Raw genomic sequence first — 69,973 nt, 5'->3', positions numbered from 1 at the left:
CTATAAATATTTTTATATGTATTCTTTATACGCATTTATTTATTATACAGTGGAATTGGTTATTCTTACAAGTATGTTTAAACAAAACAAAAAACTAAGCCTTGCTACAGTAAACAGCAACTAGTCTCAAAAATGTCAAAAAAAAAAAAAAAATTTAATATAGAAAACGAAGTCTAATGTCAGTAAGGATTTCATTGGTAGTCATTCCAAGAACGTTGCTAATACAGAGGTTGCTACATTAAAATATTGTTTGATTTTACTATAGCTTGTTTACCTTGTACCTTTTACCAAATACTTCAGTCTCAAATTTCTTCTTCTGAGTTATTTGTCTAACCATTACTGTTATGTTTGAAGATGAACCTAAATTCTAAAATTGAGACGATATATCGGTATTGGTATTATTGAAAATTGTTTTAACTTGCGGTATTGTTGGCTTTCTGCAAAGGCAACCGGGGTACCATAATATTGGAATCGCCTATTGTGTGTTATATGTATGTGTCAAAGAAGTGTTGTCTGTTTATAGTTATAGTGGATATAAAAAAAAATTGGTTAAATCGTTTTGTCGGCAACCCAATCCTAATTTGGATAAATAATGATGAAACATGCCGCACACAAATTAATTCAGTTTTTAACGCTTCATTATTTAATTGTATTTGTTTTGGCATACACGCTATTAATCCATCTATAACCATTATTAACCAGTTGAGATAGGAAATTAGCGGTCAGATAAAAGGCCCAAACAGCATCTGCAGGCCTGTTTACCCCCTGCCAAGAATGGAAGTGATGTTTCTCTTTTGTTGGTTATAATTGCCTAAACTCATACATATGTACATATGTATTTTATATATGTATGTATACCCCACAGATTTGAAATGTGTTTGTGTGTGTGTTTGCTGTGGTGAGCTTGGGAGTTTACATTATGATTTTTAAGTTTGAGACTTAGACAAAGAACTCGATAAGTTTATAAATAAACACTTATTGACCTTCTTTTAAGATTTACAAATATTGGCAGCCATATAAAACTGGAAGTGCAAACTCATAATTCCTAATGGTATAATAAATCTTAACTTTTAAAAGGGTCCTTTTGACGAGGTAGCGTGGGCTTGCTATTCACAAATTGATTGCTGCACATAAGCGAGAGTTGTATAAGGGATGGAAGCTGATATAAATTCTGACGGTGTAGTCCTTTATAATCTACAGAAACATAAGGTCCAATCGAGCACGTTACAGCAAACTGTATACTTTATTTTGATACAAAATTGCCATGAAGAGTTAATGAGCCGAAATGGGTCTACCCAATTTGTTACTTAGCATTCGCATTCCCTTTATTAAAAAAAAAAACAACCGCAAGTGTCACGTGTTCACTTGATTGTGGTTTCTTATTATTGCATTACTTGCATGTTTGTTAATGTGGTAATTATGGTAAGCATATGTATATTCATAAGCTCTTATAAATAAATGCATCCGAATTTACGAGATAAATTTCACCAAGATTGGAGAAATTTTATAAATATCCGAAAAACTCTTAATTCTTGATATTTGTTAAAAATTAAGTAAATTTTAGTGAGCGATTTGGTGTTAATTTTAGTTGATGCTTTTTCAATATGAGCGGAAGGCCTAATATAAGTTTGTATGCACATACATATGTATATTATATTATATTATATATATATATATTTGTGTGCATACATGTGTAAATATGTAGGAGGCACATTTATCGAATCTCCTTACAATAAAAAAAAGTTTTCAATCTTTTTTAACGTGCTATAGTATGTATGGTCTACATATTCATTTGCAAACATTTTTAATGTGTGTGTTCATCTTAAGATCTAAAACATATCACGTTAGCTTGTATGTGAATATATACTAAATAAATATGTATTTGCTTGTCCGAGTGTGATCCCAAGCCAAAGCAATCGCCACACTGTCTCGCAAGTCAAAAGCGGTGTTTCCAAATTGGTAGTCATTTCTCGGTTCGCAGAAAGAAGCTCAAGTCATTATGGCTTCCATCGAAGCGATTTTACTGTGTGCAGTTTGCGCGCGGGCTGTTTGTTAGTCTGATGTCCGAACACTCCTCTTATTATACATAAGTATGAGCACACACACCATATACACATGCACACTCGCGAACCATAAAAGACTGGACGCCGCAACTTGCGGCTGTTCAAATTGCAAAATACACAACGTGTTCCGCCTTCGTCCTGTACACATGCCTATGAAATACATATACATATGTATGATTATATGTATATACATACACATGTACATGTACGTTTGTATATGTCCGCTGTACGCATTCGTACAGCACGAATTTTAATTTGATTTCGATTCAACGAGAAGTGAAAAAGAAGCCCGACTCCCTGTCAGGCTTGCCTCATTTTTGATCATTTATTGTTAAATTTATTTATTGAGATCCTTAAGTTTTGGCTGGTGGCCAACTGGAAGCCAGTTGTTAAACTTTGCTTATAAAATCGATGCGAATGATTTTTCTTGAGGAGAAGAGTTGACGGTGATCGTTCTCACCTCGTCGACACTATAACGATCTTAGCTTGATGCAGCACCAACCTCAAAAGGAAAAACAACAGGTTGTGCACACACGCACACGAAATGTTTGCTTAACGCATACCATTTAATAAGGAGGATTTGTGTATCTAACAAAACTTTAATAAAAAAATTACTTAAGATATAATATTGACATTTTATTATAGCTTATAAAGGAATATTACAACTATTGTGATTACAAACATCAATGAATTCAAATTTTTACACTTTCATTCAAAAAGTCACTACAAAAAAATATATTATAATGGCGAGTTAAGCAATGTAAAAACGAGTTCTACTTCCGTCGGTTTTTGACTGACTCTCGTGAGCTCAGAAGGGAACGGCACCATTTGGCAAAAAACAATAATTGTACATATATTACGCTTGATTTAAAAACTTCTCTTAAAATTATTATACCAAAATGTTAAATTCAAAACAAACTTGACAAATTAGAAGATATTATAGAAAAATATCATGATTGGAAGTTGAATACAAGTTGCAAGACCTTACTCCTAGCTAAGGCAAGTTTCTTTGCTTGTAAAGCGCAGAAAACATTTATTTCTTTTAAGATAATGAGATCGCATTTATCATTTAATTTGATGATGTCTTTATAATAAAATATTTTATTATCAATATTTATATTTTACTTTGAGATAATTTTTTGTATTTATGTATGTAAATGACTTGAACACAATGACAAAAAAACCCTAATTGTATTAATTTACACTTTAATAGTATTGATTTGTTTGATTTAATAACGAAAAAATAAGTTACCATTTCCAAAATGCTCTTTTTATGATTGGTCATGACGCGGCTTAACGTACACTTAATCCCGCCCCAAATTTCAGTAAGCGCAAAGACCAAAGAGAGATGGCAGGCGTTATTTGTTGGTCTTGTGTAAACCAACGTGCAAGAGGGACAAGCACATGCGCATTATGTGTTGGAGTGTACGTGTATTATAAAATCGCTCTCCCGCTGAGTGGTCATTCATTAAAACATGCATGTTAAGGGTATTGCCGCCAGTTTAAGCGCTGATGCCGTCGAGAGAACATCGTTAACCAAAAAGTAGAAGCACTGTGATCAATTTGAAGAGAACCACTGTAACGCTATGCCACGGCCGTTGAAAATTTCTTATGGTGACCAAAAGCCTCCATATTCGTACATTTCCCTAACTGCAATGGCCATCATGCACTCACCGCAAAAAATGCTACCGCTTAGTGAAATATATCGGTTTATTATGGAGCAGTTTCCCTACTACCGCAAAAATATGCAAAAATGGCAGAATTCACTGCGGCACAATTTAAGCTTCAATGATTGTTTTGTTAAAGTGCCTCGAAGCATAAGCAAAGCGGGTAAAGGTTCTTACTGGACTTTACATCCTAAGGCGTTCGATATGTTTGAGAATGGCAGTTTGTTAAGGCGACGCAAAAGATTTCGCGTAAAGCAGCTTGATAAGGATCTTATAGATAACAAGCTGGCGAAAATATCCGCTTATAGTCGATTTATTATGGATAAAACTAATGCTCTCCATCCACAGTGGAACTCACTTGGTAGCTTGAATGCAGCATTGGCCCAAAGTGTAATCTCTAAAGCTTACGCTCAAAAGAAACCGGAATACATGTTGCCATCTCATTCGTCGCTAAATGCTTTCATTGAAAGTTTTCCATCGCGCCCGAAACGAGAATTTACAATCGAAAGTCTTATTGCGCCGGATATAGTAACAGCTTCAGATAATTGCAAAATACAAATTTCCTCCATCTATAATCGGAATTGGGAATCTGGAATTTATCCAGATCTTGTCAGAATGCCACATTTTCTTCAATCAACGCCACACTATCAAAGTTATTCACCATCGGTTACGCATCATATTATGCACAGCCGACAGGAAACATATTTTAATAATATTAATATGTATTTTGAAGCATAACGACTCAGAATAATCAATTATTTCGAAAAAAAATTAATTGTATTACATGTATTACATCCATACCTAATGGCACATACATACATATATAGATTATTAAGCTTAGATTTTAGGTCGATTTGTGATATAAATTTAGTTATTAATTATTTTAAATGTGTAATAAACAATACAAATAAAAATATCTCACACACTTACCCGTTTGGAAATGTTGGAATTTGGCTTGCAAAAACGGCAAGAGAAAAAACCGTGAAATTTTTACGACAAAAAAATTATAAAAAATATTTATTGAATTTGGCATTAAAAAGTCGTCCCGATGGTTAGGTCTATACTAAAATACAATATTTTTCGTCGTATTCTGTGGATACGAAGATGTACATTATTAATTGCTTTCACGAACGGCAAGAAATATCACTAAAAATCTATGAAAAAAATTCAATTTATCTCTTTAATAATAAATGACATTCATGAATGTTAAGATATAAAAAATCGGAAATTTTCATTTAAATCATCTATGTGGTTAAATATTTATTGTTTATTATTTTATTAATCAAAAATTCCCAAAGTTATCCAAATATGTGAAAATTATCGAATATAACAGTTAGCTATAGGCCTAATAGGTTTGGTATCGTTTCTACCTATAAAATATATTTATACATTTCAATAAAACGTTGGATGGCTTTTAACAATTATTATTTGCCAATTTTAAGGATTTAATGCAATAACCTAAACAGATATAAGATGTAAACAAAATTATATTTTAGAGAGGACTTTAACAGCGGAGGGACTTTCTAATGGGAGTGGACGTAAGCCGCGAAGCGAGCAGAAGAAAGACACTAGTACACTAGTATAAATATATACATAAATATATTATATAATTATAAATTGACGATAAGCGGATATTTTCGCCAGATTGTTATCTATAAAATCCTTTGCGAAAGTCATTTGTATTGAGAGAAAAATTAGTTTTCAGATTTCCCAACAGAAACATAAATACTTGTTCGCCCGACACCTGTCAGTTACGACAAACACTTTTATATGCCTATTTTCTTTTCAATATCGATTTACTATGGAAATACCGTTATAATATTATATGTAATTATAAAAATATTAAATAATGTTTTGCATTACCTTCTTATACTAAATCATGATGACAAGGAAGGAGGGCCCTTTTTGCAACGAACGGCAACAATGCAAACGCCATTAATTTTCTAACATTAAGACATATTTGAAAAAAAGTCTTTCTAAAGATTTAAATACATTTGAAGCATATCCTAACGTTGAACAAATACTTATTGCACTGGACATTAATTAGTTGGTTCAGGGACATGTGAGCTACTGGCTTCTGAAAAACGGCTATAAATTGTTATATAAACTAAGAAAATTTAACGGCTATAAATTGTTATATAAACTAAGAAAATTTATTTTTTAATTTAATTAATTCAATAGGGATAATGTGATAAGGCATTTATAAATAATATCTGGTTTGCCGGCTCAGTTTCATTTTCAAATGCTGTCAACAATCACAAAATCAGATGCAAATGCAGCGTAAAGGTAAGGAAGGCAATATTTAGGAGCCGAGCAAAGTACCCGATAACAAAGCGAGAAAAGGCTTATACTACAAACTATATACGTTTGATAATCAAAACTTGTTAAGCGACGCAAACAATTTCGCGAACGATCTTACACATAACAAGCTGCCGAATATATCCGCTTATAGTCAATTTATGATGGATAACATAGATGCTCTACATTGACACTTTGAATTGGAATTGACCCAATATGATCTCCAAGGCTTACAGACAAAGGAAGCAGGAATACGTGTTACTATCTCACCCGTCGCTAAAACCAATCATTGAAAATTTTTCGTCAATAAATGGCTCGCTGTTAAATTGACCCCTCTTATACATTGCGCATCATATTATGACAGGTAGCATAAATGAATCCTACTATATTAATTACTATTTTATTTTGAAATGTGCAGTAAAAAATACAAATTAAGATATACAATGGTGTTCAAACATCCAAATATTTTCTAGAAAAAAGTTCAAACCCCTGTATTTTAGGTAAATACTTTTGAGTACCAATGTAGTTCTGACAATAAAAATACTTTTTAAAACTTTTGGGTTGGATTAACGTTATATATTTTCCATCAAATTAAATTCAACTGCTGAAATCAGCATCATTGATACAAATCCGCATTAGATACAAAACACATTATTAAGGATCCCATCTCGTTTTCTTTCATTTGCAATTGCGTCTTGTTCGATTACAGGCATAATTAAAATCTTCTATAGTTGTTGTGCTGTTGGAAGTTGCCTCTTTTTGGATGACGGTAAGTGTTACTCATGGTACTATTGAAATTATTGCGTTGTTGTTGCTGCTGAATATAATTGCTATCGTTATACCTCTGATTGTACTGTCTATTAAAAGTTTGATTTGGTGAATATCCTGAAAGTAGAAATAATTCAGTTATTATCATGTTCATTTAAATATCAAAGAGTTTTGATCATACAATACATATGTGGCTGTTTTAATTTCCCAAGTCTTTTAAGTTTTTATAAATAGAAAACAAACATTTCCGAAACTTTTTATTGCTTTTCAATAGCATTTGGTTATTGTAAATTATGCTTCTTGTAAATGATAGGGTTCAGCGTGTTTTGTTTTCATATAGAAATAGAAATCGTTAAGTCTACGCCTATAGAGGATTCATGTAGCTTTCAATCGGTTATATTCACAGAAAAATATCTCCATTAATTTTTTTCTAAATTGAATTAAGTACCGATAGCAAACGTGCCGTGCGGGTCGCGAACGTACACTTTTTCCATTATTTTTTTTTGTACTATCACTTTTCACAGTTTTATGTGTGTAGTAATATTATTAGCAAGAAATATTTATTGTCTCAGTTGCTTTTTCTCGCAATTCTTTTAACTTCTGTGTATCATCCTTATTTTGATTGATATATTGATTAAACGTTTTTCACAACAAATAAAAACAAATATTAAATTTAAAAAAAACAATAGTTACGGTAGCAAACGTACACATCAATATAAAAAATTTGGTTAGTAAAAACCTCAAAACTTTATTGGCTATTAGATATTTTTAAGGACAAAATGTCTAACTTCAAACTTGACTTAAGTTGTAATTTATGATGCGAATGTGAAAAATGATTATATAATCATTGAAACAGTAGTTTAGAGTAAGTGAATAATTACTTTTTAACGAAATTAAATTTGTATTCTACAATACATAAACAACTTAACCAAGTTATATACGAAAAATAAGACACTACAAAAGCAAACCACAACTACACTATGAACACATCATTGATAATCATTTCATAATAATTATATTTGCATAACTTGACCATAAATTTGAAAAATTGAGTACAGAATTTCCCCAATAAAAAAAAAAAAATGATATTACAAAATCATGACTTTGTGCAAAAACAAGCATGTAAATGCATTGAAGTTTGTCCCAGAAAACTTTTGTATACACTTTGACTAGGAAATCGCACTCAAAAATACATGCACACAAGACAGCTAGCTCATCACAGTTCGTTTTCGATATAGCGACATATATCTCAAATTGAATAAAACTGAGTAAATACTTGCTTTAATTTATTATTTTTCATTTCCTAAATATGTCTTCTATTTTGTCTTCCTATTGTTTTAACAATAATTTTTTAAACTAAATAATTTAGAAAGGCATTTTCGATTAGCATTTTAGTTCATCTTTTGGGGGTTCTCTCACAGACACACAACTTATAAACATTTACTTACCACTGCTACATACTCTTTATTATTACTGAAAACATTTTGTGAACATGATATAGTCTTTTATTACCTTGAGTTTGATTATAATTATAATTTCTTCCATTTCTACCATTGTTTTCATAATATTGTCCGCTATCCATTCTTGGATTTCTCATACTAGATGAAGCTAATCGATGAGCACCAGGCGGAAGGTAAGCTCTTTGATGGTGTCCACCGAAGCCTGAGAGAATCAAATTAAGATTGAATAAATCAATTGAACTATGTCGGTTAGATATAGAGATATGTATATTAAAAATGAAGGTAGTTGAGATATTTTTGATTACCGATAACTGGTCCGTTTTTGTGACCTTCGGGCTGTAAAACTTGCGGAGGATCTTCAGCATTAGGAAGCCGTCGCGCCGGGAAAATATAATCATCAGCATATATAGGATCTTTAAATAATGCAGTTAAAGCCGTATTATCTGTTATATCTGAAAGTCCAGGTATTGGAGATTGCAAAACTCTAAGTATGAAAGCATAAGAAAATATGTATATGTATGTATATACATATGTTTGTATTATTGGTCAAATCATATACTGTTTTGCTTTCTTCACTTACCCCTCCAATGCAATATTTAGTTCTGATTTAGAAATAGTTCCACTCATTCCATCAAACGATATGGCAGTTTCACCGTTTTCAGAAATATGCGATGAATTGTAAAGCTTCTTAACAGTCTTGTAGTGAAGACTTAATTTACTTATGTATAAATTGTTATCTCCTCTTTTGTTTCGTTTCACTGTAAGTATGGAAATATATCCATACATATCTGTATAGTTACAATTTTTCTTTTCATAAATATTCATAATTACCTTCTTCTTCTGTTAAATCGTCATGAAGTGGTAGAAGGGCTTTAAAAAGCCGTTTTTCGTCAACAAATGGCAACAAGGCAACACCTTGCCAGGCAAATTTCTTTCCATTAAGATCTATTTTGAAGTCTTCAGGATAAAAGTCTATAATGGTCGAGTCCTAAAAGAAGCAGACATATATAAAATGACATATTTTCTAAAAATTTAAATACATTTCGAGTTGAGCTAACGTTGCACAAATACTTACTGGATCGGACATTAATTGTGCCCATGGTTGAGGGACATGTGAACTACTGGCTGCTGGAAAAACGCCCATCAATTGCTCCAGTGGGTGAAACTGAAAATAAAACAACGAATTTTAGTAATCTACAAAAGGAAAAATGCTTACGATGAAATAGTTTTATTTTTTACGATATTGTGATAATTGAATTGACAAACGTTACCAATTTTTGCTTACCGGCTTGGTTCCATTTTCAAATGCTGTAGATAGTCCTTGAATATTTACAAAATCAGATGCAAATGGAGCGTAATGGTACGGAAAATACCAATTCCAAGAGGCACATCCTTGATAGTAATATTTAAGGACCCAGCACAATCCCCGAACATATTGCAATGCAACAGCATAACGAAACTGAAGGTTTTCCGGACATACATCAAATTTAGATTCGTAATATCTATTCTTGAATCCGTCTTCCCATAGACGCACTTCGTCATTATTTTCTTCATCATCATCTAAATGAGCCTCTGAACTGGTACGCTTTGTGGCTCCTTGTCGGACAGCAGCTGCTTCCTGTTTATAATTCGTTATGGATTTCCCTCCTCCGCAATCAGGTCCAACTGCCGTCGGTCCGAAAACAGATTTCTCCAATGCTTTATGGTTATGATTTTCTCTTTTTTGCCTGGCTTTAAATTGTTGCTCCCTACGCTGCCTATCTTTAAAGATTTGATCTTCAACATTTCCCAAATCAGTCATTATCAATTGAACTCTGTCTAAGTTAACATCCCCTGAATCTGTCAAGTAGCCCTTAGTTTTATAGACGCACTTCTTGTATAGCTCAACTAAACGATCAACTGCTCCTTCTCGTATTTCCAAACTAGGTAAATGAGGTAGAAAATCATTTCCCACAAAAAAGCACATAAACACCCAATCATCCAATGCCCTTTCGAAATCGTACTTGAACGGCAAGTTGGGCATTTCCAGAGTTTTCTTTAGATATTCCCTTAGAACACTTAAACGAACAAATATATACTTCACTTCTGCTCCAATAGGAATATCTGGCGTATAATTTGCCCCAGTTATGCTTACTGCGCCAAGCCCAACACATTTATCCATTTCATGACCAAATTGATTACAAACATCACAAGGCCTTGGTTTATTCGGAAGAAATTCTTCACGAATAATGGTGAAGTTGGGCTCATGCGTTGCCAGTCCCAGCATAATCAAATCCGCATCAGCTCCGCAAAGTACATGGTGAGTGTTGGGATTATGATCAGGTTGAGCGCGTTGTTTCCGAATGTAATCCATTATTTTATGCTCTCCCTCTCCAGGCACATTGGCATCAGATAAAATAACTTTTATACCCTTCCATGCAGGATTATTATTCAGTCGCTCGTGAATGTAATAGTGCAAGCATTTGCTCAATCGATCCATAAATGGTGTTCCTGGGGTAATGCAATTGGAATCAAAGTGCTCACCCTTTTGTTTTTCAGGTGGTAACTTGCAGCCTAAAAAATTAGAAGAAAAAATAAGTTATGTAATAAAAAATATCTTCCTTGTAAATTATATCAATCTTTTACCTCGTGTCAATAGTTCCTCGCGAATGCGCTCAACCTCCAATCTTTTTTCAATGGTTTCCTTAGCGGCCCTAAATCTTCTTGACCTCTGCTGGTTCATTTTCGCCCGGGGGGCAACTCCATCGATAGCCATATACAATAACTTTCTAGGACGGACAATTCCAAATAATCGGTCAATACAGTCAAATATTGCAACCATCATTTCTTCCTCATTTTTGGGCGCCGGCTTGTCTTCCGGATGAGTGCAAGGATGTATAATACCGTTCATATCGAGATACAAGTTATCAAATTCCACGCCATTGGGATTTGGTAAAGTGGAGTCTTCATAAATTGTTTTGCCTGACTCTGAATCAGTGTGCTAAGGTAATCCAAAATTAGTAATTTAATAACATGTAATATTGCACACAACATTGGTTACCTTATTCTCATTACACTCGATAATAACACATGGATATTTCTTGCTTAACCATCGAAAAAATGCTGGTACTCCCATCGTAAACAAGTTTTAATAAAAATGTGCGCTTTGTTAAGTATGCGACCGGTGATAGCAATGACATTGGGATATAAAATATATCGATTAGTCGCTCGCTGGAACTAATTATAATAATAACTTTCGATTAATTTTATCTCGAGAGAGTTATAGAGTTATTAAATCAAGAAATAAATATTTCCAACGAACAAGTTTAAATTTGATTTGATTTATCAAACGCGTTTGTTTTTATTAGTTATTATTAACAGTATGCTGAATAGCTTTCTTGTTTTTTTTTTTTTTAAATAAAGTAATTGTTAATATTAAATTAAATAAACTAATCTAGTCCGCGACCAGAAAAAGGCGAAGTCACTTTCAATGGCTCGGTTGGAGCTTCAGCTGGGAAACTATCGATGGTACTATCGAGCTATCGAATTTTTACCTTTCTGAAGCTCCTTCGATAGTTTTTTGTCGCTATCGATGGTGCTGTGAAAAATTATCGATAGTTTTTTGTCGCTCATATGTCGGACATACTTCTATTTTTGCAAAGAAATTCATGGATTTAATAATATTTATTGTTAATCTTCTTTGTCAAGACAAATAATTTGAACTTTATTTCTTTTTTTACAGAGTTGATCTCCCATTAAGTTTTTTGTTATTTTTTTATATTTTGTACACTTGAATTTTCTTTTTTTGTTAGAGAGTTGATCTTTCATTAAGTTTCCTATGTTATGTTAGGTAAAAATTCTTTGTACATCACACTGAAGTGATAAGTTTGATCTCTAATATGTTAAGTAATACTTTTATATCATTAAAAATATAAAATATTTCTTATAACATTCAAAATTGCTTATATTTTTAATTTTTTTTTAAAGTGCCGTACAAAAAAACGATACTATGATAGTATCGAATCTTTGCTCTTGAAACATCGAAAATATCGAATGGGGCCACTATCGATAGTTTCCAGCTCTAGTTGGAACATGGAACACCAGACACACGCTGCGCTTAGAGACTTAGAGGTAGTACCAAACCTGTATATGCGTAGGTCCACGATGGCGTGAATATGGTTTTGATAAGTAGTCCCTTGGTAGCCATCTGTATCATGCTTGAAGCTCTGAGACGGTCCTGTTTCTGTAGCTTTTGAAGATACTTGGTCTCAACTGCCCTCCATGTCAGTGCACGATTCAAGTGGACACCCAAATGAATAACGCGTCGACGTGCTATTTATTGCCATGTTCCATTTGGCAGTCCAACGTTCCAACAAACAGCCATTCCTCAAGCGATGTGTCATCTGCGTAGGCGGCGAGTAGCAAATTAGCAAGAGTGTCATCTTCAGCCTTTATGAGCAATGCGGTACACAAGGTATACCGGAAGGGCTTAAGTTCATTTTTCTGGGGGACTCCTGCAGATATCTGCACCAAACTGGAACGAGAGTCTCCCACATCTCCGTCGGAAGTTCGATGAATATTGAAGGCTTTTAGGATAGCATAGTGGGGAGCAGGAAGGATATTATTAATTTTGCTGAAAAGCAAACGAGCTGTGTACAATGCTGTAATTGTAAACTATCCGATACGGTATTCAGATCTTGGGCATTGTGGCTCCAGATTTTGACCCCCAAGAACTGAAAACCATTTTATGGATAAAATGAAGTAGTAAAAATAACATAACCTTTGATTCTGCACAGAACTCACTGAAACAACCAGAAAATACAATAAAAATAAATAAACATTATTGAATTCAATACTTTTTTTGTTTGAGAAACTATGTAAATGAAAATGAATAAAATATTTTCTTACAGATTTAGCTTATGCATCACTGTATCAAAAATTCGCAATATTAAAATGTTCCATTCATATTAGAAAATAAATTTCTTTTCCATTTGAAAAATGTAAGATATGTCTTACATTTTGTTTGAAGCTCTGTATTTTTATAATCGAAAAATCTCTAGCCCAAGACTTTGAGATTTAATAAGTAGCTCGAACAGAGCTCTGAGAATGACGTGACGTTGTTTTTAAATTATGGCACCACAATGAAGCATAATGCCCTGTCAATTACATAAAATTAATTTTTTTTTAACAATTTCAAAGATATATTTATAAGCTAAATAATTTAATATATCGAGCCTGGCTGGTTTTTGGAGATCGGAGATCGGCAAGAGTGCACACACCCTTAAAAACACAATGTGTACTACTAATATGGCAATGCCACACACAAGCGAAATTGTGCGTGATACCACACGACAATTACTTGTGTGTGGCTGAGCAATATTTCTTGTGTGTGACAATTATTGTTAGTGTGGCATCAGTTACAATACTGGAACGACCAGAATAGTATTGAATCTGTTCAAAATTTTATTATTTGCTTCGCGAGGCATTCAAGTGTTTCACGTGTTTCTACCTGACTTCGCGGCGGCGAAATGGAAAAAAGTGTATTATGAAGTTGCTCAATGTATGTAACAGGAGAAGGAGGCGTGGCAGACCCCATAAATATATATACGACGTCGATCACTCGACGAGCGAGTCGATAAACCATTCCGTCCTGTCTGATCCGTCCGCGTATAGTGCGTTTCCTCAGGCAACTATAAGAGCTAAGCAACCAAATTTTGTATGTAAGTGTTGTTTTGCACACGCTTTATTTTTATTTTTTTTATTTTCCTCCCCCCTCCCCCGCAAATCGAAAAAATCGATATATAAGGCAGTACAAAAATCTTTAAGAATCTGAAATACATCACAAAATTGCTTAGTCCTGTTTTCGACCGATTGTGAAAATTCCTAAATGATCGGATAAATAACTTAGGAATTATTCACATTTCAATTTTCATATAGACAGCGGGGTGCACGTGTTGACGCGCCATACAAACGTCGCGCCGACGCAGCGGCGCGTCCTGCTGACGCTAACAGCGAAAACGAGCTGTGGAGCGTTAGCTGTTTGTGTGCTTGTGTTTTGGTGCAGGCGTGTGTTTGTGCATACCCTAGTCAAAGTGTAGTGTATGTTTGCTAATTTTCCTCTGTCCACTTGTTTTATTATAAATTTTATTTATACAAAATCCATTAATACATAAATAAATAAAATTAAATATGAAACAAATTAAAGCCTTATTGCTCTGCAACGATAAAAAGTTATAAACATTACATTAATGTAAATCAGGGAAGGCACAAACACTTAGTAAAAGTGTAAGAAAAAAAAACACCTGGAAAATTTCTGCGCAGAATGCTTTCAGCGAAACTCAATTTCTAGTTATTGCTGTGGTCCCACGTATAAGATACAATGTATTGTTCTTTTGTCTTTTTTTAACTTACTTAACTTGCCTTTTTTTCTTAATAATACATTATCTAATAAGAACGCATTAGCTTTTGTCGCAGAAACTTTACATACACTGTGAGCATTTTGTGCATAGGCAATTCCTTCCCAAAGCAATGCACACGAAAAAGGTCATAAAATTTCTTGTATGTTTTCTGTGTGTTTCTGCTTTGCTACCTGCTGTCGCGTCGGCGGCACTGCCAATGCAGAAAGAGCGAGACAAAAAGCGAGATTGTTTCTCGCTTATGCTTATGCCAGCCGATTGCATTTGGGTTTGCGAACATTTGCTTCTTTCGTCTGTCCTGTGTGTTTTGTGCGTTGCTTGCTAAAATTTATTTTATACACTTTGACATTTTTATAAAAAATGGTAAAGGGAATTATGAAGTGAAGTGACGCTTTAGCTGTTTTGTGAGTATGTGTTTGTGAGTTCTAAATTATTATACTTGTCTCCTACAATAAAAAGTACCTTAAGTAATCTCTTTCGAATTAGTCTTTATTACAATAATGTAATTAAATTTACAAATATGAAATGTATACATTAAAACTATATTAGCTAACGATATTTAGTAATAGTTTGTCAATAAATATAGTACGGCTGTGTAAAGGAAATAAGAGATGTATTTATACATATGTATGTTAGGGTAAGCATAAATATTATTACAATTCATCTAAATGCTTATTTCGACTGCTAATAAAACAATCAATTTTTTTGTACATGCTACATATTTTCAAAAAATTTATTTAAAAGTCAGGGATATATCTACGCTGCCAAAATCTTATGTATTATTAAACAATATTTTTAACAGGTGGTTTCGAGCAGTGGATCAGATCTTTGATAGCTACTTGCAGCAAAGTATTTTGACTTTTGATTTGTTTCGCGAGGATTTTCCTTGTGTTTTGTAAGTTCCTTACTATGCTTATAGTCCCTCGCATGTAATCCTTTTGTTTGCGACAAGTGCAAGTCAACCGCTTGAATTTGCTGATTGACAGTGTGAATATAATTTCCTTTATTACTTACATTGCAATCGCTTAATGAATATTGGACAAGCTTGTTTGATATTTGGCCGATTTGCTCAGACAATCGACGAATATTTAACTGTAACTCGTCACTAGACTGCTGAGATATTGATGTAAAGCTATGTCTGTTTTGTAACATTTTTGAATTATTAACACTTAGTAGATTCTGATTTTCAAAGTGTCTTGATTGATCGCGGGATCCTGCATAGCTTATTTCCATTGAAACATCAATAAATGGGTTTTTAAATTTTTTTCCCCTGGCAGGCGAAAAACTAACGGATTTGGTTTGTAATCCAGTCGCCTTCGATAAATGATTTAAAGTCGAGCTGTCATTATCAGTTATAAAAAAGTGTGGAGAAGGTGGAGCCGAAGCTATGTTCTCATGAAATCTTGGAGTGCTGTGCTTGAATGAATCGGATTGTTGTCCTGAATTGCTACTTGTTTTAGAGGTCTCGGCAACATGTTCCTTTGTGAAGCAAACAAATGCTTTGTTATGCCTATTCTTTGTTTTTTCATTATATCCTGCTGGAGCATAATAGTTTGTGGAACGTCTAATCCATGGATCGTCTGAATTTTTACATTCTTCAGTTTGTTTTTTATTCTGTAATTTATTATTTCTTGTCCACGGATCCAACGAAAAGCTATTAAGTGCAAATACTGCACTTCTTTTATTATTATCATTAAAACATTTTTTCGTATCTAACTTATTAGGTGAGGTCTGTTCTGATTTGGAATAGGTAAATGTGTAGTTGCGACGTCCTTGATTGTCGTGATCTCCAGGACCCAATAGTTTTGGGTTACCATTCAAGGCAATCAATGTCCTTTCATGGATAGTTTGCTTAAAGAAAAGTGAAGTAGAGTTTTTAAGGGATGAATTTTCTGATAAATCATTTGTGGAAATTATTTTAAGAGCATCGTGTGTAGGTATTGTTACTAGACGATCCAAATTACTACCTTCGCAATATGCATTATCTTCACTAGACATACAATCCCGACCACTTTTGTTCGATGTATGATTTTCTGCAAATTGAAAGCATTTTGATTCTTTAACTACTACATCCTTATGTGATTTATTGCAGCTAATTTTTAGACCTGTAACTCGATTGCTAAAGGGGTTTTTTATATCTCTTAAATATTCGCCGTCGAATAATTTGTTACCGGAATCGTTTTGATCCACTTTATTTAAAATATATCTGCCAGAAAGTTTTTTTTGTTGCATATGGTAATAAGAATTGGGATGCATCGGTGAATGAGGAGAGTATATTGGTACTGTGGGAGCAATAATATGATTTAAATTTCCGGAAACCATTTCATCTTGTTTAGCATTTATATAATGTAAGCTATTGTTTTTCCCAAGATTTCCTTCAGATGTATTTAAATTTGATAGTTTCAAACTACTTTTCTTTTTGGCTACAGATATTGAGCCGGTTTGCTTTTGCTATAGAAATTTCTCTGCGAGATCTTTAATCGAAAATGAACTGGAAATTGAAGCGCCTGAAAAACAAATATATTTATAATGTATTAGACAGTTAAGCAAAATTCATACATTTAAGTGTAAAAATATGTGTATGTAAATTTTGACCGACATCGTTAGGAAACGCCTTTCGTAGATAATTTTTCCACCAAGTAAAACTCAAACGATTCAATCCGCTTACAGTAAATAGATACTTTAATTCTTATAGAATAACTAGACGTATTTAATTATTTAGTTTTTAAACTGTAAATGCAATTTTAACTTATCATAAAAAATATATTGTAATCTAAAAAACTATTACAAAATATAATATTAATTGTATTGCCTATACAATCAATAAATACAATTTTTGTTTGTTGTTTCTGTTACTTTTTTCTACTAACCATCATTATCCTCATGCTTTCTATTTTTGTTAGATTCATTTTCCATGCTTGTTGAAGCGGTTTGAGGCTTTTGACTGAATGTCAAGCCAGCTGCGTTTGGTTGTGAATTAGTTGTACCATCCGAGCAGTTGTTAACACCTCCATCGACATTATGCTTTGATTGTCATTTAATAAGTTCCACGGAAAGAAACTTTCTTAGGCGCTCATAATATTGAGGATGCAATTCAACATCGTTGTGGCCAGCACCCTGAAAATAAAGCATATTTTTGCTATCAGAATTTCATAAGTAGAGAATTTTGGCTATAGTAATATTTGCTTTCTATACTATATTTGAATCTCAATAATTATTTAATTAGGAAAATTTTAATATTTATAATAAACTAATATATATTACCTCCACCCAAAAGGGCTCCACAGTTTTTGGACAACGCTCATAGATACCAATACCATGGGAAAAATCAATGACTTCATCATCAGTTCCATGAATAACCAAAACTGGTGATTTTACTTTAGCCACCTTATCGATACTATTGTATATTTTGCGGAAAAATATTAAAACAGATGTACATAAAATACAAGAAAAAATTATTACCTAGGGAAGGCATCAAAGAACCAAGTTCTTTTCGTGTTTCTAAATACCACCCTTAAGCCGGACATCAGCGGAGAGTGAAGTATTACTGCACCAACTTCGTGGCGAGAAGCTAAATCAACAGTGGGCACAGTTCCTATGCTCTGTCCATACAATATAATTGTCTCTGGACTTATATTTAACCTTGAAAAAAAGAGTTTGTATTGTAATGTAAAGAATAAAATGTATATATATATCACCTTGTCCGCATTGCCTGCCAGGCCGCCTCGATGTCTGCATATAAGTTTTTCTCGGAGGGTTTTCCCCCACTCATTCCGTAGCCAGAGTAATCGTACCCAAATATGTTGCAATTGATTTGTGAGCCAAGCGTTAGATAAAAACTACTCATCTGACCCAAATCAACTGCATTTCCGTGAGAGAAGAGCAGTGTATATTTCGCGTTCTTGCTACATCGAACATAAGTGCATGTAATCAAATTGCCACGCGATGTACGTGTAAAGAACGCCTCTATTTTGGATTTCTCACGCTCTGAGTATTGCCATTCGGCACGATCGTAGAGTTGTAGATTGTATTTAATATTTGTGTCATCAGCAGGAGTTAATTTATATGTTGGCTCAGGTGGCTGGAAAGCCAGTTTGGCAGCTATCGGCCCAGGACAGGGTGGACAGCAGAACATGCAACATAGCTCACTTATGCTAAACATTCTCAAATAACGAGATTTTAAATGCCTTGCAACGGAATGTTAATATTTCAATTACTATTTGAACACTTCTACTTTTATGTCTGAACAAAGAACAGACGAAAAACTCTATGTAGTCGCTCTCACATAAAACATTAATTTCTCTATGTATGTATGTATTTATGCTTTTGTATGTGTGCCTTTGTCTGTATATATGTTTATACATATGTACGTTAACTGTTTGGTATTTCGATATACACAAGAAAACCAATTATTGCTTAAACGTACTTATACGAAATGTAGCTTGTACTATCTTAACATCTTTGCATATTTTCCAATTTATCACATTCACAACACCCTTAAATTTTAATGGAAATGAATGATACACATGTGAGATGGAAGGCACGTCGATTTAACATCGATAATACGATGTTTTAAGAAAATGTAATACATTAATTTGGTTCCCTTAGGCTCGATGCATCCTATTCTAACTAAAGGTGGAATGGTACTCCACTATCGATAGTTTTCCAATATCGAAATGCCACGAATAGCACCTTTGTACTATGTTTGCTTAATTGCTTTAAATAATAGAGCAAGAAAATGTATAAGAACCGAAATTATGGGACACAATGCCAAATTAATAATGGATTCAGACCAACACACAGCGCATATTGTGTCCAAATGCTGATACTTAAGCATACACTCAAATATTGATGCTACAGACCTGATACTTGGTTTATTGATTGCATAGTACTTGTTAAGAGGATTTGTATACACTAGTGGGCATAAATATTTTGACGAAACTAAAGTTGAAGGTAATCACCAATTGAGCATTTTGTCTTCAAAATCTCTTTTTCATTTTTTTTTAAGCTAAGTTTGTTTTTATTGGATCTTTTCTTTATGAGTCTAACAATAAGGTTGCAAATCTTAAAATAATACATTATCTAACAGTTTAATTTTAACTGAATAGAGACTACATGGATAGGAAGGTCGTTGCGGCGAAGACGAGAACTGCTGGAAACTCGCGTGAGAGCTCTCGCGAGATGATTTGTGCTATCTCTTCTCTGGCGAGTGATATGTGAAGGTCCGGGCTAGCGGCTATTGATAATCCAGTAGAGGCTGTTGGCTTTGAGCTTTAAATGTGTTCTTTTGGCTTCAATGTGGCTGCGCCAAGTAAGTCGCCTATGGAGGTGTACGCCAAGATATGTTACTTCATTTGCTATCGGAACCACTGTGTTGTTTAGAGTATGTGGAGGGCAGTCTTGCCTGTTAAATGTGAACGTTACGTGTTTGCATTTTTGTTCGTTAACTTTGATTCGCCACTCGGATAGCCATTTCTCCACTGAAGAAGTAGCCTCGAATTTGGAAATTATATTTATTTGTAAGATGAGTTTCTGCGAGTAGCATTACATCTATATGGTTATTATTAAGGAATTGAGTTAACTCGAGCTTGCGCTGTGAGACGCCGTTGGCGTTCCACAGTGATAACGGAGTGGAGCTATTGATTACTTAGTCTGTTTTTGAGCAACAAGCAGCACAATCAGAACGTTCTGGTTTCGCATAAGATCTTACATAGTTGTAATTGAATGACATGAAATCCATCATACTTTGTTGAAGATTACATATCATTGTTTCAATTCTGTTCGTAGACTGTTGCCTTGGTTGATGAGGGGAAACTCATGACTACAGAAAAGTTTTTTCAAAAATCTTATTGCTTATATTTTTTATGATTTTTTAAAATTTATTATTTTGTATGAGAAGTGACTAATTTTTCCTTCTTCTCATACTAAATAATAATTTTCAAAAAATCATAAAAAATATAAGCAATATGATTTTAGAAAAAACTTTTCTGCAGTCACTATTAATATAAATATTTTTTTAAATGTCTAGAAAAAAATTTCAAAAACCTGTATTTTACAAAAGATAACATAAGATAAGATAACGGCTGTTGCTGCCCGACAATTTTTCATAAGCCTTTACAAGCCTTTTGCTTGGGTAAGTCAAAAAGGCTCGAAAATTAATGTGAAGAAACAAAAAAAAAAGGTCATGCAATTTTTTGCTTGCCTAATGTGCGCGTTTCTTTCGCTACCTGCTGTTGGTCGGCGCGGCTGCCAGAGCAGACAGAGCAACAAGCAAGATTTTTTTTCGCCTATTTTTATATTCCTGCCGATCGTATTTTGTGAGCGCGCACATTTTTTTTGCCCTTGTTTTTCGGCACAAACACCCAGGCTTGTCTTGTGTATATGAGTAAATGCATATGCATCTGTTTTGCTTGCGCGCGTATTTACACACACCCATGATTTGTGAATGCCACATGCTTAAAAAGTGCCACCCCTGCCGTTCTCTGATACACATAAGTCAAAAACTAGTGGGCTTCGCTCCTACTCTGATCGCTTCGCGGCCACCATTAACCCCCGCTCGATTTGCATTTAAAGTATTTGAAATTATTGTAAAGAAGTTTTTTTTTATTCAAAAAATTGGAAAATACAAATGGGAAAATCTATATAAACCTGTAGAGAAAAATATATTTCCCGATCATTTTTAACCTAATCACCTTTCGGGGAATTATCGATATTTTGTGATAACTTTTGGAAGATTTTGATAACACTGTTCGATACAAGCTGGACTTATCGATAATGAATTTAGTTTAAATTTGACTTTATTATCTCTTGCCGCGGTATTTCTCGAATTTAAACTTGCCGAATCTATTAGATATTTTTCATAGCCTTTAATTAAAATTTCAACATTTAATCAACAGGGGTTCGTAACAATACGTCTTATTAAGAGAAATTCGGTTAAATTTTTGGGCAGATTTGTTCTATTATTCCAAGTGCATAAAATATTTTTCACAGATTTTTAGTAAAATTCCATATTTTTCTCGCCTCAAATACGTCCCAAATAACATACAAGATGAATTAAAGTAACACCAGAGCCCAGTCCGATATTATTTTAAAATCCGCCACAAGTGGGCAAAGATGCATTTTTATTTATCAACTATGGAGATGCTGGCAACTATTTTCATCACCCAAAAGACTGCAAAAATGAGACGGAATCGCAGAATCGAGCAGAAGGTCAACGAAAATATATATATATATATTTCTTTTACGTTTGCCTTATGTTGTTAGAGAGGTTCACTCAAAAGCAAAAAACAAAGCTAACGCTTTTGATTGATTGAATAGAAACACCGATTTCGATGTTTTCAAAATGAAATATCTATTCTATGCTAAACATCAGGTCAAAACTTTGATGCATCATTCTATGTGCAGTGACAATTTAAAAAAAAAAAATGGCAAACATATTTAAACATAAGATAGAATCGTTTTATGTAAGTTTTATATATCTATCTTTATTAACAACAAATAAAAACGTATGCGTAACGTAACGTACGACCACTAGCATATGTTGTTGTTGTATGCTTAGAGGTTGTATACTTAGTGGTACGACTTTATGATGATTGCTCAGTTCTGTGCTAATTTCTATGCTCATTGGAGCTACTTTGAAACTGACTTGAATCACTAAGCATGCATGTTGTATGCTGGAAATCTTAACTAGAGCTGTAGAAACAGCGATGCAAATATCGATGCATCGATGTTTTTGTTTTGCTCAACAGTATCGATTTATATTTTTGTGCATCATTTTCTACATCTGCTGCTGCCACATCTTTAGCTCCCGCGTCCTCGTCTGCTTCTGTACGTGCTGCCGCTGATGATGATATATCATGCGATTCAGATTACAAACCTATTGGCAAACGCAAGAAGAGCGCATCAAACATATAAATTACATACAAACAAAACATCATAATTTTAGGCCAAATAGCGCGCGCGAATTTTTTTTTAAATTTTACTCCATCACTTTGAATCACTCTTTGCATTCAGGAAGTTTGGAAAAATGGACAAATTTTGAATCGATCTAAAATGTAAACTTTTTTGTTATATATTTTTTATTGTTGAAAAAAAGCTTTAATTTCTGATTGAAAGTGTTTACTATTTTTTTCGATGTTTCAGCGATGTATCGAGGTTTTAAAACATCGAAGTTGAAAACATCGATGTTCCCACTATCGATGGTTTTGCAGCTCTCACTAAGCATGCATGTTGTATGCTGGAAATCTTAACTAGAGCTGTAGAAACAGCGATGCAAATATCGATGCATCGATGTTTTTGTTTTGCTCAACAGTATCGATTTATATTTTTGTGCATCGATGTATCGCTACGTTGCTTGAACCGAGGTTTAAGATAGACGGATTTCTTCTTGATTTTAATGCAGATCAGGCGGCAAAAGAATTAGAAAATGATTGTTTTGTCCAGCAATCCTAAGGACCATCCAACACCACCTAATGATTCACTTCCACCTATGGATCCACCACCAAAAAAACCTAAGTTTTCATTTTTGCACATCAAATCGGAAGCGAAAATTCGTATAAGCAGGGTAGATGCTATCCTGCTCTTGAGGCAGTACATGGAACGACATAATGAGCCGGAAGTAGGTATTCTGGATATTTATATACATTCTTACTAATAAAAAATTTATTTAGATGGAAAGGAAGGAATGCTGGCCCAAACAAAAATTGCAAAGAGCATACTCTGCATGCCAGCATCATCCTGTGAGGCTGAAAGGGTTTTCAGCAAGGCTGGACAAATCATTTCCGAGCGTCGATGTGCACTAAAACTTGCCATATTAGACAAACTACTATTTATAAATAAGAACAGTGATCTCTAATAACATAAAATACATTCTTGTTGTCTTTTAAGTTAAGTTATATCTGAATATATATTTTTGTTGTCTTTTAAGTTAAGTTATATCTGAATATATATTTTTGTTTCTTTTTTAAGTTAAGTTAAATTTGAAAATAAAATACATTTTTGTTTTGATATATAAAAAAAAAACAATGAAATCTAATTTAAACTTTTAAATTTCAGACAGCAGAGTGTGAAATGTTAGCTGAACTAAGCATACTCTAACATTTTTCAACTACTATAATTAAATTAAAAATGTAATAAGAATTATGACGATATTATCGCTAAATCGATGTTTTTATAGTGAAATATCGAAAACATTGATGTACTGAAACATCGATGTTTTTACAGCTCTAGTCTTAACTGTTTTCCCATATTAATGCAGAGTTAGCCGATGTTTTGCTTATCACGATGAATCGCTCAACATCAATATAAAGAGAAATATCGTGAAAATATTCGCAAAAGAAACGTCGATGTTTGTTTTTTTTAATTTTTCGTTACCTCTCAAATTAGGAATAACTGAATAGAACAATTAATTTAATTTCAGATGATTTTTAGGTTGTCTTAAGGACATGTTTTGCAAGATAATTAACTTAATATTTACATATATTATTTATTATAATTTATATTTCAAGCATTCTTTCTCATATAAGCCATTTTCTTATTTCTTATTAACTTTTTTTTTAATAATTGCAAATAATTCCAAACTTAACATATATATTGTATCACACACACAAGATTACTATGATATTCATTTTATAGTGATTATTAGTTTCATAATACAAAATAATAGGTTTGTGCATATAGAGTTTAAATTCGCATTTTTTTAAATTTTGTTTACTTTTGTATTATTATCGGGAGGACTCACTTTTATACATAAGTACATACATATGTATGTTGTCTTTTTATAGATGTGATTATCAGCTAATATTATCTGAGAATAACAACTGATAATTTGCTTCTATCTTCTCTTTCAGTTCTAATTTGTAAGCAGTTCAGGAAATATGGCGTTAAAATTTTCTGCGAATTTAAATTTTCTTTTCACTGAGAATGTTAAATGTATATCTGAAAGAATTCGATTTGCACATAAGAGTGGATTTCAAGCTGTGGAAATTCCATATCCTGATGAAGAGCTTCTTGAAGTCGTTAAAGCTATTAAAGACACCAAAGTAATTGTGAGCTTAATAAACATTAAAATCGGTAGGTACATCTGTATGTACATACATATGTTCAGTTTGATTTGCTTGTAAAAATATATATATGTATGTATTATCTGTATGAATGTATGTACATATATAATGCTAGCTTAATCATAAGAAATCAAAATTTATGTAGGCATGTGTGTGTTTGCTTTGATTGTCTCTCAGTTAAACTGGTTGCTGAAATGGGGTATTTATTTCATCACGTACCTACATACATACATACATATGCATGTACGTACATACATTACATTTATTGTCGTTAGAAAGATTCAAATAAGAAAAGGAAAAATTATATTTTAAATATTTTTAGCAACTTATAGTTTCGGATGTATACTTTTAGATAAAACAAGAGATGATTTAAAATTTGGATCTGCAAGCATTATTGGCGAAGAAAAACTGTTCCAAAAACAATTGAATGAAACAATTTCATTTGCAAACGCAGTTGATTGCAAAAAGTAAGTAGAAATGATTTAATTTAACTAAAATATAAAATTTAATTTTCAGAATTCATTTAATGGCTGGAGTAACCGACACAAAAACGGAATTGGAAAATTTGCACATTTATACTTCGAATTTAAGAAAAGCATCTGATCTTTTAAGGACATATGACATTATGGGTGTTATTGAACCGATAAATAAATATGCTATACCAACGTATTTTATGAACTCATTCGAAAAGGGTAAGCATCTATACAATAATAAAGTGCATCGTTTCGTTTAAATATTTTTTTTTTCAGCTTCAAAAGTTTTAACAGAAATAAACTCTCCTAATTTGAAATTATTGGTTGACTTATACCATCTCCAGCACATATCTGGAAATGTTACCAAGACCTTGGAGGAAAAAAAAAATTTAATTGGCCATTTCCAAATTGCTCAGGCACCAAACCGAAACGAGCCAGATACACTAGGCGAGCTCAATTACTCCTATGTGTTCCAAAAGCTAGAAGATTTTGGTTATGACGATTGGATTGGATGTGAATACAAGCCAAAGACATCAACAATTGAAGGCTTGGATTGGATTTCGAAATTCAACTATAGCCTATAGGCTGTAGTATGAAATTGTTAATCCACATCAAATTAAAATTGGATTTATTATCTAAAGGATGTATACAATTTATTATATTCTTCAAATTTTCAATGAATATAATAGATACACACACAGCTTGTTAATTAGTGTATAGTCAATACATCTGGGAACTGACTGGCCTTTTATATTTAACTAAAATTCCTACGCTTTAACACAAGACATTTATTCTCCAATGTTTTATTGCAGTGAATGCATTAGTAATTTATTTCAGTGTCCTTTTTCCTTTAACAACAATTGGTCGATTTCGAATAAATCCCTTACGCCGTTTCAAGTTCTAAAAGAATCAGAGTAATAATCATTACAAATAAATTATATTTTAAAGAAAACTTACTTTTCGAGATATAAAGTTTGAAGGTGGAACAATCCTTTCTTTTGCTTTTAAAGACGGTCTATTGAATTCAAAAGGCTTCTTTACTCTGTAGATTCGAACCAGCCAGTGCTCAGTGGTGTACGCTTCTTCTAAATAAGTCAAATCAAAATCTTTATTTCCTATAACTGCATTTCTGGTCCTATCATAGCCTGATGGTCCTCTGAAATTAATGAAAAGACTTGTGAAAATTTCCGATTACACTTCAAGCGAGCTACATACCTGTAGTCTAATTTCAGTTCTCCAAATCGGTAATAGCTTAGCTTATACATAAGGCAGTTAAGTAAGGCTGGTGCGCCTTCGGCATCAACTCTGAATTCACCACGATCCGTAAAGAAGTCACTTTCTTTAATATCCTTTGGGTGTTCTCCTTCAGCGATCCTAACCATCCACAAAAACTTATTTATATCATCTCCGGAATAGCCAATTACGCCACCGAATATTACAAGAACATAGTCCACATCCAGGGACGTCATAATTTCATAAGACTTCTCTTCTGTTGATGACATGGCTTTACCAACTAATGCAATATGGCTATTATTCCAAGTATTATTGTCAACCAATGTTGTTCGATTTGCCATTCCAGCTATTTGATAGCCATAATCCCACCAAGACATAATGCGTGCATCATCGGCGGTGTTTTGCGAAAGCCAATAATAGGCTTCCCTGAAGTCATCCAGTATATTGCGTGATCTTTAATCAAATATTTAAGAAAAATTAACTAGAATCTTTTTTAATAATATAAGTGATTATTTTACCCATCCTGACTGTTGTGAAAAGCAAGTACAATTGAAGGACTCGAATACGCATTGCTAGTTACCCATGTACAATGCACAGCAAACATCATTAATATCATTAAAACTGCCAAGATGACAATACTTTTCAAATTGGAACTAATGCCTCCTTCATGGGTTGCATCATGTTTTGTGCGATGTTTTAATTTCCCGGCCTGTCAAAATGCAAAAGGTGAACATTATGATTTAGTTAGTTTGATGTTATATTACTTTGTCATAGAGACTCTTTTTCTCAAGGGATTCCTCGTGATCATCAGCATCTAAAGTTGAGTTTGTTGAGCCTTGAATGCGTTTAGATGAATCCTCTTGAAGAAAAACGTCCAACAGTCCAGAAAATGCAACACCAGCCAGCATACAAACGACTGGCGTGAGTGTCAACATCAAACGAACCATTACTCCGGCAAAGTAGACGGCACTTATAGCATATAGTACCACAAACACTCTCTCATCGTTCACTTGTTTAATGCAATACCACAGACCCACTGGGAATGCGCACACAAGGATGTGCAAGTCGAAGAAAAATGAGAACCAAGTTGTGGGCTGATGCTCCGAAACTGATGCAATAATTGGTATGTGTATCTTAGCATATCCAGTATCCCAGAGCGAGTAAAAGCGTCCACTCCATGGTGCTACCACACCCATAACGGTCAAAATAACGACGGCAATAAATACTATCACAGCTGCCAGCAGTCCGCCTACAAGAAACAACTTCTTAAATTCGTTCTTGGACAATACTGATTGCAAGTGACGCAGGGTTGCGACCGCTAGAAGCAGAACAAAGACGCCCATTGCTGCCATGTGCTCGCTTGTGCGTATTGGCTGGAATCCAACAAATGGTATTTGCATTGAGAAAAGCAGTCCCAGTATGTAGAACGTAGAGTAGCTGGTAAGTAGTCGTGGTGAGTAGCGTCCCATTAGGAGCAGGACGAATACATGCAACGGTATCAGATTTATTATAAATACATAGCCGCCCCAGGCAGAGACCATGTAAAAGTAGGAAAGAGCAGCAGCTGCTGACCAGAATACGGAGCCAGTTTTAACAGATCGCACCCACAAAAAGTAGGTAAACTGTAATGCGAAAATGGCGATTCCTTCATTATCGTACGATCCTGCTACTGAACGACTGATATAGCCGGGCACAATCGCTATAAAACTGGCAGCAAATAAGCCTGCGCCGGGTGACCAAAGTTCCTTGGTAAGCAGGTACGTTGAAATTGAGGTGAGTCCGCTAAAAACTGGAGCTAAGAACACACAAATGTCCCGTATATGCACTGGAATGTTGAGCATGTGCAACAGATAATGTATGCTGCCGGAAGTTATCATCAATCCTGGATATACGGTTCCCCCAACAATTCGCCCTAAAGGATACCATGCTCGCTCGTCAAACCAGTTGAGAAACTTGTGCCAGCCGTGTTCCACCATGTAGGCAGTTGCTCTGTAGTTAAACCATGGATCAAATTCGTGTATTATCGACTCGAATCGTATGACAGCAAACAAGCGAGATGAAAATCCTGCTATCCATGCAATTAGCAAAACCGAAAATGTAATAAGGCTGCTGTATCCAGCAACTTTACTATTTACAATTTTTGCGCTGCGGTTCATTTTTAATATAAGTTGCAGCTCCAGCTGCGTACTTAAATTAAATTATTATAACGCAGATAAATACTAGTAAGACACGTAGCCTAAAAAATATACCGGCGATAAGAACACACGTTTGCTTGCATCAGTTGTCGATAGTGATAATGAATGAAACACCGATATTTTCGTAACTAAAGTTCCCGATGATTTATTTATGTAGATGTTAAGGGGAAAGTCGATTTTATGCAGCACACCTTTCCAGAATGAACAGTTTTTTTTAGCATCGTTTTCGATTTCTTTTATCATTTTATTTTATAATTTGTATATATTTCATAGCTAATAGAAAATAATTGAACATTTAATAATTGGCAAGTCAAACAATATATGAAAATTTATTGGTAGATGTAATAAGTAATAAGTAGGTACCCCTTATTAATAGCTAATAGCTACCCAAATTCTCAGCTTACAAAAGCATTTATATCAAACAATGAACAAAATACCACAAGATTTTGCTCCAAGAAAAATAAACGAAAACGCTAAAAATGTACAACTTACAGCATTGAATTTTTGATATATATGTATATCGGAGAACTGCAAGGGTGGTACTTGTTAAGCAACATGGTTGCACTCACAACTCATGGCCAAAGGCGAACACGCATACCCCCAAGAAAAGGCAAGGATGCCTGGAAACATCGTAAGAAAGGGCAAAGGAAAATATGCGCGCAGTGTGCCGCGGACACAAAATGCGATCGCCTGGCTTAAGCCTAAGAGAGAAATAATCTCACTTGCTGTCTCGCTCTGACTGCACTGGCAGCGGCAACACGCGACAACAGGTAGCTAAACAGAAATACACATAAGCCACACAAAAAATTTACGTGTTTTTTCTTAATATTACATCCACACAAAAATTGTAGGCTGGTCATCAGTTACCCACGTGGTTGTGTGTGTGGATGTCAACATCAGTGAACGGCAATTTTTTTTTTTTTATTTAAACTTTGCTGTTTTTATTGAATCTTCTCTTAAAATTGAGACTAACAATAAGTATACAAATCTTATAACCTAAACATTATTTAACAGTTTCTCTAAACTGTTTTAGGATTGCACGTTCGATTCTATCGCTTTGGTAGGTCGTACGACGCAGACGGGAGCGGCTGCACAGCCCTTGTTTAGCCCGCGCGAGGGAATTAGGATGCGAAGAAAGCTGCTGTAGTATTTTACCTTGTGTTCAGCTATTACAACTTTGACTGGTTGAATAATTCGGTCTTTCTCTGTATGTTTTCGTTCGAACATACCACGGTGGCCCCGGTGATATTCTAAGGATCTGTGGCTGGACTCTCTGGACAATATCAATGTTGCTATTGCTAGCGTTCCCATAGTTGGGAGCCATAGGTCCAGTGGGTTAAGTAACCGGAATTGTAAAGCGAGGACCGTTATTATTCAAGGCCTTGAGAGAGGATAGAGCGTTGATAGGCCAGTAGAGCTATTGGCTTTAGTTTTTACGTTGCGGTTCTCTTGCTTCGATGTGCCTACGCCATGTGAGTCTTCTATCGAGGTTACTCCCAGATACGTCACTTCGTTTGCTTGGGGGAGTGCGGAATTGTTTAGTGTGAGCGGTGGACAATTTTGCCTGTTTAGGGTAAACACGTAACATGTTTGCTTTTTTGTTCGTTTACTTTTATTCGCCAGTCAGAGAGCCATTTCTCAACTTCGACCATATGAAGAGCCAGTTGCGCTGCTGCTTGAATAGGGCACCTCGAACGGCTGAGAATAGCTGTATCGTCAGCGAAGGTGGATGTTGTTAAGTCGTCTACTTGTTGAAATATCTGCTGTGTAAAGGAAATATAGTGTTGGTCCAAGTTGGTCCAAGTACGCTGCCCAGCTCTGATCACATAGTCGTCAGCATAGCAAGAATTGCAATCTCGAACTTGCAATTTCCTATATAGTAGAATACGACTCTAATACATTTGTGTGTATTAATTGGGAAAGCGTTGTTCTGATTATGCGTTAGTCTTCAGCCAGACTTTGTCGAATGCTTGGGATGCATCTAAGAATATTGCAGTGTAATCTCCGTTTTCGAATGCGCTTCTTATTTTAGAATGTTATGCGATTAACCTGCTCGATAGTGCGTTTTTTCAACGAAACCAAATTGATGTGATGGAATTTTGTTATGGATTCTTAGATATGGATTTATCCGAGTCAGCAAGCATTTTTTAAAGAGTTTTGACAGGCATGATAGTAGGCTTATGGGTCTGTATGACGATGGATTTGTGTGATCTTTGCCTGACTTTGGTATCATTATTATTATTGACTTTTCCATCTCTCTGGGAAGTAACCAAGCTTGGTGATGGCATTGAAGAGTTGCGCGAGGGTGCAAACTGCACAATATGGGAGCTCAATAATCATTTTTGGCGTTATTTAGTCGAAGCCTGGTGATTTTTTCGGGTTCAACTGGTTTTTGATGATGTGTGGATTTCGTTTGGGCGAAATTCAATTGGCTCTTGTTGAAGCTGAGAGTCACTTGAATAATGTTGGTATTGTGAATGAATTTGTGGCAGGATTTGGCTGAAACCCATTTTCACATTTCCTGCAAATGTTTTGGCTCTGTCTTCATCACTGCGGCAAGCGCCTAGTTGTTTCTTATAGGCATCACAGTTCTTTGTGGGCATAGAGTTGGATGAGCTTTCCACAGTGAGTTTTTCGTAGAAGAGGATGATAGGGCTGGATGTAGCGATGTTGATATTTGCCTTTGTTGTTAACGCTTGGTAAGCTTGCGGGTGGGCGTCTTAAGCCTTTGACATGGGGGGCATGTGGCGAACTGTGCAGACTGCCATTCCTCGTCCTAAGGCGTCGCTTTTTAGACGAGTTGCTCGATTTGCTGATTTGTTCTTTTGAGTGTAAGGCACTTGTGCGTTTTGGGGAGTTGCAATGGCGGGCTGCGGTGACCAAATTGGACTCTAGTGTTTTGATAAGGCTGTCGATATCATCGTGTGCGTTGAGGATTTAGCGTAATGTGTGGGCTTATATATTTCCTATAGCAGATCCATTTGGTTTTGTGTGAAGTCAATCTTAGCGGTGATCATCAGTTACTGGATCTGAGTAAATAATTAGGACGGTGATGGTCAGATGAGAGATCTGAGAGACCTTCGGCGCTGATCAAATTTCGAGGTATATTTTGGTAAATTGCGAAGTCTAGTTAAGTCGGCAGTTTTATTTGGTTCTTTGCAGCCCATTGTATTCGGTGGTACCACTTCATTTATGTTAGGATGCATGAAGTTGTTAGTATGTTGGTCACCGGGGGAAACGTGGTCGGAGTTTGTTGCTGCTTTTTATTAATTGCATTATAGAGAATGCTTTCCTTTTGAGTCACAAGGCGAGATCCCCAGTGTGTGTGCTTTGGCATTTAGTTCCTGCTGCTATGAAATTGGTATCCTAAGTGAGATCGAAGAAACTGCATGAACTCTCCTCACTTAATGGTGAACGAGAGGGGCAATATACTTGTCGGCTAGGTAAGTTGTTTACACTATCGCAGTTATTCTTATTGTTGTGGCTTGTAAATAATTTTTCTCTGCGAGCTCCTTTGTTTAAACGTGATGCTTGATACGGTTTTCTGATCAGGATACCATCCCACGTGTGCACTTGCCATCGGGTGGTTTGTTGCATAGAATGGTGTAGCCTCTTAATAAGTTATATTTGTTGTCAGATGTTGGTTTCTGACAATAGCCATGACGCAATGTGTTTTGTCCGAGCAGGAATTGAAGATACTCAAGTTTATGCTGTGAAACGCCATTAGCATTCCACGGGATATACCGTAAGAGAGCATTGATTATTGGAACTTGTGATACTAACATTTTGTATCAAGAGATCTGATTACGGCATTAAATTTGCATAGTTGTCGCATGAAGGACATGAACCTCCATAATGCTTTGTTGGCAGGCTAGGACGTGACTCAAGGTTATTTTGTTTGGTGTTCCACAGGCTGGTAATGGTTTGCCATATTTATCTTAGAGTTAGGTGCTTTTGGGTGCAATGTATTTGGCGTGGTGGGCTCCAATCCTGATTTTAAAGCGCCTGCAAATGTCACATTTTTTCTTATTGAGGATCCGGAGTCAAGCGACGATCTGGTTGCCGACGAGAAGAAGACGTCTGGGTGTAATTTAGATGGTGTAAGCCGTACAATTTGCGGAGCGCGGCGTGGTGACTCGCTGGTGGATTCGACTTTTTAACTCCTTATATATTGGGCAACCTCTGTAGTTACTGTGTGATTACCCACCGCGTTGCTGCAGCTTTGGTACAAGAGTCGTCCTTTGCCTTGCTAGGGGCAGTGTGCGGAGTCGTGAAGCTGTCCACAAACTACGCACCCGCGGAGTGTGCAGTATGACCGTGTGTGGGCATATTCTTGACAATTCATACTTTGTACAGGGCCGTTGCGCGTTTATGTGGTTCTTCTACAGTGATTCTGCGATGCAGTAGAAACTGAAGGTTGTATATAGGGTGCACTTCGTTTTTTTTAAGAGTATTTGTCTGGCTCCAGCTCAACCTTGAAGAGGGTTGGGGCTTCTATCACTTGTTTTAAGATGAAGACTGTTTTAGCGTTAAAGCCTTTATCGTGTAGAGCTTGAGTTATGTCTGCAGGTGTTACATCTGATTCTATGCCCTTTAAGACCACTTGTAAGCCCTTATTGCTTTTTAATTGATACGTGTAAAAATTCTTTTTAGTGTCGCTTAGATGCTTGGATAATATTCTAAAGCTGTCTTCTGACTTCGTTTGAACTTTTGTTTCACGAATATTACCCCGTACAAGGGATATTTTTGCTATAATTTTGCTCACAAGGGCATTGGAACTTTTCCTCCGTATATATATCGGAGGTAGCTTTGGCTTCTTTTTAACGCCTTCTTCGGGTGGCAGATCAGCTGAGTTGTCTGCTAGAATTTGAAATCTATTGGTGGTGTTAAGTTTTTCGCTTGAAGCTGCTTTCATTTGGCGGCGGTCATTTTCGGCCTTGGCATTAGGGGGCTTAGCTTCCGGTTAATTTGAATGTAGCGATCATTCCAGTCTGCACGAGCGGGCCATCGCTTGCGTTGTTGGTCAAGGAGTTGGTTTTTGGTTTTTGTTTTGATTTTTGATTCATACGGGGCTTTTCTTGCCGCCGATAACACATAGGAGCGAGTGGTGCCAACGATGGGCTTGAGCGGGCGGCCGATACCCCGTTGCGGTCGTTGTTGTAGCTGATTTTGCGGTAGTCAGAGAGACTGCTGTGCTAGTCACCATAGGTGAGAGCATGTCGCTCGACCCATTGCATGCCAGCTTTTGCTTGTTCGATGTTTCCTCAATGCACTCGGTGCTCTGAGACGGTAGAGCTGGAGAGCAAGAACGAGCTCGATCACTTGTTAAGTGCAAGTGGTCGAATTTTAGGTCAGGGGTAATTGACCGTTCGAAAAGTACTGCATCAGCAGTATTTTGAGTTGGCTCGGCCACGAAAAAAGCCGGCGTTCATGTTGCTCGCGCTCTCTTTGCTTACGAATGTCGTTATGATTCATCTTTTTGGCACTTTTTAATCACTATGGTAGCACACACAATAAACAAGTGCGAGGCCATACGCGCACAATGACAACACGGGAAAATATACGCACACAGACACTACAAAAAATTGTGTGTGCAGCGCACAAAGCACCCATAGAGATCCGTGAAAAGGTCCGTTGTGTTTTTAGCCACAACGAAGCGAACGAAAAGGAACTGTGCGCGATGTCGATCGTCTGGGATATAAGCATAAGCGAGAAACAATATCGCTTGCTGTCTCGCTCTGTCTGCATTGGCAGCGACGCCGACGCGATAACAGGTAGCGAAACAGAAGCACGCAGAAAACAACCACAAAAATAATTTTGGACCTTTTTCTTGTGATTTGCTTCGGGAAAGAGTTGCCTGCGCACAAAATGCTGATCAGATCATTTTTTTCTACGCAAAAGTAATTGCATTGTGGTCTCATCCACAATTTCGCTTGTGTGTGGCAGTACTACCATGGTGTACGCGTTGTGTTTTTAGGGGTGTGTGCACTCTTGTGGTCAACATGTTAGTCACAGTGCTCTTGCCGATCTCTGATATAAATTCAAAAAGCTTTGTTGAATTAAGAAATGTATTTCTTTTGGGTAATTTTTAGCATGCTCATTAATTATCGACTAGATGTTTTATTTTGAAAATATCGACATTGACTCTTTTTACTAAACTTACAACACTAATATAACAATATGCCAAGCAATTTGAATTACGCAGATTTACATTTGATATAAATCAATTACCATAAGCTCTGTCAACTGTTTAAAAGAATAAACTGGCCTTTGTATGAAAACATGCACTTTAATTGCTACAATATAAGCGTACAGCTAAGTTTTTCTTACAAAGACTTTATTATTATTTAGTTTAGATTTAACAATGATTTCTAGGAAATTTTTGGTTTTTTTTTAATATTTTTTATTCTCCAATCCAGTAAATTATCTGTAAAACTATCATCGCTGGAACTTGATTCGAAATCAGGATTATACGTTTTTGGTCTGCGTTTCTTTGATGACATAGTATTCTTCTTATCATTTATTTTGATGAATCTCTTCCAATTCTCAAGTTGTTCATCAATTTCTTTCAAGTGCCTCTTTATGTTAGTACTATCCTGTTCTTCGGTTTCTATTATATTCGAAATGGCATCAACTTCTTTGATTTCACGCTGAAATTTTTGCCATTCCATATTGGCCTCTCGATCATTTTCATAAACATTGGTAGATTTGTCAACGTCGAAGAACTTATCAGGGAGTGCATTAGGTACGGTGTTAGTTTGGTCCGCATTTTCCTTCACTTTAATAGCATCTTGAAGGCCTATAAGATTCGATACTTCCGGCGCTCTATCAATTGATGACTTTATCGTTGAATTTGCTGAATTTGATACTTTCAATTTTGTGGTTTGCTTGTTGGGTTTGTTTATACCAATTTCACTTCGTTGATTTTTAGCTAATTCCACGGAGAGTTTATGTTGCTTTGAATTCAGGTGTACTTTCCACACATTGACCTTTATGGGTATTCTACATAAAACGCATGATAAGTTACCTGCAGAATCAAATGTATAAAAGAGGTTAAGAAGAACCAAATGGATTTAATTGTCTGTTTGTAGTATACATATACATATGTCAGATAATTGTAATTATTATAGCTATGGCTAATATGTGTAAACACATGTGTAATTTCGAAAGGATATTTTGCAATGGGCGAATTAAGTTTTGTATAATCCTGCTTCAGTTCTGGATTTTTACGAATCTTGGAATTTGTTTTAAGAAAATCTTTATTTCTATTCATGTTTGTGACTTTTATAAAATAAAAATAAATCGATATTAATGTAAACACATATATCGAAATAATAAGCCTGTAGCACACCATGTAGTTTGTATTTCCAATCAGAGAACGGCATGAGTGTACCCACCCCTAAAATTACCATGTTACTTATATGGTACTACGCACACAAGCAGCCGAATTTGCGGCTGTTGTTGCCCGACAATTTTTCATAAGCCTTTATGAAAATGAATGTGAGGAAACGGAAAAAATGGTCATAAAATTTATTGTTTGCCTAATGTGCGCGTCTCTTTCGCTACCTGCTGTTGAGTCGGCGCGGCTGCCAGCGCAGACAGAGCGAGACAGTAAGCGAGATATTTTCTCGCCACCCCTGCCGTTCTCTGTTTTTAATACAATGCTTTGATCTTTTAAAGCAAATGAAAGTCGAAGCAGAAATTTACATTATGTATAAGATATTAGGATGTACTATTTATTCCTCCTGTATTTTATGTTTGCTTTTAGATTAAACGCTTCTTTGGTAATCAGCTACAGTAAATTATCTCCTTAAGAAAATGTTACTTTATATTATTTTTTTTCAGCTATTTATCTACGGAATATTTGAATATTTTTATATCAAATAATTGTGATTTGCTATTTACACCAGAGAGCGGTTAGAGTGGCATTTTTCAAGCACAATAGTAGCGCCCTAGAAAAGCAAGCGCGAGTTCTTACGCGGACACAAGGCAGACACTAAACACATAAGAAAAGGTCTAGTGGGCTTCAGCCACATAAAAGACATAAGCAAAGGAACATGCATGAATGCGATCGGTTGGAAGCATAAGCGAGAAATAATATCGATTGCTGTATCGCTCTGTCTGCACTGACAGCGATGCCGATACGACAGCAGGTAGCGAAATACAAAACAAAATTGTATGACCTTTCTTGAGTTCATTGCTGTGTTTAAGAAAAATTGCTAAGTCACACACAAGCAATTGTCGTGTGGTATCACCCACAATTTCTTTTGTGTGTGGTAGTGCCACAATGGTAGTTCACATTGTGTTTTTAAGGGTGTATATACTCTTGCCGATCTTTGATACACATGCAAAAGAGCAAAAACTGAAAAGGCTGATACCATAACAGGGCTGACATGCAATCTAATTGCTTTTGGCAAGAACAAAATTAAATTTTTTGCATATAAATTCGCTTCAATCGATAGAGCGAGAGGGCACTTAGTTTATTGCATTCTGTGCTTTAATTATCGTTTTTAATTTAATACCTTAAATAATATAATACATATAATTGAAATATATTGAGAGCTAACTTCAATGTTATTATTAATTTTTTTTAAAATTTTGTTCAACTCTTCTCCAACCACTACTTCAGTAAAAAAAAATTTTTCGTACATAATTATATACATTTTTGAACTATCCTTTTGCAGTTAAGCAGATGGACCTTTGTTTTTTTTTAACAGAAAGTACCTTACATTAATAAGTAAAAGAGACCAATGTATTTGGCTTCTCGCAATGCTCTCACTCTGCCATTTTTTCGCGTTGCTCATTGCTTTTCTTCTATTCTCGCGCGCACTCTGTCATCAATCGAAGAAAAGAATCCGCTCTTTGAAATCAAATCTCTTTAATTTCACTGTGATTTACCGTTGTTAAGATTTCACAATCTACTTGAACTAAAATCTATCGATTTTTCTTTAAAAAATATATCATATATACATATATATATATAAAACTCTGGCTGGAGAAAGCCCTCCAACTGAACCATCCCCCAGGGTGCCGGCTGGGCAACTTGCGCGATGCACCCGGGCACTGCGGTGTCTAGGTTTAGCGATATCGTACGCTGATCGCCCTCGGGTACTTTGGAGGCACTGTAACTAGTCCATGGTTGGGGGTGCCTGGCGGTAGGCCTAAAACGTTATGGGTGATTCCCGGAAACCAAATAATCACAAAGGAAAAGCGTAAAGTTGAAGTAAGGGCTGGGATGTCAGCCCAAATATCGGTGTAAGCAGTGGCTGCTACCACCGGCCGGCACGGGGGGAAATCCCCTCTGTGTGTCGCCGGCGGCCACACATCTAGTATGGCGGGAGCAGGTCATGTTAGTTGCAAAGCTACTGCCAACAAACTGGAACGCAGTACCGCTGTCGATACAGACGTGGGCTGCAACGACCAATCAGGTACTGGCACCGCTAAAAAGGACAGGCCTGTGAGGTCAAAAGAGGCCAATAAGGCCAAGTCTAAATACAGGGCGGCTATCAAGATTAGGGACCGACTCAAGTAAAGAGGCTACCTCACCCCTAAGAAGAGGAACCATCTGGCCTAGGCTGAATCCAAAATCAAATAAAGTGGCAGTTACTTTACAGAGAAGCCGTGGCAACTAGCCGCGACTAATGGCAAACGCCAGCGTCCAACGGAATCGGAGAAGATGGGTGCGCCGTCAGGCAAATACAAAAAAATCCCGGTTCACAAGAAACGCTCCAGGAATGCAACTGCCAGTGAGATTGCTAAACGGCAATTAGTCGTGATCCTCATCGACAAAAGCGACCCGTAGAGAAAGATGTCGGCAACAGACCGAGGCGAGTCTTCTGGACGCTCTGTTGGCTACCGTGGAGCAAGCAAGTGCTGCGCCTACATCCTTTGATGGGGCGTGGTGGTCCGGTGGTGTAAAAATACTAAGCTGCAAAGATGACCACACCCTAAAGTGGGTCACAGAGGCAGTGAAGAAGATGCGGACCTCATGGGAGGGTACCAAGATGGAGGTAGTGGATAGAACACAGATTCCGTCCGTACCAAAGGCGAAGGTACTCTTCCCTAGGGCCATGTCGACGGTGACGATGAAGTTCCTAAAATGGCAAAATCCTGACGTGCTCACTGAAGATTGGAAAATCCTACATGCCGCCAAACCACAGAGCGAGGGGTAGTCCGTAATTATTCAAATCGGAAAGGAGGCGGAGGATTTGCTGTACAAAAGATTTAGGAAGATGGCGTGGGGCGTAGGCAGCGTATACCTGCGCCTCAAGAAGGGCACCCGGACGATTGCAATACAAATACGCTCAAAAAAGAAGAGGTGGAACGAGATTTCGGATTAACGGTCCAGGCCATCGACAATCTCGATATGCAAGATGACGACGAAGAAGGTGATGCTGACAATACAGTTATAGAGGTCGCATAGGAGCTGGAATTACCCGATAATGCTGAAGGTAATCCAGCTCAACCTTCATAAGAGCAAGCTGGCGTCGGCGGAGCTCCTTTTAACCCTAGAGGAAGGGCCCGCCGATGTAGCCTTCGTCCAGGAGCCTTGGATAGCGTCGGGCAACAAGGTTTCTGGCCTTAAATTCAGCAACTGCTCGACACCGGTAAGCAGAATTAGAGCGTCCATTCTGGTAAGGAAAGGCATCTATGCTTATCTAATGTCTAATTACAGTACTGTACTCAGCCTCGTCCAACGTCCTAGACATTACGATTAGTTCAGGAAGAGATGAGTCCTACAAAGACACTCCTTTTCAGACCATAAATATATACAATTTAACGCTCAGTATAACGGCTACAGGTCAAAGACAGTGTACAGAAACCCCTGGGAATACCGACTGGGTAAAATACAAAGAAAAGGTTAAGAAAAGTCTAGCGAGCTATCCAAAAATTGCCTCATTAGGTGACCTAGAGAAAGTGGTGGAGAATCTAGGGAACAACATTCTGAAGGCATATAAGGTAACCTGCAGACCATCGGCACAAAGACGAGAGGGTAAGCCAACATGGTGGACACCAGCAGTAAAAGACTCCCGCAAGGAAGTCCACGATCTCTTCAATCTTTTTAAACAAGCGGATGAAGTGATAGTATGAAATGAATACAAGACGTGACTACGGCAGTTCAAAGCTGATGAAAAAAGCGACAAAAGAAACTGTTGAAAAACCTTCAGTGCGAATGTCTCAGAGAATGTCTCAGAGACACAAGGCTAAGAAACTTCTAAGCAGCCGGCAATTCAATGCCAACTGAAAACAGAGGATGACAGATGGACAGAGAGCAGCCAGGAGGCACTAAATGCCTTACTCACCGCACTCTTTCCAGGCTGCACAGATACACAACACAATATTGATACCCATATGGTGGCAACGAGAGGAACAATTCCCACAGACCTAACAGATCCCGTCAGAATCCAATGGGACATTGACTCATTCTCGAGTTATAAGTCCCCGGGACTGGATGGGATCAGTCCAGCCATGCTTAGGACGGTCAAAGAGAATGTCACACCATGGCTACAGGCTATATTCGACGCATGTTTGAGGTTGTACTAAGTGTCTGTCAGCTGGAGGACTGCCCGTGTTATATTTCTGCCTAAAGCGGGCAAATGTAATCATGGGCATCCAAAGGTTTTTAGGCCAATTAGTCTAACCTAATTCCGACTTAAAACGCTAGAAAAACTCCTGGAGATTCATATAAAGAACTCTGTCAAATTCAATATTAGTCCTAACTAGCATGCATACACCAAAAGCAAATTAGTGGAGACAGCGCTTCACTCGGTAGTAAGTACTATCGAGAAAGCACAAGAACACACGGATTATTCAATGGGTGCATTCCTAGACATATCAGGTGCATTCAGCAATGTATCGATGGAAGCACTTATAAGAGGCCTAGAAGCCAACTCTGAAGATTCAGTGGTGAACTCGTGGATCAAAAAGAGTTTCAGCTGAATGGGGTCCGGCGATCATGACCAAAGAAGCGCACAGGGGAACCCCGCAAGGGGGTGTCCTGTCGCTGCTATTATGGAACATGGTGGTGGAGTAACTTATAAAGAATTTTAACACGAAAGGCACCCAAGATAACTGGGTAGCACATGAGGCCTATCACCCCGACTGACATACTGGATCTACATCTCAGTAAGACCTATACTACTACTACAACGGCAGGCACTAGTCTGCAGGCGTCAGGCATTAGAAACCATCACAGGTGTCCTCTCCCTAGACATCCAAGCCCGCCTAACGTCAAGCAAGGCTGCGCAACACCTAGTGCAACGGGCAATGTAAAAATTCAGCTCTTTGGATATAGCTCAATCGGTAATGGGTTGGGATATGCAACAGACTACATAACTCCCCGAAATAATTTTAAAAGTGCCTCTACTATGCTGGGACCGGACGACTGGTGCCATAGGGCTAGACCCGAGTAAAACCAACGTATACAAAGACGGTTTTAAGATGGAATCGGGTGTCGGAGTGGAAGTCTACTGCGCACAGGCGGAGCTAAAACTCTCACACAAACTACCAGACTACTGCAGCATATTCCAGGCGGAGATCAGCCAGGAGCAGATGTGTGGTGGCTGCAGTGATTTGGCAGGCGTGAAATGTCCTGGCGTGCAAGGGTGCGATAGATTAATTTTGCACCTTTGTATTTATATAGTGGATGCCCTAGCAAAAGAAGGAACGAAACGCAACAATATTGAAGAATATATTCCACAGATCTATATACAGCGATATGGAGACAAAAGCAATAACCGAAGCAGAAGGGAAGTGGAAGAACATGACCGACTGCAAAACGGCAAGAACAATGAGCCACTCAACGAGTGAAAAACTACCCAAATTCATAATATAACTTCATAGGAAGGAGTGCAGACTTTTGGTAGGACTATTAACAGGACACTGCCTATCGACATCCCATGCGAAAAAACTGGGCTGTAGAAAATGCAAATGAACAGGGGGTTACGGAAACTCTTGAACACTTACTGTGAAAGTGCCCGGCAGCAGCAAGGCTAAATCCCGAATCGCTGCTGAGATTTGCCAAAAATAGTAACATACCACAAGTACTGACTGAAATCTAAAAGCTTTTCCATAGTAAAGAAATTCTGGCAACATTAAGGACCAATGTTGATCTATGTGAGGTCACCTTAGGTGACCTACCGACATAACCTAACCTAACCTATATAAAGCTCTTGTTCTCAGTGCTCTCAGTACCAAATAAGTTAGTTTTGCAATATTGATTTGGTCAATACAACAAAAAAGTTGTGCATCGATTTCAATCTTGACAAAACAAAATTTTGTACACAACCAAAACAGAGTTAACTTTGAAAAATTATTTTAGAATAAAATAAATTGTATTTACTTATTATTTTTTTACTATTTTTTTTTTTTTTTTTTTTTTTTTTTTTTTTAAATTTGTACATATTTATTAAACCAGTATACTACGATCTAAGTGAAAGCTTAACCTAATTATATATTACATAAAGAAAAAAAGGAAATCACTTGTGATTGTAAATTATTAAGAATTTTTAAATGCTAGCTTATCTATATATATCTATCTATCTAAGTTAATATCTAGGTGCCTAGGAAATAAATCTAGTAGGCAGATTCACTGGGTACTGCCTACGGAGTCTTCTTTTTCTAGGACGGTTTTCGACTGAGCCACTCTTATTTTGTTTAAGTTGGCTTTCGCAGCAATACCGTAAACTTGTAGCGCGTATTTCCAAATTGGGCTGAGTACAACTTTGTAAATCATTACTTTGTTACGAAGCGATAACTTCCCCGCAGTCAGTAGCCACGACATCTTCCCTGCTTTGGCCATGACCGCTTTCTGTATTATGGTGGTATGACGTCTGAAGGTTAGCCTCCTGTCCAGTATCATTCCCAGGTACTTGTGATGCGTCTTGTGGTCTAAAATTGATCCTTGCAGGCTGATGTTCCCGCAATCCATCGGCCTTGTGGCGAACGTGACGTTTGCACACTTGCTGCTGTTTATGCCAATGTTCCATTTTTGTGCCCACAATTCGAAACATTGGACATATTGTTGAAGGGCTTCTGTGCTTTCCACAATGCTAGTACTTCTAGTCAGCACTGCCGTGTCGTCAGCATATGTCGCTATCAGCACGTCGACCTCATCCAAACCCGTTGCGGCAATTTCGGTGGGCATGTCTGACGTGAATAGCGTATATAAAGTGGGGCCCAATACGCTCCCTTGCGGGACACCTGCGCTGATTGCGCGCTCGGAGGATTGCACTCCGTCTACAACCACACTGAAGGACCTGTCTAGAAGAAAGCTGCTTACTAGCTGGAACAGCTGTGGGGTAAGCATTGTTCGAAGCTTAAAGAGCAAACCATCATGCCAGACAAGGCTTGCCTTATGTCCATGAATACCGCCACGGCATACATTTTGTTCTCCATTGCTTCCTGTGCAAAGTTAACTACACGGTGAAGTTGTTCTGGCGTTCCATGACTTTTCCTGAAGCCGAACTGCCACTTTGGAATTTTGTTCACTACCGCTTCAATCTGCAGCATCCGGCTCAGTATCACCCTTTCAGCCATCTTCCCCAGCGCCGGGAGAAGACTAATTGGTCGATATCCATCCACCTCAGTATGTAGATTCCCCGTCTTCGGAATCATGGTGATGAGTGCCTTCTTCCAAATGCTAGGAAAGTAACAGACTTTTAGTGTTGTATTTAGCAGCAAGACAATAAATAACAGCGCTCTTGTGGGAAGCAGCTTTAGAGTCCTGTTGTCTAAGCTGTCGTGTCCAGGTGACTTCTTCGGTTGAAGTTTTTTCACCAGTAGCTGTACTTCCTGCAAAGTGACAGGTTTTGCTGGCAAATCCATCTGGAACGGCATTTCTAGCTGTAGTTTAACTGCTCGACGTATCACCTCAGTGGTTGAGTTGAAAGGCTTAAATCTCTCCTCTAAGCTGTCTGCAAAAATCTCGGCTTTATCCTGGCTAGAATAGCACCAACTACCATCAGGATTTCTAATTGGGGACTTCCTGTAGACTTGTCTTTTGAACCGGTTTGTCAGCTTCCAAAGTGTGTGGTTTGTTGAAGCATCTGGGCCAGCTTTCTCCAGTATATCTTCAATTTTATCCTGTTTAAACTTTGTCAGCGCTTTCTTCACGCGATTCGACAATCTTTTGTAGATCTGGTGAACCCGAGCATCACCCGTTCTGGCGTATTCTTTTCTCACCTTCCTTTTCATTCGCAACAATGCTAAAATATTTGGCGGTAAATGTGCATTGGAGCCTTTACATGGTGGCCTTTTGGGTGCGGCGAGGGATGCAGCTGCCGTGATGTTGCGCATGAATATGTCGATGGCATCATCAACGTCAGCTGGGCTGTTTAGTTCCATGTTTAGATTTACTCTTCGCTCCAATTCTGCTTGAAAAGTTTCCAAACAAGAGCCAGGCGCGAGTATAGATTGCCTCTTTGGTTTACGATGCGCTGATTGGTTTAGTGTAGCAACGAGCGGCAGGTGGTCAGATGAGAGTTCGTAGAGCGGTTTGATGGTAATATTGTTGTGAGCGATACCATTGACTAGATAGAAGTCCAACGCCGAGGGATTAGTCTGTGTGTTGTCGGAATAAAAAGTTGGCTCGCCAGTAGCCAGGATTTGACATGCTCCACTTATGATGGCCTCTTGTAGGCTTCTGCCCCGACTACAGCTCCTTACGTTACCCCACCAGGGGTGTTTGGCATTGAAGTCTCCTCCAGCTATAAATTTGTTGCCCAATGAAGAAAGTAAGAGCTCGAAATCCGCCTTTGTCCACGATATGGCTGGTGGGAGGTATAGGGAGGCAATCTTTATGCGTCCCGCACTCGTTGCTACGTTAACGATTGCAGCTTGTATATTAGTTGTTGCTATAGGCTCGACCGGATCGTGTGCTAGGCATGATTTTATAATAATTGCGGCACCGCATTTTGACGTACCGCTGGGGTGATTGGCATGGTAATGTTCAAATCCCGGTAAGTATACTTTTTGGTCAGGACGCATATGCGTTTCTGTTACAAGCATTATATCAATTTTTCGTGCGGTAAGGAAAAGTCTGAGTTCTTCATTGTGATTCTTTAATCCTCGCGCGTTCCATAATCCGATATTTAATTTCGGACCAATCATTTCGATATAAGCTTGCAAATCAGATCACAGAAGGTTCTGTTAGAATCCATTGCATCTTGCATTAGTTTGAACATCATATCCATTCTTATGTTCAAATCTACGATCGCCTTTTCCAACCGTTGGAATTTATCATTTGAGCTTGGTTCTTCCCCGGCATCGTTTGCCTTGGGCCAATTGTATCGTTTCGGGATATCGCCATTTCTAACTTCCGCTTGCCTTGCCATCTCTGCATAGGAGAAACCGTTTTTGACTGCAGCATTTGATATGAATTGCCCAGTTGTATTTTGTCGAGCTATATTATTCTTTTTGTTGCTACTTGGCAATCCGTCCCTAGGCAATCTAGCTTCAGGTTTGAGTTTCTTGGTAAGCTCAATTCGGACTTTGCAGCCTTTATAGCTGGAGATATGATCCTCTCCACAGTGGACACATACGCACTTGTCGCTCGGACTTAGTGTGCATAGAAGGGACCCAGTGTCATGTTCGCCTGAGCATCTAACCACAGACTGGCTTTTTTAAACAGTAGTTTCGCGTGTGCCCGAAATCTTGGCACCTGAAGCATTGCACAAGTTCCTTATTGATTGAAGCTTTCACCACCGTCACCCTGTGCCTGCCAATTTGATTTATTTTTAGAGCCTCTGCAGCATTTGAGGTACTCTGAATGTTAACGAAGAACAAATTCTGCCTCGTTTGATCTTCTTCGCCCTGTTCATTTGGTGTACTCCGCCAGTTTTGTTTGCGTGGGCAATAAATGTTCAGCACATTGAATCCCTTCTCGGTGAAGGCATTTTCAATTAATTGTTTGGGCACGTTAGAGTGAATATCTTTCACTACAACTCTGTACGGCTTATTTTCTTTTAACTGGTGATGCCAGAATTCACAATTGAGGCTTGTCAGCGTTTTCACCACCGCACGGAACGCATTTGGATTTTTGGTGTAAATCCGCGTGACCCCAAACTTTGACGTGCGGAATTCATATTCTTCTGGCTTGATCACTGTGTTTAAGGCATGTTCAAGTTCATCAATTTTGCTTACTTGCGGCACGCAAATTGCAGGAGGCTTGGGTGTTAGTCCCTTTTGTCTTTCATTAACAGTCTCATTTTGCTGTTTGGCCATCTCTTGATTTTGCTGATCTTGCTGGTACTGCTCATCCAACTCCATAACAGCATCTACTTCTTCAGCTAAGGCTGCAAAGCGGTTATTTTGAAGTCCTGCCGTTGATGTTGTGGCCGATAAACGCCCTTTAGTAATATTGTTAGATAGCTTCGGCTTTTTTATTGTTTTTGTTGCCTTGTCAGATTTATTTTGCTTCTTGCGAAGCGACATTATCGGAGCTTGAAAAGAGCAATCTTTAAGCGGAAGTAAATTGACAGCAGAGCTTAATGCGCTCGTAGCACTTTGCGTTGAGCATTTGACTCCAGATGTCGACATTACCGTTGCAGATCTTGGTAGATGGCTTGCACTAGTAGCCACCGAGTACGTTTGGCACTACTAACAGTAGTTGTAGTGGTAGTGCAAGTCGAAGTCGCTGCCCAATTACTTGTTAATTGAGGTTTACTTTTGGCATATGGTGCCACTGTATCGCATGCTGTCTTCGCCTTCATCTTAGGGATATTACATGACTTTAATCTTAGGCCAGCCAGCGGCATAGCCGAGGCCGGAAGTATGTAACCTGAAAGGCGCTCTGAAAGGAAATATCTGAGTTTGTAGTAAAAAAGATTTCTGAAAAAGAATTTTGTTCCGAAATTATTTACTGTTTCTATATATATATATATATTTTTTGGTTTTTTGGGAAAATTTTATTTGATTTGAGAACACGTCTGGTTAGAACGGTGAGCTCTCTCTGAGCAGAGAGAACTTCTATTTTTATTTAAACGTATGCTTTCACTGAGCTTTCAGTTTACTTTGATTTATAATAGAAGTTCTAAAAGTAGAAGTTGTGTTTGTCTACGTCATCAACCCTTGTTTTATTTTTACTCACCGCATACAATAAGATTTGAGTAAAACTCTCCGCAAATTCAATTTTAGACTAATTCAACGTTTTCTTGGTATCCGAACAATGTGGTTTGGATAAAGCAATTTAATTTTTCTAATCATTTGAGTACGAGTTAAGATGTATAAAATGCAAGGAGGGTGGAACACATTGATATATGCTTGAATTATTAAAGAATGCTTTTTGACTGCTTTCCAAAGCAATTTACTTTAAGTTACTTAACTAAATAATGGTTTTTAAGTAGTAGGTGTATTTAAAATATTGCCAAATTTAGTATATATCTTGTAATTGACATAATTTGGGAAAGATATCCAACAAAAAGTTATTCTAATAGTGGTTGAACCAAAACATTTTTAAAAAAAATCCTTTAAGCCCAACACATTTTTTATTTTTTGAATTTGAATGTATAATGTTTTAATTTTAATGTATTCTGATATTTCTGTGGCTCCAAGAAGTATTAATTCTAGCAATAAATAAATTTATGACATCAATCAAATATTTTATAAGTCTAATCATCAAAATATAGGAGCTAGTTTTAATTCTCAAAATTTATTCATATGTTAAAAAAATTAAGTTTGATTTTTTTATTCCATTTTGACATTTCTTTACGCGTTTCAATATCTGCGCTATCAATATGCGGTAACATTACAACATTTTTTAACTTTAGCAACGGATGATCCTGTGGTAATGGCTCTGGAGTAGTGACATCCAAGCCAGCAGCTAAAATTTTCTTAGAATGAAGCGCGTTGAAAAGCTCTGTTTGATCAACTACACCACCACGAGATCTGCTGATAAAAATGCAGTTTGGCTTCATTTTCTCAAATGCAGCTGCATTAAAGATCTTCTTCGTTTCAGAAGTCAAGGCGCAGCAGACTATAATAAAATCCGAAGAACTCAATATTTGGTCAAAATCGACCCTGCAGGCATTAACAAGTGCAGCCTCTTTTGCTCGCTCCGTCCGGGTTGTGTAAGTTATCTGCGCTGGTTTGAAAGACTTTATACGCGCCGCTATCTCTTTTTTTACCGAAACCAAAGAGACCAACATTACAATTTTTTAAACATTACAATTTTTTAATCCCTGTCCAAACATCCACATCGGTGACCATGATTACCAGCCGCTGTTGTACACCTGTTTGTTTGCTTCAAATAGTCGTCGGCAGGTTGTCAACAGCAAAGCCAAAGTTAGCTCTGCCGTTGCATCGGTTTAAGTGTCTGGCGTGTAGCCGATCCGTATGCCACGTTCCTTACATTCCCCTAGGTCAATATGCTCATGTCCAACGGACATACTTGTGTGCTGCTTGGAGTGATTTGATATCAGCTTGACTGTCTACAAAGAAGTTTATTATACCTCGTGTTGTCAGTAGCTGTTGTTGGATCGTTTCTGCGGCTTTCCTTATAGCAAATATTTCTGCCTGAAATATGCGGCAGTAATCAGGTAGTTAATACGAGATCCTCAATTCCGGCCTCGCACAGTAGACTCCTGCTCCAATACCTGATACAATCTTGGAGCCGTCTGTATAAACGTTGGTTGCACATTGGTTGAGACCATAGCACTAGTCGTTAGGTCCCAGAATAGTAGGGATTGCCGATAGAGCTGTGCCCGAAAGGCTGTATTCATATGTTACCCGTCGCACTTAGGCGTTGTGCTGCCTTTTTTGATGTTAGGCGGGCTTGGATATTCAGAGGGAGGATACCAAGGATTGTTTCTAGCGCTTTCATTGGAGTTGTTCTTAGCGCCCCCGTTGTGCAGACTAATGCCGGCCGCTGTACTTTCTCCATTGTTTTTAGGAATGTTGACTTTTTGGTGGCTTCCCACCAGACTAGTATGCCATGGAGCAGAATCGGCCTCACTACAGAGATGTTGATAAGCCCCATGTGCTACTTAAAATCCTTTGTGATGTGTAGAGTGTAGTAGCCTTTTTCACCCTGTCCTCTACATTAGACTTTCATGTGAGTTTTGAGTCCAATATTACTCCTGGGTATTTTACCTGTTTGCACGGTATTAGTTGTATGTCTTTTATTTTTGGCGGAATCCATCTGGGATCCTTATACTTCTTTGTGAAAAGAACCAGTTCAGATTTGTTTGCATTGATGTCAAGGTCAGCTCTTTTGGCCCACCTTAGCACGTCTTTTAGTGCTCCTTCCATGACCGAGCTGATGGTCGATGGACATTTTTCCGTGATAATTATACCTATGTATACCGCTTAGGCAGTTATATTGGGTGCTTGTCAGTCAAAGTTGTTTATTTTTTCGTCCACCGCCATGTTCCATAGTAGGTTTTTGATCTACGAGTTCACCGCTGGATTTTCCCAGTTGGCCTCTAAGCCTCTCATTATTGCTTCTGTGGCTACATTTTTGAATGCACCAGATATGTCTATAAACGCCCTCATCGCATAATCCTTGTGGTACAGTGCTTTCTCAATGGTACTGACCACTGAGTGCAGCGCCGTTTCCACTGATTTCCCTTTGGTGTACGCGTGTTGGTTTGGGTAAAGTTTGTACCTCTCCGAATTCTTAATGTGAATCTCAATGTGTTTCTCGAGTGTTTTCAGCATGAACAAGGTGAGGCTAATTGGCCTGAAGTCCTTCGGTTGCCCGTGGTTACATTTGCCTGCTTTTGGCAGAAATATAACTCGAGCTGTCCTCCAGTTGACAGGTACATGACCAAACCGCAGACATGCGTAAAATATGGCTTTTAGCCATGGCGTTACATCGTCTTTGACCGTCTTCAACATGGCTGGGATTATTCAATCCATACCTGGGGACTTATAACTCGAAAATGAATCGATTTCCCATCGGATTTTGGTGGGATCAGTTAGTTCTCCAGGAACTGTTTTTCTCACCATTGCGTCGAGTGTTTCATTCTTCTCTGGTACTTCTGTACAGCCCGGAAAGTGAGCTGCAAGTAAGGCATTTAACGCCCCCTCACTGCCCTCCGTCCATCTGCCGTCACTTGTTTTGAGTTGGAATTTGATCGCCGGTTGCTTCGATAGAAGCTTTCTGAGCCTTGCTGCCTTCTCTATGTTTGCACAGAAGTTTCTCCAGCAGTTTCTTTTAGCGTTCCTTACTTCTTTTTTGAACTGTCGTACTCTTGATTTGTATTCGTTCCATACTCTCTCTTCGTCTGCCTGTTTGGCGAGATTGAAGAGCTCCTGGACTTCTTTGCGATTGTTCTTTACTTGTGGTGTCCACCATGGTGGACTTCCATTTCGCTTTTGCCTAGATGGTCTGCATGTGGACTTGTATGCTTCCAGTATTTTACTCCCTAGAGTCTCCACCGTCCTCTCCAGGCAGCTAACTGAGGCAATTTTTGGGCACTCTGCTAGACTTCTTTTAATTTTTATTCTGTACTTCTCCCAATCGGTATTTCGAGGGTTCCTGTATATTGCTTTAGGCTTGTTGCCATTCTATTTAATTTCGAATTGAAGTAAGTATAATCTATTATTTTTTGAATCAAAACTGAGAACATTTTTTACGTCGCAACTTTTATTTTAAAGCTTATAAGAGTTGCGGAACGTTTTGTCCAATTCGGTTATGCTATGGATAGAAGTTCAATACAAGGTTAGGTTAGGTTGAGTCGGTATGTCATAAGGTGACTTCACATTGAACACTTTTTGGACCTTAGTATTACAACTTAACATGCCCTCCACCCTGAGGAGCAATCAGGGACTTTCCCAGAGCTTCCAACAATAACGCTCGAAAACCCAAAATATATTGTAATCTCATCCAAAAACAACGAGAAAAAATTACCGACTTTTCCTACATTGCTGTTTACAACGCACTGCGCCATATATCAAAAGACATAACTACCATCTCTACCTTGCGTGATGGCAATCTGCTGATTCTAGTAAAAAATCAAAGAGAAGCTGAAAAGTTTATCAGCTCACCTACATTACCGGGCATTTTCGACATATAATGAAGAATCCATGATACGCTAAACCAGGTAAAAGGCACTATTTACGCACCATACCTCGCCGATATCCCCAACGAGGAAATCATTGAAGAACTGCGCTCCCAAAAAGTGCGACATTTTCAAGTTCACCAAAAACACGGACAACGGCACCAGACTATCTGGAGTGAGTCTGGTCACTTTTGATCTATACCACCTTCCCAGCAAAATCGATATAGCTTGGTAATCGGTAAAAGGATATATTAAGCTCAATGATGTGTAAATCTTTCCAGCTGCTAGGCCACACAGCCAAGCACTGCGAAAACGAACCGCGCTGTGTTAATTGCGCATTACCACACCATTCGCCTGACAATTGCTCTCAAACTAAATGCGTCAACTCTCCAAAAAAACACCCCTCCTGCTCTCGGCAATGACCAAAATATTACATTACCTGTGTCGGGAGCAGAGCCAGCAATTATAATTACGCTTAATCACTTTTAGTTTCAATAATATTAAATTCAAGTTAAATTCATTTTTAGTTTAAGTAAATTATATGCACATTCAAATTCAAACTTAACGTAAATTCCACCCGCCAAATTATTGATCATTGCTTCTGTTCTTCTTGCTTTGCTTATCTTTGTATTAGTGGCTTTTTCGTACTCGCTAAGCACACAGGTGCACGCACTTGTTCTTATTTTTGTCATTCGCACTTTTCGTTATCTCGCTTTCGGTCCGCAAATTTGTCGTCGCTTGTGCATTACAAAAAACATTGTTAAATCAGCTTTGAACGGTTTTCTAAATTCCGATGGTGTGGCCAATTTTCATGAAGCAGACTTCCAAGCGCGTGCGAGATTAGTGGAAAAGATGCAAACCAATTTGGACACTGCTCAGACAATGGTGGAGAAGTTAAATTTGCTCGAATTGGCCACCGATACGCGATCCAACTTCCATCAATTGTGTTGCGAAGTGGATTCAAAAATTTCTCGGGAACTCGCCAAGTTGCGCAGAGTGTCGGTGATAAACTCCACGCCAATATCAACCTTCAATAGTGAACGAAGTTCATCCAGGAGTTTTGCGCATACTTCCAGACTGCCTGAGCTCAAGTTGCCAAAATTTAGTGGCGCCTATGTTGACTGGCCTGGATTTTACGGCACGTTCATGACCGTAGTTGGCAACATGGATGGCGTATGTAAGCTGGAGAAGTTCCAGCATCTTCGTTCCTGCTTAGACGGCGCAGCGCTGGAGCTTACTGAGGACAGCTATGACAAAGCCATCGACTTGCTAATTTCGAGATTTGATAACAAACTCTTGCATTTTCAGGCACATATTCGGTCTCTGTTTGGGCTTTCATGTGTGGAGAGAGGCTCTGCAGTCAGTTTGCGGCAGCTCAGCGATCAAATGAATTCGCATTTACGCTCTCTTAATTCGATGGCAACCACGCAGGAGATTTTGGATGGCTTGTTAATTCACTTGGTCACCTCGAAGCTGGATCAAAATGCGCAGGAGAAATGGGAGGAAGGATTGCAATCGAGCAAGCTGCTGAAGTGGACGGATATGGCAGCCTTCATGGAAAAAAGATGCCGTATGCTGGAAAATTTGGAATATGCCATGGTAACCCAAGCACCGGGCAAGCAGGTGGGAAAATCGTATGCTAACAAACCCATCCGCACAGCTCTCATCGCATCTTCTAATACGTCAATATGTTCATTATGCAATGCAAAGGACCATTTAATTTCAAAATGCTCGCAATTCCTTAACCTCACCCCCATATTGCGTTATAAAGAGGCCAAGAGACTACACCTTTGTTTAAATTGCTTGCGCAAAGGCCACGGAGTGCAGCAATGCAAGTCAGGCCATTGCAGGCCTTGCCAATTAAGACATAATTCTCTGCTGCATATTGATCAAGCTACCGCACCATCATCCTCACATACAATTCCCGCTCCAAGTTCTCACAACTCGACTGCTCTCTTGTCTATTGCCTCTCCCACCGCCTCACCGGAAGCTCTGACGGACAGGCAAGCCGATTATGTGCTGCTTGCCACTGCCATTGTTTTTGTTAAAAGTCGTTCTGGCGTACTCGTGCCATGTAGAGCACTGTTGGATTCCTGCGCTCAGATTAACATTATAACCTCTCGATTCGTCAGTCAGCTTCAGCTCACACCTCATCATTCAAGTAGCTCCATCTCAGGGATAGGTTCCTCGTCTCACTCGTCTGACAAATCTGTCAGCATCGTAGTGCAATCCAGAAACAGCGACTATCGCACTTCGATTTCTGCAGCCATGATGCCTACGATAACTGGTCAACAGCCCCATTTCGATGTCGACTCCGCTGGCTGGAACATTCCTAAAAACATCGCTCTCGCTGATCCGCTCTTCTACAAGAGCCAGCGAATTGACCTGCTCATCGGAGCTGGTCTCTTCTTTGAATTGCTCTGTGTAGGGCAGATACAATTGGCCGAACACTTGCCTACCTTGCAGAAAACCAGATTTGGCTGGGTCGTTTCTGGAGGCATCTCGTTGCAAAGCGCCAATCACTCCGTATTGCCTGCCTTATCCTCAGATTCCATCGCCCAACCACAGCCGGATTCGTTCTACGACATTATCAGGAAATTCTGGGAAATCGACAGTTCCGCAATAACTATTGCGGCTCTCCTGTCGTGCAAACTGATGAGGATGCCTTGTGTGAGCAGCTTTTCGTAAGGACTTTTTCTCGTCTCAAATCTGGCCAATATTCAGTGCATCTCCCTGCTAAGACTAGCTTCGAAATGCTTGGAGATTCGTATGACCGTGCTGTCCGTCGATTCAAGTCCTTAGAGTCCAAATTATCGAAAAATTCAACGCTAAAATCCCAATACATGGCGTTTATAAAGGAGTACCTCGATCTAGGACACATGTCACAGTCATCTCGTCAGCATTCGCTTCCGCAGTTTTATTTGCCTCATCACTGTGTCCAAAAGCTCGATAGTTCAACAACAAAACTTCGGGTTGTCTTCGATGGTTCGGCAAAGTCAACATCTGGATACTCTTTGAATGATTTGCTATTCACAGGGCCCTCAATTCAGCCAAAAATCTTCAACACGCTACTCAGATTTCGATTTTTCAAGGTTGCATTGTGTGGGGACATTTGTAAAATGTATCGTTGCGTTCGTGTCACGCACCCAGATCAGCACCTGCAATCCATCCTTTGGCGAGACAACCCAAATGAAGACATCAAAGTTTACACTCTCGACACTGTTACTTATGGTACCAAGCCTGCTGCATTTTTAGCAATTCGTGCCATGCAGCAGCTGTCATATGATGAGGAGGACAACTTTCCCTTGGCTTCGAAAATAGTTCGCAGAGATTTTTATGTCGACGATCTGATCTCGGGAGGCGATTCCATCGAGGATGTGATTCAGATCCGTCAACAAGTCAAATCTTTATTGGAAAGAGGCCACTTCCCCATCCGAAAATGGTGCTCAAATGAGTCAGCGGCATTAGAGGGAGAGTCAGAGGCTGATCGCGAAAAAACGCTCTGCTTTCACGATGGAACTGATGTCATGAAGACGCTAGGACTGTATTGGGACACAAAATCGGATAACCTGTTGTTCAGCTTCGTGGAAAACTCGCATCAGGTTGCTGCCACAAAGAGGTAAATTTTGTCAACTGTGGCCAAATTCTATGATCCGCTCGGACTGATAGCTCCTCGCAAGTTTTATTTACTATTTGCTTACACAACCGGCAGCGATGAGGACAACAAAAAACTTGACTGGGATGAAGCTCTACCGCAATCATTGCACACTCTTTGGTTGGACCATGTTAGCCAAATTTCGGCCGTCAGTCACCTCAAATTTCCTCGTTTTGTGATCCAGTCTAACGCATTGCTCGAAATCCATGCATTTTGAGATGCAAGTCTCGCTGCATATTGAGCTTATGTTTACGTGCGGTCAGAGTCGCATGGCATCGTTTCAACGCACTTGCTGTGCTCAAAGTCAAGAGTCTCGCCTTTAAAAACTCTTACGGTACCCAAATTGGAGCTATGCGCAGCACTTCTACTGTCAGAACTAGTCGGAAATATCGCACAAACCATATCATCTCATTGCTCTTATCATTGTTGGTCCGATTCGACCATTGTTTTAGCTTGGATTCGTCAGCCTCCTTCAGAATTCAACATTTTCGTATCCAACAGGATTGCTCAAATTCAGGATCGCACCAAGGATATGAAATGGCACCACGTACCAACCGATGTCAATCCGGCTGACATATTGTCAAGAGGATGCACACCACTCGAGCTACTGGAATCAAAATTATGGCGTGAAGGGTCGCCATTCTTGAAATTGGACCCCTTCTCCTGGCCTGCTCTTGTGCCTTCGTTGACAGACTTGCCTGAACGTCGCCGAAGCGTCTTCATTCTGTCTGAGAATCCAGACATCTCCTACGCCTGTAAGTTCCAAAACTCATTTGGCAGGCTGCAGAGAGTTTTTGGATACATACACCGCTTCTCACGCTTAAAAAGCCGCAACCAGGAACGTCGCAGAGGACCCCTCACGGTGGACGACATCATAGACGGCACGCATCTGCTTCTCAGGTCGATCCAGGAAACCTGGTTTTCGGACGAACTCCGGGCGCTGAGAGCAAAGAAGGAGGTCAAATCCAAAAGCAAGCTGTTCTCGCTGCACCCTATCCTGGACGGTTCAGGCCTGATTCGCGTTGGAGGTCGTCTTCAAAACTCGATCCTGGACTACGACGCGAGACATCCATTGCTGCTGCCAAAGGACCATCCAGTCACTCGCGCAATCATTGCGCATTTTCATGCCAAGTTCCTGCACGCTGGACCTCAAAGCCTGTTAGCTGCCCTGCGACAAAGGTTTTGGCCAATTGGAGGCCGAAAAACGGTTGCAGCCACAGTCAACAAATGCATTAGATGTTTTCGCCTGAAGCCTACGATTCTCGAGACCATTATGGCTCCGCTGCCAGCAAGTCGAGTGCAACCATGTCGCCCTTTCAAAACGACTGGTATCGACTTCTGCGGCCCATTTTATTCTAAATCAGAAGTCAGAAATCGTCCTCCAACGAAATGCTACATAGCAATTTTCGTTTGCTTCGCCACGAAGGCCTCACATTTGGAGTTGGTAGAGGACTTATCTGCCATGTCGTTCATCGCATCTTTGAGGCGCTTCATCAGTACCAGAGGCAAGCCGCATACAATTTGGTCGGACAATGCAACCAATTTTGTCGGTGCGAAAAATGAGCTGAAGGAGTTGGCGGAACTGTTTCTCTCCGACCCGCAAAATTTCGCACTACGCGACTGCTTCGTCTCGCTTGGCATAAACTGGCAATTCATACCTCCCCGTTCCCCGCACTTTGGTGGACTATGGGAGGCCGCCGTTAAATCTGCCAAATTCCACTTCATTCGTGTGGTTGGCAAATCTCTGCTAACATTTAACGAACTTCGAACTTTAGTTTGCGAAATCTCAGCCATGTTGAACTCACGTCCAATTTGTCCTCTTTCAGAGAGCCCTGACGACTTGGACATCCTCACTCCTGGCCACTTTTTAATTGGTGCCTCCTTTGCCGCTATCGAGGAGCCAGACATAACTCACCTCGACATCAGCCGTCTGAGCCGATGGCAACGAGTCTGTCAGATGCAGCAGACATTCTGGCGAAAATGGAGCACTTCCTATCTATCGCTGCTTCAAGAACGTGGCAAGTGGCGATCGTCTAAGCCGAGTCTTCTACCCAATAACATCGTGGTGCTAAAAGACGAAAACCTTCCTCCTCTGCAATGGCGCATGGGCAGAGTTGAGAGCACCATACCTGGAAAAGACGGCGTCTCTCGAGTGGCAGTAATTCGTACGGCTACTGGTGTCACTAAGCGAGCTGTCAGCAAATTGGCTGTTCTGCCCCTTGAGACCACATCATCTGTCAGCGTGCCTCTTCCAGCGGGGGGAGCATGTCGGGAGCAGAGCCAGCAATTATAATTACGCTTAATCACTTTTAGTTTCAATAATATTAAATTCAAGTTAAATTCATTTTTAGTTTAAGTAAATTATATGCACATTCAAATTCAAACTTAACGTAAATTCCACCCGCCAAATTATTGATCATTGCTTTTGTTCTTCTTGCTTTGCTTATCTTTGTATTATTCTTTTTCGTACTCGCTAAGCACACAGGTGCACGCACTTGTTCTTATTTTTGTCATTCGCACTTTTCGTTATCTCGCTTTCGGTCCGCAAATTTGTCGTCGCTTGTGCATTACAAAAAACATTGTTAAATCATCTTTAAAACAATTAACAAATACATAATTAAAAACTAAACAATTGTGCACTGTGTAAACGAAACCCAACAACAAATTAAAATCAAACATTTTTACATATAAAATCACGACACTTTTGATTCAATTAGACTCAGGTGGCATAAATTAATGCCCTCCTCAAAACAACCTGTTAAAATTTTTGTTACTTATTTACCCTTTCGCAAAGGCTGGCGAAAATCCTCTAGCTGATCTCCACGAGGGTGCCGGCTGGGCAATGGACACTGCATTGTCCCGGTTGTTACCGGGTGATCTAGTGTCACTTGCTCGACTTGGCATTGCAGTGTCTAGCTGAGACGCGGCGTATGGAGCCATCTGGGACTAGTGACCAGGTGACTCCATGCCCGTATCATGGCTAGAGGTTACGCTTGGCGGGGAAGCATAAAACGCTATGGGGTGGTTCTCATATAAATACAACTAACCAGCCCCAAACCAGAGTGTCACGCGACCCGTGCTCATTGGCTAGTTTGCAGTCGGGGTTAACTGACTGTATTATTACGGAGCCTCATCGATACCTGGCCGCCTCGATGAGTGTGTAGGCCTTACCGTGTCAATGGGGGCTATGGCACGGCGGACCTCCTTTCCCCTACACTCGTGGGATCTATATGTCCAATTCTAAAAATAATTTTTCAAGGCGGGAATTAACCGCAACACAGCTAGCAGAGCGGATGGAAGAGGAGGCTCTGGACCAGGGTGGTAACCTCCAACCGCGCAGGGGCAATTACCCTCCACCCAACAGTGCCACGCCCAAGCGGGGCTCGCCCCCTAGGCACAGCACTCCACGGGAGGCAGGGGTTTTCACACCCCAAGTGGTTGGTGGTACAACTACCACACGGACGACGTTAGGGCCGGGCGGGAGTGCGATGCATAGCAACGCACGAGCTTCAGGTCAGCGGGCCAGCACCACTAGACCGAGAGCTGCGTCGAAGGGCTTAACTCTGCCGAGACCGGGGGAGCCAGGTGGCATGGACGATCCGCTGAGGCAAGGACTTAGCGGAGCCGGCAACAGATGGTACCTAAGGTATCTCGAGCGGGGCCTAAAGCCGGAGGAGGCCCGACGCAAAGCCGGAGAGCACAAATGTAAAAATGTGCAACCAGTGGCCAAGGCGGGGGGGGAGGAAACGGGTGGGCGCAAGCGTCAGCTGCACCAAACGTCGCCACAAGAAAACCCCAAGGCAGTCCCCAAAAAGCCCAAGGGTAGGGGCGAGAGTCATGCAGAGGTCGGGCAAGCACCGTCCCAGAGCATGAAGAGACCGCGGGTGTCTTACGCCAGTGCCACCAAATCAGTAAAGGTGGGCATCACGGCCACTGACTACCCAAGTAGACTGCTGGCCAAGGAAGAATTGACCAGCGTAGAGACGATGTTGATCAGGGAGTTGAGGAAAGGGTGGAGTACCAGCCTCAATTTCAACAACATCAGATTCAGGCCTGGTCTGATAATAGTTGAATGCCGGGACGACAATACCAGGGACTGGCTGGTATCCGTCGTACCCAAGTTGACTGCGGTAGAAGGAGTGGCAGCTCAAAACCTGTATTGGGGGAGCAGCTTCAGGAACTAGAGGTAGTCTCAGCTCACTTACCGCGGTCATCAGGCGAAGAGGAGCAAACGTCCGTGGACCTGTTGAAGAGGCAGAACTCTGACCTTCTCCCGGACACCTGGACGGTGCTCAAATGCACCGACACAAGTGGGGGAAAGCTGGTGACCCTGGGTGTAGAGCAGCCTGCTCTACTGTTGCTCCAGCAAAACGGTATGCTCTTGAGCTACCGTTTTGGCCAGCTCCCATGTCGGCTGCACAAGAAAAAGGGCGCAGCAGCGACAGCGACACCCACAGCCGGGCCTAGCACCGAAGTGGCTGTCCCCGATGCAGTCAACACGGCCGAGAGGGAGGCATTAGCTGAACTCGAGGCTGAGGTTGACAGCGCATCACTGGGAGGCCTAGACCTGGAAGGGCTACAGGTGGGAGAGTCGGAGGACGGCAAATCCGAAGACGAGCAGACGCTCGTCCCAGACAGCCTGGACGACAGTCTAGAGCTGTCGGAGGAGGAGCCAGTCCTTTAATAAAATGGAGAGCACCAGCGTGGCACAAGTCAACCTGCACCACGCGAAGGCAGCCTCGGCTGTCATAGCGAGGTTGACTACCAGGCTGGGTCTGGGGCTGGTGCTCGTCCAAGAGCCGTGGACCGTCAGAGGAAGAATCTGCGGTCTGAACGACAAGAATGTGCAGGTAATAGCAGACTGTCGTGAGACTAAATCAAGAGCATGCATCTTGATAAGTAAAAACATAAAGTTCTTATGTCTCTCCCAATTCCTCAGTAAAGACCTGGTAGCAGTGCAGATCACTGTCGGGTCGAGCCCGAGGAAACTGGTAGTAGCATCAGCCTACTTCCCGGGCCGGGAGAAGATGCGGAGGCACCACCACCTGAGGTGAAAGCACTGGTGGACCACTGCAAGAGAAGAAACCTGCCACTTTTGCTGGGGTGTGATGCAAACGCACACAGCAAAACGTGGGGCAGCACAGACGACAATAGCAGGGGTGAGTACCTTCTCAATTATTGTCTAGAAACAGATCTAAGCGTCTTAAACGTCGGGTCTGAACCGACGTTCGTCACCAAGAGCAGAGCAGAGGTCCTGGACCTAACGATAGGCAACAGGGGACTCTCCGGGCTTATTCAGAACTGGAGAGTATCCCAAGAGCCGTCAATGTCGGACCATAGAATAATTCTATTCGACATTAAGGAGGGCCTAGCCTTCAATAATAAGATTAGAAACCCGAGAAGAACTGATTGGCTGGCGTTTCAGGAAATTCTCGATCTAAACTTTCGATCTAAACTTGAAGAGACTTAGAGTCAACTCTAGAGTGGGCTCAAACAGAGAGTTAGAAAATCTAACAAATGATTTAAATGAGATATTAGTAGACGCATACCATGAGAGTTGTCCAGAGAGGGCAGTGACCTCAAGAAAGGACAACCCTTGGTGGAGTCAGGAACTAGAGAAGCTGAGAAAAGAAGTTAGAAAACTGTTTAATACAGCAAAGAAAAATGAGAGCAGCTGGGTCCATTATACTACCAAGCTTACAGTTTACAATAAAGAAATAAGGAAGAGCAAGCGAGCCCACTTTCGCAAGTTCTGCACCAACATAGAAAAGACACCACCAGCAGCGAGGGTGTTCAAAGCGATTTCAAGCGTAAGAGGCATTCAAGAACTCTGCCTAAAGAAATCAGACGGCACTTTCACGGAGAATGAGGAAGAGAAGGCTAGACTTCTACTCCTAACACATTTCCCCATGAGCAGAGTGCTGAGAGAGACGTACACACAAATAGAGGGGGAACCAAATGGACTGCAAGCCAGAAGCCAAACGGAAAGTAGCCCAGAAATAGGTAAGAGAGAGTCACAGAAGCAGTGCAGTTGGCAACATTCCATGCCATAGCAACTCCGGGCGTAACGATATTCCACCGATACTCTACAGAAAACGACTGGGCGCTATTGCCGTAAAATATAGGGGTAGTGCATCGCACTTGAAGGCATTATACCTATGCCTGGAGAGAGCCAGATTACTTCCTAAAAGGTGGACAATAAAGACCACTTTCCACCCAAAACCTGTTCGGCCGAAAGTGTAGCACCTCTTTCTACTCAATAACCCTTGAGAGAGAGGGTATGACAACTACGAGTAGGCTACTTACTTGTAGATACGTCCTTTATCATAAGAGTCAACCATGCTACAGAACAGATCGACTATCAGCGCTAGTAGAGCTCACGAGCCTCCAAAGGTCAGAGCTAAGAAATTGCTTACGGCCGCCTTCATGACTATAGAGGGGATAACACGGCGCATAACGAGTAGTCAGAGACGCATGACCAAAAGAAAAGAGAAAGGACTAGTGAGTGGCTAGAGCTACTAGACTCCAGAGAGCTATATGACAGTGTACCTAACGCAGAGCCCAACGACAGGGAGCGCAAGGTGTGTTCATTGCGACCCACTCTGTGGAGCATAGTTAGTTAGAGCTCCTTGAAACTCTTTTTCAGACAAACGATTTTGAAGGCCAATGCCTATGCGACTACATCACCATTTGTCTGCAAGGAAATATGAACACCTTGTGAAAGGGTCATGCTGGGAACTAAAACTAAGCGTGGAAGGTGTAAAAGCTGGGCGAAATAAACCCATGCCAACAACCACAATAGTTTCATTCCCAAAAGGATACATACGAGATCGCGATAACCAGCGATCGGTGAGTAAAAGTTACTACTGGCGCTATGACACCGAAACGTACCGTCGAGTGTCAAATATGAGCAAAAACTCGCTTAGATAGTTACAGCTTCCTAACGGACTATTGCAAATGACGCAGCAACCTACCATAGTCTAAAAATTGGGACGTGCCTCGTGTAGACTATTCTACCTACAGAGCGAAACCCAGAGACCACTGGAGGATGTCCTGCCCTGCAGAGAAGATTAACACTAACACACCAAGACAAATAGAAGTTCTGAAACCGAGTGACAAATTTTGGCTCTGCACAAAATAGGGCTGGATTAGGAACTTGAAGCTCATCTACCAATGGAGGGCACAATAACCATATAGGTCGCAGCGCACTACTCCAAACCAATAAATAATAATACCTCTTTCGCTAAAGTTATACTTTTTGCCGTCATGTTCCTGCTCATGATATCAGAAAAATTACTTAGCTTGGGTTGTTTTTAGCAATCAAATGTTAGAGGATAAGGTCTAAATTACTAAACTATCTGAGAAATAAAGAAAGGCAAGACAATATAATCATAAGAAATACTAGTCTTGCCTTCACTGAAACCTGGTTAAAGCCTGAATTTCTAGTTCATAAATTTTCACAAATAAATATACCACTTATAATTGACCGCTTCACGTGTGGTGGCTATTAATTGCGAGTTGAAGCCGATTTTAATCGGAATAATTGTGCTTATCTAATATGAGTTCATTGCATTAGGAGTGACTGTGTGTCAATTCCTCTATATAACATCTCTTATTCCACCTCTATCGATGTTTCATTATAATGAACAATTATCCAATATACAATAATATCCTCTATGCTCCTGATAGGGATTATTTATGTGTACGGATATCTTGAATAGATCAGAGTATCTTGGTCAGCGTGATAATTTATGTTGTCCTACTAGACCTCCATGATTGTAAATAGCATACTTGATCTTTTTTTTACTTAATGAAATAAATAACGTTCGTAATTGTAACAACCGTCATGTTTATGATTGAATTAGTTAAAGGGGAAATTGACTCCTCATCACGTGATGATCAACTTAATATCAATCTGCTAGTCATACTCGAAATTTTGTTCGTTACACTAACGTTTGTACAATATTTATTCCCGCAAATCCCTTCGATGACTCTGGCTGATTACACCCAAACTTACTCTGTACACAAAAGAGGCCTCGATGATAATTACAAACCTATCTATTTTATTAACTAATAGATATTAACACATACAAAAGATTATTTAACTTTTTTAACTATAAACTACACTAACCTCAGACCTTGATGGGTTTTGGGTTTCTCCCAAACCCTGCAGAGCGTATAAGTTATCACTATCTAAAAACAAAAATAAATTTAAATAGTTTTTAAATAATTTAACATACATTATGTGAATCTTTCTATTTACGCCACGACGTTCATCAGTTGAATTAAAGTAAATAAATAAAATAAAAATAAATATAAATACACGCAGCTATATAAGAAATACTACAAGTGACAAATAGTGGGTGATCCAACTTAGCATACCTTGGCACACAACAAAACAAATAAAAACGAAACAAAAACGGAACGGAAGCGAACATGAAAATAAAATAATAATTGTAAAAAAAACATAAATAAATGGAAGTTGAAGTCAATAAATAACTATGATAAAATAAGGACACCAATGATATTGCATATCATTTAAAATTATTGGACAAAAGGATATATCATATGAGAAATAAAAAAATAAAATATAATCGTTCGGGTTGGATAAAAGCACCTAAATAGCAAATTTGTTCTCTACCTTAAGTTCAGAAACAGTCCAAACATTCAGACGAACGACAGGAACAGACCAGACGACATGCTTAATCGAGTTTGTCTTGCTGATCAGGAATATATATACTTTGTGGGGTCTGCCACGCCTCCTTCTCTCTGTTACATACATTTGCACAGCTACATGATACCCTTTTTCCATTTTTTACAAAAATGTCAAAGTGTATAAAAATCAAAACAACAATAAAATGCGCGAAGCCAAATTACTGTTCAACGCAACAACAACAAAACAATACAGCACTTCTTCATACGCTTCTGTAGCGAACACCGGACACAACAACAACGAAATAACATCATCAATAATAAAAGCAACAACACAAACTCAAATCTGAACCAACAAAGCAAAGCATAAAAAACTTCAAAAAACACGTAAAAAACTTCCTAACTGGAATTGGGTCTACACTGACGGATCCAAAACCATTGAGTCTACCAGTTTATCAGTCGTTAGCCCATCAGAAGGCGTGCTTCCAGCGTACTCCTCAATTGTTTCCGCCGAAGCTGTAGCGGTACTAAAAGCAATCAAACATGCACTAGAACTTAAAGGCAAATTCATAATTTGCAGCGACAGCTCCTCTCAATCTTAAATGCCGTCAACAACACATTTAACCAAAACAACTTGATATGCGAAATCCGACACTTATGCATTAAGTATGCCAACAAAATAAAACTTCTTTGGGCCTCAGGGCACATAGGCATAATAGATAATGAGCAGGCAGATGCTGCAGTTAAACTGGCAGGACAATCTCCTTGTCTAACAGTCATCCCTGAAGTCAGAGACGACATAAAAGATATACTGAAAAGAGAGGAAATGTCGGAATGGAAGAATTACGCATATAGATTAAAAAATCCTTCTTCTTGTCACAGAGGACACTGCAGTGTGATGACCCGGCTCAGAACCGGGCAGACCATCAAAACCCATGAGCACCTGCTAAAAGACAAACCAAGACCCAGTTGCCCCAAATGCGGAGGATAGCTTTCAACGCAACACTTCTTGGATACCTATCCAAATATTAGCAATTCGAGGATCCAGTATTTTGGCCAGATATAACCCACCTAGCTTCACACTGCACCTACCCACAATAACCCCCGGTTCCTTGCATTTCCTGCAGCCCCAGTTTTTTTTTCGCGTGGGACGCTGATAGGCAGATGCAGCCACGTTAGTAGCCCTACCAAAAGATACACTCCTTCCTCTGGAGTTGAATTAGGCATTTGGAGGGTCTGTCATTTCTAGAATCGCACATTGTTTTTTCCGTCTGTAGTCCTCAATTCTGTTTCGGCCTGCTGCTCAGAGTAGGGATTGGGATTTACTTCTCAATATTGTTTCGTTTTGTACCATCTTTTGCTAAGGCATCTATTATCTCGTCTCCCTCTATGTCCTATGAGGTGTATATCTATTACATACCACGACACCAGGACACTTTGAGAGATGTAATGATGCAAAAAGTATCTTGATGTCACGACTGTGTAAAAAGAAATTTATCGTTCCTGAGTGATATTGGGATTTATTCCTCAATATTGTTTCGGCTTGTAGCATCTTTTCCTAAGGTATCTACTATCTCATTTCCTTCTATATATTTTGAAGTTATCTTATGAAATCATATAATCTGTTACATTTTAGAATCTGTAGTATACAACCTACTAGTCTTGTGAGCTGATCTGGGTTGCGTCGGTCAAAGGCGCACGCGTTGGCTCCGGCTGAATAGTTGTCGGCAATATGGGGTGGGGACAATTTTAATGCCACTGAGACGCTTGCTCTGACTTGTAATTAATATCTTATTGAATTTTCGCGTGCTTACTTTAATCGGACTTGGGCAACGCTAACGGGCATATGCAACTATGCACAACTCATACTACTCTGACAATAGACCATCCACGGACAACATGACTCCAACAATAATTAGACTATTAATTCATAGCTTTAGATTTCACACTTAGATTTAATAATTTCATTTTTAACAATTTGACATAATTAAAAAAAATATTTTATAACTAGGTGTAAATTTTGTTTTGGCTTTTATATAATTTGGTAAAATTTAACATTATTAACTAAGGACTAAAAGATATGAATTAGAAAGAGAGGCAGGTGTTCTTTTTAATTATGATAAATGAAAAGCTTTGCACACATGCATATATAGATATTGTGTTCAGGTAAATTTATAGGCTTAAGGCCACAGATTAAATTATTATTTTTCTTGAGGAATTAACTTACAGCAATTTTTTTTTTGTTGACTTCCTCCTTGCGGTCGTTGAGCTCAGCGATGCGAGGATGGATGATATCTAGCTGTGGAAAAAGTTATAATAATCTAATATCTATATATGGCTATCCATGCATGACAAAAAAAGAAATTTATTAGTTAGCTTAACATAAACCAAAAAAAAATGTTTCTTAAATTATTATGTACTTTTATTATAATTATATTTATATAATTTTAGATTTATTATGATTATATATATAAAAATTTTTTTTTTTTTTTTTTTTTTTTTTTGTTTTTTGGCAAGTGCCTCTTATGGAGTTTGATTTTGAGTATATATTATCGGTTACATATTTAGGGTTCTTTTAGCGAGGCTAGTTAACTTATGTGTGAATAAATTATTTAATTGATTTGCTTGCGGCGCTGGTTCGGGGTGAAGATGGGGTTATGTGCGTCGGATAAGTTGTAGATATTAAGTTGCACTTGGAGGCCTGCGTGAGTGGATGCTGGCGTTGTTTCTATGGTTTTTGGAAGTTTTTGTTTCTTGGTAAGGCAGTTGCTGCTACTGTGATATTGTGATATTGGCGGTTATGGCGTGGATGTCGGTCGAACAAAGAACTTGGTGTGGCGGGAACCAATTCTCATCCTGGAGTTGGTTCTTAGCTTCTTTCTGCTTTCGCTTAGCGAAAGAAAACGGCTAAAGTGTCCAATGACTATATGACTATTGATAGCCTCACACGCGTTAACTTTAACGAACTTGATACTATTAAACACTATAGGATTTCGGTGTAGTACTTGCGCGTTGGAGTGAATTATTTGATTTTTCAATTTTGGTTAAGTTCTTGATTTGTTCGTAATTACGCACTTGCGCATCGCGACTCACTTTCTCCAACTCCAATTAGAAACTGATCTGATGCTCTAATTTCTTTTCGCATCTCTCCCCCAGGCGAGAGCTTTTTCTTTGTCTTGCTAGACAGAGAGTTTTTTCTTACTTTTTCTTCTGCCTAGCAACAGTCGTAGGTAGCGCCTGCTTGGCGCCGGCGCTAAACGGCGTCATCGTACGTTTTTGGCGGTCACTGCACTTTGGCTTTATTTTTGAGTGACGTTCTACTAAGAGCGCCGATTTACACTTACGCTCAATGCGCTAAGAGCTTAAAAGCTTTCCTACGTTTGATTGCCTATGCGGGGAAAAAAATAGGAGTGTTTTAACTTTTTTAAGTTTTTATGTTGTTGCATACAAAAACAAAAATATTATTGTTTTATTATATTTATTTATTTAACTTTTTTTTTTTTTTTCTTTTTGTGTGACAGTGCACTACAAATCCCACTGCCGATTGAGCAGTATCCAAAGGGCTGTAATTTGATATTGCCCCTTGCACTTAGCCGTTGCGATGCCTTTCTCGATGCTAAGCAGTCTTGAATGACCAGGGGGAGGACATTAATATTCGTTTCTAACGCTTTCGTTGGAGTTGATCTCAGCGCCGTCGTTATGGAGACTAATGACTACCGTTGAATCTTCTGTATTAGCTTTCGAAATCATGTCTTTTGGATAACTATGCACCAGGCTAATATGAGAAATGTCGGTGAACGCATCGTAAACATCGTATCCACGGATTTGCAGTTGGTGTACGCGTGTTGATTGAGGCTAAGTTTGAGTTACACTTACCTGCTTCTGGCAGGAATAAATACGACCTGTTCTCCAGCTAATAGGTACATAGTCAACCCTCTAACATGCTTTAGATATAGCCTTTAGCCATAGGATGTCGTTTTCTTTAGTCGTCTTTAGCATTGCTGGACTGATTTTATCTAGTCCCGAAGACTTGTAGATCGAAAACGAATCAATGGCCGATTGCATTCTGCTGTGATCCGTTAGTTTGCGGGGAACTGTCTTTCTTGCTACCGCATTATATGCATCGCTCTCAACCTGTACCTCTCTGTAGCCTAGAAATTGCGCATCAAGTATAGGAGGCGCTAGCCTCCTAACTTTTTTCCGTCCAGCTTCCATCGCTCATAGTACTTTGGTGTTGAATTGCCGGTTGTTTAGCTAGTAGTCTTCTGAGCCTTGCTGTTTCAGAGACATTATATATAACAAAAGGCTCTAATGACTTCCCTTTTGTGTTCGTTCCAAACTATCACGACTATCAGACAAACTGTTTGGTTGGTAAGACTCATGAGTTCGTCGACTTCTTTACGTGATTTTTTAGTTGTGTGGTCCACCAAGGTGATTTGCTATAACGTTTTTGTCTCGATGGTTCCATTTCAGATTGCATTATGTGCTTCCAGAATATGGCTCCCTTTAGTCTCCACCGGTCGCTCTAGGTTGCCTACTAAAGCAAGGACAGTCTGCCTCTTCTTGAATTTTTCTTTGTATTTTTCCTAATCGGTGTTCCGGAGTTTCTATAGACCATAGAGCATCAGTTTTTCTCTGTTGTCTCAAGCACTAGTCGCTAAAGCTCATCAGTCCTTGTTGGTTGTTCATGCGCTAAGTAATTCGCTTCAAGCTACTTAGCGCACGGTTCATCCTTGTCGCTCTCAAGCGCCACGACTGTTGTGTCGTCAGTGCTGTAATTAGACATAACATAAGCGTAGATGCCTTTCCTTAAAGGATGGCTATCCATATTCTGCTTTACAAAGCAGTTAGTGAATTTAAAAAAGAAACCTTGTTACCCGATACTATCCAAGGCTTCTGGACTAAGCCTACATCGGCGGAGCCCTCCTTCAGAGTTAGAAGGAGCTCCGTCAACACTTGCTTTTATTAAGGTTAAGCTAGATTAACTTTAGCATTGCTAAGTAACTCCAGCACGGATGATTGTCAGTTTAGCATCTTCTTCTTCCTCCTCCTCATGCGCTGATCATCAGCAATTAAAAATACAGTGTCGTGCATGTCAATGTCGATGTCCTCGATCTGGATTTTAACATTTAACGTCATCCGCAGAGCGTCCAGAAGGCACGATTCGGCCTTTTGCCACTGATCCACTGACATATTTTGCTTTAGTCCATTCCTGCCAATGAAGGTCACATGTGATTCACTGACGGTTGTCTTTCTGGGGTTCGTCTGGCTTATGCCAGTTTTTGGTGTTTGCATGATGGCGCACCTACTGCTGCCATCGACATTTTGACTAACATCCCAGCCATAGTTGCTTCCTTATTCTTCTGCTGAATGGCTTATTCAAGGAATCACCCATAGCGTTTTATGCCTACCACCAGGCACCGCCAACGATGGGCTAGTTACAACGTTCCCAACTCAAGGGTCACAGGGAAGCGCTGTTGCTAGACCTTAGCTAGACACCGTAGTGCCGAGGTGACAGCGTGCTGTTTGCTCTGGTGCCCGAGACAATACGGTGTCAATGGGCTAGCCGGCACCCTCGTAGAGGGTTCATTTACAATTAATATTTCTGCCAACCAGCATTAATACAAGTCGAACATTATTTACTTCAGACTGGCTTTCAAGAACACTTACCCTTTTATTAAATTAGTGCAACATTTACTCTTTGCTCAGCAAGGTTAGGTAAATTTATTCCATAATTTTCTGTTTACCTATATACCATGCTGTGTTATTTCTGAGAAGCTGCTCCCGTTGAGCATTTTTCAGCTTTTCTGATATTTTCTTCATTCAGGATCACAATCTGAATGAAGTACTTCAGCTGGCTATTCATTGTATCAAAGTGAATCGTGCAAACTATAGATAAGTCGTATAGCTGTCTGTCTTTTAAAGTCCTAGTATCATTAGAATCTGAATTTTGCGATAGCACTGCACAACTACAATTGGAAGATAAGTCAGTTGGAAGGTATAGGTAAAGATAAAAGATATAAATCCCCACCCATGTGTCCTTGATTTGATTATCATCGAAATAATTTTATTTCATAATAATTCCCTGACTTCTCTAATTTTCATCCAAATTGTGGCCACAACTGAATTATAGGCAGCGTCTCGATTGAATCTGCGAACACCTTTATTGACTTCGACAACATTTTCAGCATTTTCATTTTCCTTTTTACAGCTCTTGGTACTTCTAGGTCGTCAACTCCACTGAAGTTGACGCTGCAGCATCTGTAAAATAGGATTTTTTCTGTCCTTCTTGCCAGCTGCGGCCAGATGAAAAATTGGTATGGCCATTTGTCGTTGTTGGTAATTATTACTTTGGCCTCTAACAGAGCCTCCCTCCAGCTGTTTTCGTTAACTCGTTATTTGATGGAATGTTGAGCTGAAAGGGTATGATATCTAATTTCAGGTTTCTAAGTCTTATGAGTCGGAAGTCACTTGTCATTATCATTATCACCCGTCACTCAGGACAAACTCTTTTATACATAAATATAGATGTACAAATCATGTATGTAGTATATTTAATACAAGTATATTTAAATACAACTTGACATTTAAAAAATATTATTAAGTTGTGCAAACATATGTTACTGGGAGACAGAGTCGTGGCAATCCCGATAAAGTATGCATACATATGTATATATTTGGGATCAGCAAGACAAGCCGACGGTTTGATCCCTTGTGCACGTCTGTTACATCAAAAAGCCATAGAATATACGTTCTAGAAACACTAAATTTTGTATACCCATTACACTAATTTTTCTTAAGCTTTTCATAAATTTACATAGAATATATAACAATATTATAGTGTGTACTTTCTCTTACTGAAAAGCTTTTATTTTTTTCCATATTCAAAGGGGCCACAGAAATTTCGCTAGAATTTGTCTTAAGTATATTTTGAAATCTGTAAAACAATATCTTAAGTATTCTTAATTTGACATTTTCTGCTAAAAATAATAGAATAGTTCTGACTTACCGCTTGTAATTTGCATGTACAAAATTTAATTGTGGCCGCTAAG

The 69,973-nt window shown here is 38.9% G+C and overlaps 8 protein-coding genes across 11 annotated transcripts; 3 read left to right on the top strand and 5 right to left on the bottom strand.

Moving 5' to 3' along the window:
- Window positions 1–6,589: 6,589 nt before the first annotated feature.
- LOC108604656 (5'-3' exoribonuclease 2 homolog) lies at window positions 6,590–11,451 on the bottom strand. The gene is made up of 9 exons (XM_017994205.1): window positions 11,297–11,451; window positions 10,882–11,236; window positions 9,542–10,809; window positions 9,332–9,421; window positions 9,088–9,244; window positions 8,837–9,014; window positions 8,562–8,740; window positions 8,309–8,458; window positions 6,590–6,913 (listed from the first exon to the last, which is right to left on the bottom strand). Exons 1-9 carry the CDS (start codon window positions 11,369–11,371, stop codon window positions 6,744–6,746), a joined length of 2,622 nt encoding a protein of 873 aa, XP_017849694.1. The 5' UTR covers window positions 11,372–11,451; the 3' UTR covers window positions 6,590–6,743.
- A 3,757-nt stretch (window positions 11,452–15,208) lies between these two features.
- Window positions 15,209–19,191, bottom strand: LOC108604589 (alpha/beta hydrolase domain-containing protein 17B). 3 transcript variants are annotated; one of them, XR_001915354.1, is made up of 5 exons: window positions 18,350–19,191; window positions 18,114–18,293; window positions 17,916–18,048; window positions 17,522–17,768; window positions 16,997–17,158 (listed from the first exon to the last, which is right to left on the bottom strand). XR_001915354.1 is itself a non-coding variant. In XM_017994123.1 (4 exons), the coding sequence occupies exons 1-4, from the start codon at window positions 18,811–18,813 to the stop codon at window positions 17,685–17,687; spliced, it is 861 nt and encodes a 286-aa protein (XP_017849612.1). In that variant the 5' UTR covers window positions 18,814–19,191; the 3' UTR covers window positions 17,466–17,684. The 3 variants fall into 3 exon arrangements, 2 of the variants coding, with proteins under 2 accessions (XP_017849611.1, XP_017849612.1); XM_017994123.1 differs by lacking the exon at window positions 16,997–17,158 and having other exon boundaries at window positions 17,466–17,768; XM_017994122.1 differs by lacking the exons at window positions 17,916–18,048; window positions 18,114–18,293; window positions 18,350–19,191 and having other exon boundaries at window positions 15,209–17,158; window positions 17,522–17,678.
- Window positions 19,192–24,492: 5,301 nt separating this feature from the next.
- Window positions 24,493–25,817, top strand: LOC108604390 (putative hydroxypyruvate isomerase). The gene is made up of 4 exons (XM_017993848.1): window positions 24,493–24,722; window positions 25,065–25,179; window positions 25,229–25,404; window positions 25,462–25,817. Exons 1-4 carry the CDS (start codon window positions 24,527–24,529, stop codon window positions 25,767–25,769), a joined length of 795 nt encoding a protein of 264 aa, XP_017849337.1. The 5' UTR covers window positions 24,493–24,526; the 3' UTR covers window positions 25,770–25,817.
- Window positions 25,818–25,868: 51 nt separating this feature from the next.
- On the bottom strand, window positions 25,869–28,680 carry LOC108604389 (dolichyl-diphosphooligosaccharide--protein glycosyltransferase subunit STT3B). The gene is made up of 5 exons (XM_017993846.1): window positions 27,183–28,680; window positions 26,937–27,127; window positions 26,401–26,871; window positions 26,143–26,341; window positions 25,869–26,085 (listed from the first exon to the last, which is right to left on the bottom strand). The coding sequence occupies exons 1-5, from the start codon at window positions 28,572–28,574 to the stop codon at window positions 26,014–26,016; spliced, it is 2,325 nt and encodes a 774-aa protein (XP_017849335.1). The 5' UTR covers window positions 28,575–28,680; the 3' UTR covers window positions 25,869–26,013.
- Window positions 28,681–34,775: 6,095 nt separating this feature from the next.
- Window positions 34,776–35,891, bottom strand: LOC117134676 (zinc finger protein 830). The gene is made up of 2 exons (XM_033293122.1): window positions 35,789–35,891; window positions 34,776–35,654 (listed from the first exon to the last, which is right to left on the bottom strand). The coding sequence occupies exons 1-2, from the start codon at window positions 35,884–35,886 to the stop codon at window positions 34,985–34,987; spliced, it is 768 nt and encodes a 255-aa protein (XP_033149013.1). The 5' UTR covers window positions 35,887–35,891; the 3' UTR covers window positions 34,776–34,984.
- Window positions 35,892–47,311: 11,420 nt separating this feature from the next.
- LOC117134706 (glyoxylate reductase/hydroxypyruvate reductase) lies at window positions 47,312–47,998 on the bottom strand (the record flags this gene model as incomplete). Its single annotated transcript, XM_033293218.1, is given in 1 exon segment — window positions 47,312–47,998. A coding segment is annotated over 1 exon segment (687 nt), but the record flags the coding sequence as incomplete, so codon positions are not given.
- Window positions 47,999–51,918: 3,920 nt separating this feature from the next.
- On the top strand, window positions 51,919–56,184 carry LOC117134684. 2 transcript variants are annotated; one of them, XR_004458794.1, is made up of 3 exons: window positions 51,919–52,237; window positions 54,771–55,024; window positions 56,096–56,184. XR_004458794.1 is itself a non-coding variant. In XM_033293171.1 (2 exons), exons 1-2 carry the CDS (start codon window positions 52,001–52,003, stop codon window positions 54,840–54,842), a joined length of 309 nt encoding a protein of 102 aa, XP_033149062.1. In that variant the 5' UTR covers window positions 51,919–52,000; the 3' UTR covers window positions 54,843–55,578. The 2 variants fall into 2 exon arrangements, 1 of the variants encoding a protein (XP_033149062.1); XM_033293171.1 differs by lacking the exon at window positions 56,096–56,184 and having other exon boundaries at window positions 54,771–55,578.
- A 1,378-nt stretch (window positions 56,185–57,562) lies between these two features.
- Window positions 57,563–58,953, top strand: LOC108594719. The gene is made up of 2 exons (XM_033295041.1): window positions 57,563–58,372; window positions 58,441–58,953. Exons 1-2 carry the CDS (start codon window positions 57,563–57,565, stop codon window positions 58,951–58,953), a joined length of 1,323 nt encoding a protein of 440 aa, XP_033150932.1.
- The last annotated feature ends 11,020 nt before the right edge of the window (window positions 58,954–69,973 follow it).

Source organism: Drosophila busckii, chromosome 2R, assembly GCF_011750605.1.
Source record: "Drosophila busckii strain San Diego stock center, stock number 13000-0081.31 chromosome 2R, ASM1175060v1, whole genome shotgun sequence".
NCBI classification, from domain to species: Eukaryota; Metazoa; Arthropoda; class Insecta; order Diptera; family Drosophilidae; genus Drosophila; species Drosophila busckii.
Note: the sequence above shows the minus strand (reverse complement) of the source record. Positions and strands in the feature narration are given on the sequence as shown.

What these genes read in the sequence shown, in the direction of transcription:
- LOC108594719 (XM_033295041.1), top strand. Translation starts at nt 57,563, where the DNA reads ATGGAAGAGGAGGCTCTGGACCAGGGTGGTAACCTCCAACCGCGCAGG. An exon ending in ACAATACCAGGGACTGGCTG is followed by an intron (nt 58,373 to 58,440) that starts GTATCCGTCGTA and finishes TTGGGGGAGCAG; the next exon opens with CTTCAGGAACTAGAGGTAGT.
- LOC108604589 (XM_017994122.1), bottom strand. Translation starts at nt 16,973, where the DNA reads ATGGTTTCCGGAAATTTAAATCATATTATTGCTCCCACAGTACCAATA.
- LOC108604656 (XM_017994205.1), bottom strand. Translation starts at nt 11,371, where the DNA reads ATGGGAGTACCAGCATTTTTTCGATGGTTAAGCAAGAAATATCCATGT. An exon ending in CGAGGAACTATTGACACGAG is followed by an intron (nt 10,810 to 10,881) that starts GTAAAAGATTGA and finishes CTAATTTTTTAG; the next exon opens with GCTGCAAGTTACCACCTGAA. An exon ending in TAATTATAATCAAACTCAAG is followed by an intron (nt 6,914 to 8,308) that starts GTAATAAAAGAC and finishes TTCTACTTTCAG; the next exon opens with GATATTCACCAAATCAAACT.
- LOC108604390 (XM_017993848.1), top strand. Translation starts at nt 24,527, where the DNA reads ATGGCGTTAAAATTTTCTGCGAATTTAAATTTTCTTTTCACTGAGAAT. An exon ending in AACGCAGTTGATTGCAAAAA is followed by an intron (nt 25,180 to 25,228) that starts GTAAGTAGAAAT and finishes TTTAATTTTCAG; the next exon opens with AATTCATTTAATGGCTGGAG. An exon ending in TATGAACTCATTCGAAAAGG is followed by an intron (nt 25,405 to 25,461) that starts GTAAGCATCTAT and finishes TTTTTTTTTCAG; the next exon opens with CTTCAAAAGTTTTAACAGAA.
- LOC117134684 (XM_033293171.1), top strand. Translation starts at nt 52,001, where the DNA reads ATGAATTCGCATTTACGCTCTCTTAATTCGATGGCAACCACGCAGGAG. An exon ending in CCCAAGCACCGGGCAAGCAG is followed by an intron (nt 52,238 to 54,770) that starts GTGGGAAAATCG and finishes CGTATCCAACAG; the next exon opens with GATTGCTCAAATTCAGGATC.
- LOC108604389 (XM_017993846.1), bottom strand. Translation starts at nt 28,574, where the DNA reads ATGAACCGCAGCGCAAAAATTGTAAATAGTAAAGTTGCTGGATACAGC. An exon ending in AAAAGAGTCTCTATGACAAA is followed by an intron (nt 27,128 to 27,182) that starts GTAATATAACAT and finishes GCATTTTGACAG; the next exon opens with GCCGGGAAATTAAAACATCG. An exon ending in TTTCACAACAGTCAGGATGG is followed by an intron (nt 26,872 to 26,936) that starts GTAAAATAATCA and finishes ATTTGATTAAAG; the next exon opens with ATCACGCAATATACTGGATG.
- LOC117134676 (XM_033293122.1), bottom strand. Translation starts at nt 35,886, where the DNA reads ATGAATAGAAATAAAGATTTTCTTAAAACAAATTCCAAGATTCGTAAA. An exon ending in CTTAATTCGCCCATTGCAAA is followed by an intron (nt 35,655 to 35,788) that starts ATATCCTTTCGA and finishes CCTCTTTTATAC; the next exon opens with ATTTGATTCTGCAGGTAACT.